At 34.4% G+C, this 71,679-nt stretch overlaps 7 protein-coding genes and 1 pseudogene across 8 annotated transcripts in view; 3 read left to right on the forward strand and 5 right to left on the reverse strand.

Moving 5' to 3' along the window:
- Window positions 1–2,207: 2,207 nt before the first annotated feature.
- On the reverse strand, window positions 2,208–6,208 carry ITN1 (Ankyrin repeat family protein). The gene is made up of 4 exons (XM_059601113.2): window positions 6,070–6,208; window positions 5,282–5,776; window positions 4,155–4,564; window positions 2,208–3,322 (listed from the first exon to the last, which is right to left on the reverse strand). Exons 1-4 carry the CDS (start codon window positions 6,092–6,094, stop codon window positions 2,501–2,503), a joined length of 1,752 nt encoding a protein of 583 aa, XP_059457096.1. The 5' UTR covers window positions 6,095–6,208; the 3' UTR covers window positions 2,208–2,500.
- A 3,207-nt stretch (window positions 6,209–9,415) lies between these two features.
- Window positions 9,416–9,525, reverse strand: LOC132188927 (U5 spliceosomal RNA; annotated as a pseudogene).
- Window positions 9,526–30,066: 20,541 nt separating this feature from the next.
- KCS19 (3-ketoacyl-CoA synthase 19) lies at window positions 30,067–31,800 on the forward strand. Its single transcript, XM_059601121.2, has one exon. The coding sequence runs from the start codon at window positions 30,190–30,192 to the stop codon at window positions 31,555–31,557; it is 1,368 nt and encodes a 455-aa protein (XP_059457104.1). The 5' UTR covers window positions 30,067–30,189; the 3' UTR covers window positions 31,558–31,800.
- Window positions 31,801–38,702: 6,902 nt separating this feature from the next.
- On the forward strand, window positions 38,703–45,057 carry LOC132188285 (Pectin lyase-like superfamily protein). 2 transcript variants are annotated; one of them, XM_059602705.2, is made up of 6 exons: window positions 38,703–38,912; window positions 39,402–39,753; window positions 39,839–40,049; window positions 40,179–40,247; window positions 40,967–41,147; window positions 44,511–45,057. In XM_059602705.2, exons 1-6 carry the CDS (start codon window positions 38,786–38,788, stop codon window positions 44,564–44,566), a joined length of 996 nt encoding a protein of 331 aa, XP_059458688.2. In that variant the 5' UTR covers window positions 38,703–38,785; the 3' UTR covers window positions 44,567–45,057. The 2 variants fall into 2 exon arrangements, with proteins under 2 accessions (XP_059458688.2, XP_088373536.1); XM_088517410.1 differs by lacking the exon at window positions 44,511–45,057 and having other exon boundaries at window positions 38,706–38,912; window positions 40,967–41,387.
- LOC132188283 (exocyst complex component EXO70H1-like) lies at window positions 41,572–44,033 on the reverse strand. The gene has a single exon (XM_059602704.2). The coding sequence runs from the start codon at window positions 43,723–43,725 to the stop codon at window positions 41,800–41,802; it is 1,926 nt and encodes a 641-aa protein (XP_059458687.1). The 5' UTR covers window positions 43,726–44,033; the 3' UTR covers window positions 41,572–41,799.
- Window positions 45,058–49,636: 4,579 nt separating the features above from the next.
- On the reverse strand, window positions 49,637–51,360 carry LOC132187192 (large ribosomal subunit protein uL29). The gene is made up of 4 exons (XM_059601415.2): window positions 51,278–51,360; window positions 50,986–51,121; window positions 50,731–50,887; window positions 49,637–49,959 (listed from the first exon to the last, which is right to left on the reverse strand). Exons 1-4 carry the CDS (start codon window positions 51,279–51,281, stop codon window positions 49,885–49,887), a joined length of 372 nt encoding a protein of 123 aa, XP_059457398.1. The 5' UTR covers window positions 51,282–51,360; the 3' UTR covers window positions 49,637–49,884.
- A 15,198-nt stretch (window positions 51,361–66,558) lies between these two features.
- Window positions 66,559–69,807, forward strand: LOC132187308 (caffeoylshikimate esterase). Its single transcript, XM_059601583.2, has 8 exons — window positions 66,559–66,640; window positions 66,732–66,773; window positions 66,861–66,987; window positions 67,113–67,259; window positions 67,359–67,489; window positions 68,526–68,663; window positions 68,955–69,053; window positions 69,152–69,807. The coding sequence occupies exons 1-8, from the start codon at window positions 66,638–66,640 to the stop codon at window positions 69,449–69,451; spliced, it is 987 nt and encodes a 328-aa protein (XP_059457566.2). The 5' UTR covers window positions 66,559–66,637; the 3' UTR covers window positions 69,452–69,807.
- Window positions 69,808–70,347: 540 nt separating this feature from the next.
- The window catches only part of LOC132186267 (spliceosome-associated protein 130 A), a 7,497-nt gene continuing 6,165 nt past the window's right edge, over window positions 70,348–71,679 (reverse strand). The window contains exon 4 of the mRNA XM_059600152.2: window positions 70,348–70,768. The gene's annotated coding sequence lies outside the window, so the exon portion shown is untranslated. The remainder of the gene's footprint in view (window positions 70,769–71,679) is intronic.

Genomic DNA, 71,679 nt, shown 5'->3' on the forward strand with positions numbered 1-71,679 from the left:
GCACGGGTGCACTAAGCACACCAACAAAGTTGAGCAAAGGGAAGAAAGAAAGAAAAATAAATAACAAAAAAGTATACTAAGAAAGAGGAAATCTTCATTTGCAGACAAACAGTCTTTCAGGAGGCTCTTTTCCCTTACCTAGTGGGTGTACTGGAGCCTTAAACTAAGTAAACATGTCAGCCAGAATTTTGACAGGATTAAAGCCAAAGGAAAGCAATGAAAATGCCCATTTGATGTTGTTGAGCACTAAGGGGAAACCCCTTTCCCCCACCCAGCTTCTACGGATATATATATATACACGGGTAGAAAGAAGGAAAAGGCAGAGGCCTCAGGCTCACATATATATGTATACCTACTTGGCGGGATACCTAATTACTTCAGCTTCTCCTTTTGTTATTTGAATTTTAAAAGAGGACGGAAATTTCTTATAAATTGAGTTGACAGAATTCGTTTAATTCAATCTCCAAAAGTGACATGTATTTCTTAGTATGTGAGAAGTATATAATTTTTTAATAGCATGTATCAGAGCCAATGATCCTGAGATCGAACCTTGTCTCCATCAATTTATCCCATATTTAAATTAAATATTTCACGTGTTGAGCCTTACTTATTAAAAGAGAGTTTAAGCTCACACGTGAGGGTGAGTGTTAAAGTATTAATTAAGTCATTAAATTTACATCTTCTTATCAGCTTAAACTTTTGAGACAACTGATAATTTAATACTTTTCACATGATTTTTTGATAGGATTAGTAAAAAAAAAGAAGAAGTAATTTTCATATGTTTAAATGACACGTTACATTTAGACACTTGACGAATTTGTTAAGAAATTTCTTTCATTTTCAAAGCAACCCCGAAAAATAGAACCCAAAAGGGTTTTTTTTTTTTGACATATCCACGCAATGGAAAGGAGAAAGGAGAAAGGAGATTTGAATTAATGACCTCCACTTCATAAGACGCAGTTCACAACTGATTGAGTTATCTCTTGGGGACCCAAAATGTTATGGTCATTAGCATATACATCCGAAATCCGAATGGCCTTTGAGGATTATGGAATTGTATACCGCTAATATTCCACCTCATAATTGACTACCTGGGTACTTGCATTTGACAATTACATAATTTTTACCTTTGTGCTTCACTAAAGATCAGTCATCGGGACTTCAAGAAAACAGCTTATAGATATGTAATTTAGACCACAGAATTGATCCTCTATACTTGCCTCTCTACTTGCCTGGAGCATTACTAATATAAAGAAAATTAGGAGTGACAAATTTCTCCGTGTACAGTTTATAAATTATCTAGATATTTTATAAATCTTTATTTTATTTCTTTGGAAAAACTCTACCACTCTGGAAAAGTGTCACTGATTTTGTAATGTTAACTTCGAGTCCAAAATTATATTTAACTACTCACACTCTCACATGTATTGTTCAAATTTCCATTGAAGATTATAGCACGATAATAAAACCAAATAATATGGTGCTTGCAAAATAATATAAGATTATACCATAAATAAGCCTAAGGCCAATAAATAAAAGGGCCACCTCACAAAAAGGTCAACTCCATATAAAGGTCCTAAAAATTTAGGAATACAATGCATAATCAATAACTCACAATTTCTACTTGGGTCCACGTCGAAAGAAGTGTGACATAAGGAAGGGTAAAACTCACAAAAAGATGTATGACCTTCACAACCTAACAAACCCCCTCTTTATTCAACCATAATAGGCACTCTAGATAAAGGTACTCTCTCTTTATCTAGACTATTTTTTCATTATTGACTCTTTGATTCAAGGATACTTAGATTTTACATGACCCTAGCTCACAACCCCAATCCAAACCTAACACCCCCAAACTAGGGGTAGCAAAATTTTTTAATTTTTAATTTTTAATTTTTAACTTTTAATTTAATTTTTTTTTTTTTCGAATTTGAATCATATCAAGACACGAATATAGAACTATATAGACTAACTTTAACCCAACTCATTTAGTTAAACGGGTCAAACACCTCAACCCTAATTTTTTTATTGAAATCGTGTCAAGTTTACAAATCATATTAAAAATTGCCAACCTCAAATGCCGCCAGTAACATTTGAGTCAAGTCAAAATATGAGTATAAGACTATAAGTCTACTTTAATTCAACCCATTTAATTAAATTGGTTAAATCCTTCAACCCTAACACACTAATTTTCTAGCCAATGTCCATTGGAAAGTAAAGGCAGTTCCAACCGTAAATATGCAGCCTGTACAGACGACTGAGATCTTTGGGTCCATGGTTAAGAGTCCATCCCCAGTTTCTCTCTAATATTACAAGTAAAGAGATTATATCATTTGGAGTATTGGACCGAAAGAAAAGAAGAAAAATCAAATACATAAACGTGCACAGGAATTTAATGGCAGAGCTATAATTGTTTCTTATCAAGTCCAAAGCTACTCTTAAAAGGCACACCGAACACTTACGTACTCGTTCAGCATGCATTTCACAATCTCTATAATCATCAAAGGGCAAAGATCGGATCGACTGCTGAGTTGGAGTAATCAGAGTGATGCCCGGAGTTGGATCCGCTCCTCTTCTCCCTCTTCCTTATTGAACGATTCCTCTTTGACCTCACCACATAATAAGTCATAGTACCAAGAACCCCAGCCATTATCACTCCCCCAACAGCAGTAACCAAATCTGCAGCCCACTCGTGCTTCTTGCCAACCACTATATAAGAGGACGCCATAAATGCCACCGAAGTGCACACGGAAGCCAACCACATCAACTTGTTTATTATCTCCACTACTCGTTTTTCCGCTTTTGTCTCACCTCTAACCAGCGTAATTTGAACAACCACAACAGCCAAGGATGTAAAAAGTGCGATGGCGTTGAAGATGAAGAAGATTTTGAAAGAAGCACTGCTCACCACCACAGCCGATCCATCGTCATGATCCCCGCCAGGCACAGTAAAAATAGCTGCAAAGGCGACCGTAGCAAAGAGTACAGCCACCACAGTCACTGAGTTGGTGGCATTGTTGATCCCCTCTCGGTGAAGTTTTCTGAGCTCTTTTGAAATATTATGAACATTTTTGTTAGTTTTCCTTGTTTGTTCAAGCTGGATATGAACATCTTTCTTAATTTGAGTCACAGTTTTCCTCAATTCATCCCTTGGCTGGTTCAGTTCATTAGCTCTGAGAGCACCATAATTATGAAGACACTCCTTTATCTCTGTGGATTCTTCAGAAAGGGGAAGATCTATAGCTATGTCTAAAGCTGTTTTGTGCTCTCTGGTCAGTGCATTAACATTGGTGTCCGGAAGGGATAGCAACTCAGTTACTATCTGCAAGGAGAATAGGAAACATCAATTCTAGGCAAAAATTTCCCCCCTACATCTATGTGTACACTTCAAATTATAGGAAGCATGTACAAATGGAAGATGCAATCAAATGAGTAATCTGTATGCCTAGAGAGGAGGGGAGAGAGATGCATGATGATATAATTTATAAACTTGTCATATGTAGAAAACCATGCAGAAGTCAGATAATTTTAGTCTAATATATGGCCAATTGGTGTGGCTTGCTTTGCTCATGTTGTTAGTACAAATGCAGAATAGTGAATTCAAATATGGAGGAAATAGCTTTAAGAAAAATAAACATGATATGTAAACAGAACAAACTAATACATAATTTTTTCCTGGAGCAGTGCTAAAATATGAGGAAAGCACTAATAGTAGAGGACTTGAGCAGGATGAAATTTTCATGTTTCAGGGAATCAATGAAAGAAATGATGACAAGGTGAGATGTATTCATTTACAGGAGACTAGCGAATAAGAAGCAGAAGTACATCACAGAGAGATGTTAATTGGATAGTTGGAATGAGAAAATACAAGCTAGACACCTGCAGGGATCAAGAGTGCCAGCATTGAAAGACACGGTGTGCCAATTGAAATATTCATTCAGGCAGATGAAGTTAAGTTTTAGTTAAGCAAGTAACCTCCCCCCTCCAACCCGTAAAAGCAAATTTTATTTTAAGAACTGAAAAACCTTTAAACACAAAATGTGAATTAAAGCCATTGACTAATATTTGTAACATTCAAAAGATATGTGAACAGTTGAACCTTTCAAAGGATACATATTTAAACAAAAAGTGCAGGATAAGCCAAGATATGGTACCTCTACTCGCTTTTTCCTTGTGGCTACATGTAATGCTGTGTTACCCTTTTTATCTGGAAGCATAACAATAGCAGCATCAGCGTCGAGAAGTGATTTGACCACCTCACAGCTCTGCCCTTTTACAGCCATATGCAATGCAGTCTGCCCTTTCTTGTCAGTCCTTCGTGCTAACTGTGGATCTTTGCTCAGTAATGATTTTATAATGTCAACATGCCCCTGTCGAGCAGCCAAATGCAATGCATTTTTCCCATTGGATCGAGGGATCTCCAGCAAACTACAATCCTTTGACAGCAGTTCATTCACTACTTCTGTATGGCCTCTTGTAGCTGCAGATATAAGAGGAGTCGCACCTGCTGGGCCAATTGTTTTGCTGAGCCCAGGGTCATGATCTAGAAGCACCTTGACAATGGCTGTGACAGAAGAATCATCATGAGTGCACCGTCTATTATGGAAAATAGAAAAATTTCAACTGGATGCATATCTTACACAAGTTGTCACTATAACATTCAATTCTTTATTGCAATGTTCATACTTTGATGATTTTGAGCAGATGAAATGGAAACTTATCATCTTGAAGATTGAAAAAGGGACCAGGGATAAAGCAATAAAACCAACAACTGGAAACCCAGTAGTACAGGGGAGAGTTGCCACTAGAAATGACACTTCATCCCACATTCCTTTTTGATAAATAATAATCTCTTCACAAAGTATATAAGCCTAATACTGAAAAGCCAGAGATCACAACTTCTGTTACTGCTAACTTTTGTGGTAAGGTGTCAATTAGAATATTTCTCTTCCATAAAATTGATTTTATTTAAAATTTATGCTTTATACATTCTGAAATTTGATATCAATCCTTAAAGACGCATTCAAGGAAGGATGACTGCAGAGACATCCTTTTCCTCCTGCAAAGAACCTCGTAGTTCATCAAGTTGTAAGCTAAATCTCTTGATTGCAATAAAAAAAGAGCTCAACCGTCAATACCTTATATAAGCCCTTCGTACAATTTTTCCATATGAAATCAATTTTCTTCTTGTTACAATCTTTACCATGATTCAGACTAAAATAGCCATATTCAAATTTATAAAGCCCACAATCAAAACAAGAAAAACTACTTGATCAATTACCATTGTGCCCTTGACTTGCAGCTATATGCAATGGATCGAACCCAGACTGGTTCTTCATCGTGAGAGTCTCTTTACTCGAATACTTCAACAATTCCTTCACAATATCAAGGTACCCCTTCTCGGCAGCCTTATACAGTGCTGTCTCTTGCAACTCATTGACCTCATTCACAACCGCAGCCTGGACCTCGGCGACCTCCGTGTCGAATTCTGCGCCACTCAGAGTTCCCACCATCTGCGAATCGATATCGTGGAGCACCTGCTTCACCGCGGCCAGATCCCCGCGCTGTGCCGCCAAGTGCAGCTCGGTGTCGTTGTGCCGCCCCGTCACCTGCTTCACGTACTTCTTCTTCCCCGCCTGATCAATCCGCTTACCGGAATTGGACAGGACCAGAGCCGGAGCTGTCGACGACGGAGACGGCGTCGGTGACGGCTCAGCCAGAGGATTTAGACTTCGCGGTGGAGCCACCACTCCCTTCTCTAAGTCCCTCTCAACTCCTACTCATTCAATTACATCCAAGATCAATCTCTCATGCATATCACAAGTCAAAAATACCTAACAACTTTCTTTAGCTCCGTTTCTTTTGTTTCAGAGGAAAAAATCAGTTTAATTTACATATTCTCTAAGTTAAATCATTGATAAGAAATCTTTTCCAGGGAAACATTTTCCCACGAACCCAACAGAGCAGCTATAATATGCAGCAACAAGAATAATCGGTCCGGATGGATCGCCAAAATAATCGAAGTAATTGAAGCAAAGGACTGAGATAAGGGAAAGAGAGAGAGAGTACCTTCTTCGATCGGTGACGACGCCATGATTGAATTGGAAGCGAAAGTGGAAGGAACCTAAGAGTTCATGCAAAGTGAGAGAGAGAGAGAGAGAGAGAGAGAGGGGGAGAGGAAACACGAGGTGAGAAATTTAGAAGGGGAAGGATAAAAAAAGTAGACAAAAGGGTAGAGGAAGGAAAGTGCAGGGAAGGAGAAGATTGTCGTCACCTGAAAAACTGGTCCCCACTTCATCACTCAAAGTCTCTAACACTATGGCTGCGCTGAAAATATTTTTTTTGTCAAAATTTATTTTCTGTTAAAATAAACGTAACTATTTAAATAGTTGGAAAAATATTTGCTGCGGTTAAAATTTGTATTCTCTCTCTTTTCTTTTCATTTTTTATTTAAAGGAAATATATTAATAATGAAATGTTATGGGTCAGTATTCTTTTCATATTTGGCTCGTCTCATCTTACAGATCAATAATTAGATTTGTAAACTTATATAAACATCAAATAAGTTAATAGTAGACCCCACAAATCTAATAGTTGATCTAATGAATTTATAGGAAAATATGTGTCAAGAGAAGTGGTAGGGAGCCATACAAATAAATCTAGAAAAACTTTTCAAACTGACGTGGCAGACCATGAGTGACAGACAAAGAAGAGAGAATTGTATTTTTTTTAAAAAAAAGCTAGAATCTGATAAAAACTGCATATTTTGTTCATAAAGGCGTCTTCTTTTTGTTGTTGTCTTTTTTTTCTCTACAAAAAATATGATGTGGCATCTTGCTACATGGACTTTTATTGGTAAAATGTGGAGTTTTTATTAGATTCTAGCATTTTTTTTTTAAAAAAAAAAAATTTAAAAACCTCTTGCCACATAGTTTGAAAATTTTTCTAGATTCATTTGTTTGGCTCTCTAGCACTTCTCAATTCTCATGTATCAAATATGGAAAACTTATTGACCTCTAATATTTATCATTAATAAACAACTTAAATCTAAAACACTTTTAAAAATATAGAAAATAAAAATCTTCCAAAATTGATTAACAAATAGAATCATTAATAACAAAATAATTAATTACTGTGCCGGGTGTAATTTCTTAAGGGGATTCAACAAAAAAAAAAAAAAACGAAATTATTACTGAAGAATTATTTTGTGAGCAAAGTTTTCATTCGAATTAGAGCGGAAGAAGTTTCTCAAATTCAATTCATAAAAGTGTATGTGTTTCTTAAACAGGTAAGACTTCCATTTTTTTTTTATTAATAAAATTAACAAGTTGGAAGAAATTCTATTAAAAAAATACTTAAGAACTATTAAAAGAAATATATGATTCTTACAAAAGGAATACATGACAAATTTTTAAGCTGAGTTAGAAGAACTTTCATTCAACGTGGGGTGGAACTAAATATCTTTATTAGACCCTTTAAAATTAAATTACTATGTCCATATATATATATAAACAAGGATTTATAAGGCATTTTGAAACAAAGATTTATTACATGGTCATATCACATAAATCTGTTTACCAAATTTTCCAGTAAATAAATGCAAACATCAAACTTGAAAGATCATAATTTTTGCTTCTCTCTTTAGTTTAGAGGGAGAAGCTCAAAATGATAAGGAAAACTTCTTGGCCTGAAAAGATAAGGATTTATAAGGCTTTATTAAGGCATTTGAAACAGTGGGTCAACTTCTTGGCCTACTTCAAATGCAAAGCTTTTTTGGTATTTAGATCAAGACCTAAAGGGCCAAGTAATTCTTTGGCCCATTTCTTATTTATTGTTTTTATTTTCTGCATTGTATTTTTATTTTGGTTTATTATTGGAGAGTCCACTTCTTTTTCTAAAGAAAAAAAAAAAAAAAAAAAAAATATCACCCCTGAAAGATCTTAATACTTTTATCATGTTCAGGAATTAATTAAGTAATGAAAGAGAAAAGAAAAAAAAAAAAAATGTATATTAATTTCGGGCATCTCCAATAATCAAGCGCTCCTCCCGGTAATAATAATGAGAAACCACCGAAGTCGTTTATGTACAGCGCAGTTGACTCCCCAAGTCTCCAGCTTCAGCGCTTCACAAAGATACAGTGTGTGAAAAGAACACGGGGTCTTTTAAGTCATTTGACCCATAGCGTAATTCAGATGCAACTTTTGCTTTCCACGTCGAATGTCTACCTAATGTTGACCCTTTCAAAGGAAAGATCTGCAACATTTCCTAAGTGTGAACATGCTGAATGGAATATTGAGGGGCGATTTCTTTTCTCTTATGGATTTTTTTCTCATTTTTTAAGTTATTAAAATTATTATTGAATCCGTACACCTATATGAGTACTATACGTAGCCCTTATAGATTCAATGGTAATTAAAAAAAAAAAAAAAAATTAGAAAGACGAGAAAATGACCATGAGATAATGTATAGCATGTCTAAGTGGGCCTTCTTTTTTTTTTTTTTTTTTTTTTTTAAAAAATTATTTATTATTTATTTTTTATTTTTTTTATGAATCATGTCTAAGTGGGTTATATTGCATATCTTTTTAGTGTAACATTCAATGAGAAATGATTAATTTTCTTCCATGGTCCTTCTCACACTTTTATATCTTTTAAAATTACAATTAGATTTATGGGTCCATATGGATCTCATAGATAGACTTCACAAGTCCAATGATAATTTTGAAACCTAGAAAAATGCAAGAAGTATATCACTGACTTAACAGATTATGTTAGTGCGCATTGACTTAAACAAAACACGTGTCACAATTTTATTAACTTTTACGTCAAACTCTCGGAATCTGTTAAGTCAATGAACAAAATTTGACTGTATGGAGTAAATAGTATTTTTGACATAGATCAATATCATTTACGTTCATTTTAATATCACAGGGAGTTAATTGCAAATCAAGTAAATTACAATGACTGATTTTGCATTTTTTTTTTTAATATAGACTCATGTATTAAATGAGCCGAACACGTATAAGCTCGGCTCGTATAACTTCATTTTTTTAATTATTTTTAAATCAGTAATAATAACATGCTAAGTATTTAAAACTACATAAATGATTTTTCTTCCTGATGTAATAGATATAATTGGGTTTATGTTTATATATGCATATGTGTATAGATAGTATGAAATAAACATTGCAAGTTATTTGCAAGTTGCAACGCTTGAAAAAAGGTCAAATTATAACATGTCATTTTGAAGAATTAACATTTTCATTCCTAAAAACAGCTTAATTACATTTTGATAACTAAAAATAGTTTATATTGCTCAAGTGCCATCCATCTGTCAATTTTAGTCATATTCTCCATCTCCTTTAGTGGAGAATGATACGTTAAAGCCCTTTAACTCAGAATTGATGGGCACGCCCACGGTGGTACACCCCTTCAAGAATTGGTGCATGCCGCTATCTGCGACGAGAGCACGGTATTCTTTAGTAAAAGGTGAAAGAAAACTTCGTTTTGTGCTCATCGCATGGCTCCCTAAGTTCTATCCTATCCACGTGCTTTGCTTTCTAGCAAGTGGACGGGCTGGAGCTTCGCTTATTTCTTCCGTGTGGGACTCGAATTAGTTTAATTCCTTTAAACTTCCTCCATATATTTCGTAGTTCTTTCTTTTTTCATGCTCACTCTTTAGCATCAAACCAGCTTTTCCTCTACTGCAGCCCCAACTCATTGTCTATCATCTACTATTTGACCTATTTGTGGGTGCATTTTTTTGCTCTTCCATTGAAGAATCCCGCCAATCCTGTGTCCCCCAGTCTTCAGATAAGTTTCTCTAGCTGTATGACCAGCCCTTGTTCCAAACTGGGGTCGTGGGTTTGGTCAGGCAGATTCTGTGTGTGGAGAATATTTCAACGTCTTGTTGAGCTGGATGTAGTTCATATTGGTCCCATTTTAGCATATTGGCTAAGCCAAAATAATTTTAGAGCACTCACATAGCCACATCAGCTTTTCTAATTTTCAATTCAAATTTAAGGAGATAAACTACTTTTTGCTTTTTTATTTAAAAGCACTCTAATGGTTCCATATTGTTCTTAATACCATCTATTAGGATAAAATATGCCCACCTAATTAAGTTTATTTAAATTTTGTTATTGTCCATTCATATGGTGATACGTGTTGCCATTGGGTTATTAAAGGAGAAATGTCTCCCTTTCTCCTTATCTGAGACTTTCTTTCTCCCGGTCTCCCACTCCAAGAGACTCTCTGGAGGACTTCTCCTCCATCATGCACACATCTCCCTCTCTCCCACGGCTTCTCTCAATGAGACGCTTCTTTATCTTTCTTCCTTTCACATATCACACTTCATGCACACTGATCATTGAGTATTTGGGGCATATCATAACTATTTATTTTTATCTTATCCATATACAAGATGCTAACTTGAGCGTCGGAGGGTTTTCGGTGCCCCAACCGGAGACCTCTAACCGTACATTTATTTTTGTAGAAACATCATAGAAGTACAAGAACTCAACTCAAAGCTTGATTATGAATAAATATTGTAGACTAGCAACACTGTGGACCAAAAATCGCTCCAACACCATCCTTTTTTTTTTTTTTTATGATTTCTTTATTCTTTCTTTTCTAACGGTCATATTTTTCAAACGGTCACTTTTTTTAAAGATCATATTTTCCAACGGCTATATTCTTAAATAATCATATTCTTTGTATAAATAGAACCATGCATTGTAAGAATTCAATATATAATTAAATGCTAACTGATAATAAAATTAGCAGCGGAATGAATAATTATATAAATACCTCTAGCTATGCTTTGCTCAAGCCAATTGAAGAATAGCTTCACAGAAACAAAATCTGAAAAAAAAAAAAAAAAATAAATAAATAAAAAAATAAAAAATAAAAAATAAAATATTGAGAGGTTCTTCTGACCTATGCCTACCAGTGAGTGTCAATTGATGGAATACACAGGCTTTATTTATAGGTAGGTCAGGGGACCCTCAATTAGAGCTGTTACCTTAATTATTCCTCCCATCAAGGAATAAAAATCAAATCAATACAGCTAATTGATTCCACAAAAATAAAATCTTTAATGAAATCAAATACTTGTTCCACAAGAATTAAATCAGTGATTTAATTCAGAATATTTGATTGAAATCAAATACTTGTTCCACAAGAATTAAATCAGTAATTTAATTCAGAATATTTGATTTACACAATAAGCTTTAATTGGAATAAATTACTGAACACCGTAATTATATATATATATTTTATAATTACAATAATATATGCGACACAAGGGACATACTTTATATGAAATTTCTTACATTCTCCCACTTGGCCCTTATGACACATAAATTCCTTATGGTGTTCAGTTTTATGATATGGCCAATACTTTATTTATTCCAACCATTCATGGAATCCTCCCACTCACTCAAGGAATACTACACACGAATCATAGCGGTAAAGCTTTTATATGATAAGCCGTTCCTTCCATGTATCACGATGTGTAATAGCTCCCTAAATGAGTATTTTATGGATAATGTACTTTATGAATGAACTTCCTATAAGTCATTCGGGTCCAACTTTAATTTTATTCACACGGATAAGAATAATATATGTGTGCACAAAAATCTTTATAACATAACCTTTATGTCTATAGACCAATTAAAGAGAAACTAAGCACAAATTAATTAATGAATCTCATATATTCCACATGACTTTATACTTTCTTTACCGGTAAACCTTTAGTCATGGGATCCACAATCATTAATTTAACACTTATATGCTTAATAGACACTTATTGTCACTTAATGTTCTCTTTCATAGTGATACTTTATGTCGATATACATACTTCTGCTTCTACTCAGTTTATTCTTAGAAAAATAACTGTAGTAGAATTAACTCAGAAGATCTTTATGGGTCTAACTATAAAATCAACAATTTTGAGACCTTAACAAAAATGTCTCAACCATAATGCATATGTAATTAATTCACAGCATGTAATGACTTTTGCTTTCATGGTAGATGTAGCAACTATAGTCTGCTTACTGCATCTTCAGTACATATATACTGAAGTTGATTCTATACTATCTACACATTTAGCAAAAATCAAACCTGAATAAACACCATCAAATGGTAAGTGTATCTTTAAGTTAAACAGTAGTTCTTGGTTCATTGCATATTCCATAATACTATATTGACCCAATAGTCCAACTGCTATTTCAATGTCAAGTCTAATGTGGACCTGTGCATACATATGGAATATTTTTCATTTGCCTTTGTTCCAATACAATTTGGGACATTATCTCCTTTAATAATAGGTGCTACTGAAGATTCATAATTTTTCATTCTGAATATCTCCCAAAACTTTAATGAGAGGAACTTTATGTAGCAAACCTAAATTAATGCTTGCAAGCAAAATATTATTTATATACAGGACTAAAAGAAATGTAACTTTACTCCCACTAACCTTAAGGTATATTCAATGATTAACAAGGTTCTCAATAAACCTATATGAGGTAACAACCTTGTGTTATATACCACTAGTGAGAGGCCTATCTTAGTCCATTAATAGATATCCTTAATTGGCAAGCTTTCTGACTGTTATTAATAAAACCCCTTAAGTTGTCTTATGTACACTTCTTCCTTAAAATCCTTATTAAGAAAAATTGTTTTTCACATCCTTTTGATATAGCTCTAAAACAAAATGAGATACTCATATCATGATAATCAATGCCTTCATTTTGAATGAGATCATTGGCTACAAGTCTAACTTTATATTGTTCAACATTACCCGGAAGCATCCTTTTAGGTTTTATAAACTCATTTGCAGCCTATGGCTACAACTCCCTTTGGTAAGTCAACAAAATTGCAGACTTGAATTTTAGCCAAAGATTTCATCTCCTCCTTCATGGCATTGAAACACAATGTGAAGTTATCACCACCCAAAAAGATGTGAAAGCAAATTTTGGATCGTCCTTAGGTCCGACATAAAAATCAGACTCCTGGAAGCATACAACATAATCACTAGAGATTGTTGGTCACCTTATTCTAGAGAATCTTCTTAATCCTACTTCATTTACTTTTGACAAAGTCTGAGTAGGTTCATTCTGAACTTGTTCCTTATGAGTTGACTGTTCTGAAACTAATTGTGCTTGAAGATAATCAATTTGATTTTTCTTAAGCACAGTCAAACACCCTTCATGTGAAGGGGCTTCAGTCAACTCTTGTGCTTCCTCTAATTCAATCCCTTGAGAATAAGCACTCCCACTAAGTTCAGCGTCCTCTATAAATTTTCAATATTAGACTCAACTATTCTAGGACTAAATGAAGAACAGTAAAACCTAAACCCCTTGGAGTTTTCTGTATAACCTATAAAATTCCGCTAGTTGTCCTTGAAGCTAATTACCTTAGGTGTGGATTATAAATCCTCACTATAGCAAGACAACCCCATATGTGTAAACAATTTGAACTTGGTTCCATTCATTCCTTAATTTAGGTGTCTTATGGACAACTTTGATTGGAATCGAGTTAAATGTATACACAGCGGTTTTCAAGGCTTCACTCCATTAGGAGAATAGAACATTACCTTTCATGTCCCCTTTCTCGTGTACCTAGCATAATACTATCTGCCTCTATTAGATCTTACGATCTTAATTTTCTTTTGATTTGTTTCTCTACTTCCACCTTATAGGTACTGAAAGCATTTAATGCTCCAACCTTATGATTTAGAAGATAGAGATACATAAACCTTATATGGTTATTACCGAAAGAGATAGGATATCTCTAACCATTTAGGCAAGAAGTATGGAAAATGTTACACTTGTATATGATCTCAATAATTTCAAAAATCCTTTTGTTGGCACCTTTAGTGGTATAGTTGGTTTGCTTTTCCTTAATGCAGTCCACATAAATACCAAAGGTAGTAAATTTCAAAAGTCGTAAAAACTCTATCATTTATCGACCTTTTTATTCTTTATAGAGATATATTCCAATCTCCAATGCCATAACATAGAGGATTTTCTCATTCATAAGATTCTGCTTTATGTCAATATTTATATGCAGGGATTAATTTTCCAAAAATTGGGATCTAGATAAATTTTAAATAGACCATTAATTTAATATTCCATCCAAAAATTTTAACAATATTCAAACTAAAATAGAAATTAAATTTCTAAAAGAATTGTGGAATATATAAAAACATTATTAAGGTCAAAATGACATAACTGAATTTTTAAAATTAATCTATAGATCCCAACAACCTCCAATTGTAAACAAGTATTATTTAGAAAACCCTGCATTATGTTGACAACGTGGACCGCTAAACCAAATTCAATCCACATAGTCCTTAGGAGAGTCAATAAAAGAGATTCATGACACACTAGGTGTGTGAGATTACCTTTATTTCAAGTCATTTATGATACTTTATGCAATCATTCTTTATATGCCCATAATTTTTCTTAGTGTGAGAGAAACAAGTATCTTAATTGCCATAACACTTTGTTGGCACCTTGTTCTCATTCATCAACTATTGGACATGGTTGCCTATAAAGGTCTTTCCCTTAACATGAGTAACTTTCTGGATTCTCATGTCTTAATCTCTTATCTTCTTGAACACACATGATCAGAAATTCCTTAATTGATCAATTATCCTTATGTGTGCCACAAGATATTTGAAAAAAAATATCATATTTAGATGAGAGAATAAAATTGACCATAATGACTCAAAAACTCAACCTTTAGGGACTTTATAATGAGCTGTTATGTCCTTCATTTCCATAATGTGCTCAAGCACATTTTGAACCTGTAAAAGGTTTTACTTTAAAGCTTTTCTATTAGGGTGCACGCCAAAGTCTTATTGGAACTCACTAAATGTTCCTCAATGACCTTTCTTTGGCCTTAAAACATTAAGGAATAAAACCCTAATGCTTTCCTTGATATGAGATTTCATGAACGTTGAAACTTAAGCGATTTAAATCACTACAATCGTTCATGTTTAATAATCTCATGTGGCGTACTTGATTCCGTGGGAGAAGGTGATTCATCCACACGAAACGCCAATTCAGTCTCCAAACACCCCAAAGTAAAAAGCACATTTTTCTTTTCAGTAAGGAAAAATTACCACTAGGAATTATTGGAACATAAAATACTAATAATTAAAGCAGTAGGAATACATCCAATAACCAAGAAAAATTATATACTTTAATGCTATGAAATAACCTTATTTAAATTAACCAATGTTAATTTAATAGTAAATTTCAACCTACCTGTGGGCAAAGGTGCATCACGCATGAAATTTACTCTTTATTAATAAGACTAATAAATTTAGCATTAATAAATAAAATTTTCCGTACCTATGGGCCTAAGAGAAATTTTATTTTCAATGTTAAATTTACCATCTTATTCTAATTAACTCATAAAAATAAAAACGTCCCTGTGGGGATTGGCAAATTAAATTTATGAATTAATTACAACAAGATGTTAATTTTCCTTATGAAGTTCACATATATGATCTTGATGCAATTATCATTATAAAATTGGGATGCTGTGGCTCTCCCAAAATTATTATGATAATCACTACTTCATTAATATCCAATAACTGTATAGATGCCACAAATAAAGTTCCCAAGAATAAAAGACAAAACCATCATGTTAGTGGGTAAACAGTATTTTTTCAAAGTACAACCGGATAGTGTCCCAGATAAGTGAGGGGGCGCACAACGGCACACTTAAGTCCCAAGACTTACCTTGCCAGAGCTTTCCGATTGCAATTTTGGATAGTACAATAAACATTCACCAACACATGAGGCTTAGTTAATTATTCTCAGGTCCAGGCATCAAACAATTTATATTTAAACAATTAAAACAATAAATATATCCTTAAGTTCATGCATTGAAGAAACAATAATTTAATACTGAACAATTTAAATCATAAGATGAATAAAAATGCAACATAAAAGCATAATAATCTCAATAGCCTAATGGTCTTGAAGTGACCTTAAGCCCTTTATACCTTAAGAGCCCAAGTTCTAAACCTAATGAGCCCAAATCATCTTCTCCTTTTTTTAAAAAAAATCCGGATGGGCCACTTCAAATGGATTGGGCTTTTGGGTCAGCCCACTTAATGACCCAGCTCCTTTATTTTTTATTTTTATAACTGGATCGGGCTTGGGTTAAAATAAACCCATACCCAATAGCCCAAAACACTAGACCCGGTTCCATATGGGTTTGAAAAACCCTACCCGGATCATCATGTTCCCCAACCCAGAAAAATCCCAAACCCTAGCCATCACCCCTTTCTTCTTCTTCCTCATGACCCGCCGCCGCCGCCTTCCTCATGTGCCGGCCATCAAGGGCCGAAGCTCAAACGGCCAAACGACCACTGTTAACGGCAAGGGGGGGCTGCTCACTTTATGCGGCCAAAGCCGCTGCAGGTGGAGGGAAGACCGGCGCTTCATGCGGCCAACGCCGCTGCCAGGTGGGGAAAACAAAACCGGTGCACAACCGGTGGCCAGAACTCAAAGCCACCCACGAAGTTCCGTCCGCCATATACCAGGTGGTTCGATATCTCTAATGGTGGTTTGAGGCAAAAGGGAGCAAGTCCACATCATACAGTATACCCAAAAATAAAGACCAAAACCAATGATTCCAAAGGTTCTCAAAAGTGGGTCATAGAAGTGGATTCTCTAGTCTAAGCAAGTCTGATGGATCAGCATAACAACCCTTGGGTTAGACATGGTGTCCATGAGTTTCAGTTTGTTTCTTTTACTCATGGCCGTGGGTTTAGCTTGTTTGAACAATGTAGAAACAAGAAATAAAAATATATATCAAAACGCCGTGGGTTTCATGCTTTATGTTGGTCACCATATTTTGTTTTAATAATCAAGTAAACAAAATAAATATTATTGAAACAAAAAACAAAATTTTACAGCAGGCATATCAAAAACATAGACTGAGCAAATATAGTCTAGAGAAGGCTCTGATACCACATGTAAGAATTCAATATATAATTAAATGCTAACTGATAATAAAATTAGCAGCGGAATGAATAATTATATAAATACCTCTAGCTATGCTTTGCTCAAGCCAATTGAAGAACAGCTTCACAGAAACAAAATCTGAAAAAAAAAATATTGAGAGGTTCTTCTGACCTATGCCTACCAGTGAGTGCCAATTGATGGAATACACATGCCTTATTTATAGGTAGGTCAGGGGACCCTCAATTAGAGCTGTTACCTTAATTATTCCTCCCATCAAGGAATAAAAATCAAATCAATACAGCTAATTGATTCCACAAAAATAAAATCTTTAATGAAATCAAATACTTGTTCCACAAGAATTAAATCAGTGATTTAATTAAGAATATTTGATTGAAATCAAATACTTGTTCCACAAGAATTAAATCAGTAATTTAATTCAAAATATTTGATTTACACAATAAGCTTTAATTGGAATAAATTACTGAACACCGTAATTATATATATTTTATAATTACAATAATAGATGCGACATAAGGGACATACTTTATATGGAATTTCTTACATGCATATCCTCTAATTTTCATCAATTTCAATCCAAAATTTTCTTTCATTCATTCTTTGCTTTTTCCTTCCCTCTTTGGATCATATTTCTTCAACTCGATGGCCATCTATATGACTCTTTCTTCGACAATGAGATGTAAACAATTTTAGCTCTACTCGAAAAAAGATCAAAATCATGTCGTTAATCTCTCCTCCATTAGTGAGTGTTTAATTATACATTTGTGCATTTTCTTTACTACGAAAGTGAGCTAAAGAAACCAGTGGAGAAACCAAAAGCAGAGGTCTGAATCTCTGCTTAGTCTGCTAGTTTCACTAATGAGTCCATATTAGTAAATTCTATTGATTTTATGTTATTTTTTATTTTAGCTCTAAAGACCAAATGAATATCAATTTATGGGCATGGTATATTTTGGCTGGTTCATGGATTTTAAACTATATATATATATATATATCGTTTTGTGCATTGTCTATTAAGTTTTTAGATAGTGCATTTTGCTCCAAATATGTTTTAGAACTCTGTGAATAACAATGTTTCTACGAGTGCTTTTGTATTCACGCATTATGTTTGTTTTTTGTTCTACCGATTCAAGAGTAAACAAAAAAACTTACAAAAGCAAACAATTACAGTCAGCTTAGAAGACAATACTAATTTACAATCAAAATTTCTCCAGTATCCCCAAAAAAAATCCAAATGGGCTATGTTTGGTCGGTCGTAATTTGAACGGTTCTGAACGAAATCGTACCTCGATTTATCACCACCCTTCTTATCTATCACTGGCTGGAGCATACGTGCGTTTAAGCCACCGTGTCAAAAACGAACACTCTCAGTCTCTCACGCAATTAGATTCGGACTCGGATGAACAATGTTTTTGCATTCAGTTCAATGCAAATGGAGTGGCCGATTGCAACGGGGCAGCGGAGCCAAAACAGCCAAGTGCGGCAGCGAATTGCAAGGCCGTGGCGTTTGCCGACAGATCGTAGCCGCTTTTGCGTTCACTGAGCGGTGACGGGCGGCAGGGTCGTAGAAGAGGAGCACGGAGGACTGGAAAAAAGAAAAATAAAAAAAAGAGAGACCTCAAAGCTTCAGACGTCCGACCTTCAAATGTACAGTAAAAAAAACAAGGTCATGGGCCTCATGGGTAGTGAAATGTAAGATGAATTAAAAAACGTTTTGTAGGCCCATGTTTAACGGCGGGAATTAATGCAAAAAGTATAAGAAACATTTTGTTTAAAATAATTAATCAAATAGATTTAAAATAATAATTAAGCATTTTAAAATCACTTAAATAATTATAATAATTTGAGGTATGCTTATTATTTTACTGTACATATGATATTTGAAATTTGAACACAATGTCTTCAAAGGTAGATATAACTATTATTTTTAGGGAAAAATATAAAAAAGCCCCCCAAACTACCAGTCGTTTTCGATTTAGCCCCATGATGTTCCAAAAGTCATAAAGTAGCCCTCCAAACTACCAAACTTTTGCATTTTGGCCACTCCGTTAGTCAAAACCGTCAGTTTGGATGGAAACTACAAAACGACGTCGTTTGGTTACGGGTAAGTTACTACAATACCCTTGTATGAATCTTTTTTTTTTTTTTTTAAACAATAAGTTAAACGGCGTCGTTTTGCTATAAGCTCATTAAGCTTGAATTGGGATTGCCGGAGAAGAGAACCACCGACAAAATGACAAACATGATATTTATTAATTGCTCGCAGAAAAATCAATGCAGAAGAAAGAAATCAAACGAGTCTCTCTCCACTTTCATCTTTTGATTTGCTCTCCATTTCTGGTTTTCCACCTGCAAGCTTGTGTTTTTGCTTATGAGAAAAGAAATCAAAGCAAGTCTCTCTCTTCTTTTCACTGTTTCACCTTCTGGGTTTCTCTCTTCATTTTTGGGTTTCTAGAAACCTTTTGAGTTTCTCTCTTCATTTTTGGGTTTATGATGAAATTATATCGGTCATTCAGAACCGCATGTACTGATCATTGAATGAGAAAATCTTGGTATTTGACCAATTTTATTAGACAAAAATGATACTTGTAGTTCAATGGGTATTTCAAAATTTAAGCAAAAGGCCAGGAAGACAGGAATCAACTATATGTTCGACCATTACAAAAAGCCAAACCAAAACAACCCATCAACTTATATTCCAATATCTCCCCTCCCCGGACGCTAGATTGAATCAACAAGGTCGTTAGGGGTGCCATGAGCAAAGAATTTCAACGGAAAACAGAGAGAGCAGAGGAAATACAGAGCAAAACCATTTGAGAAAATTTTAGTTTTTTCGTGGAAGACAATGACCCCTTAACAGATTTTATATAGGAGCAAATGGCAGTGACCCAGGCGGGTCTGGCCAGACACAGCCATGGGTCATTGACCCAGGCGGGGCACCTGGTGACCCACGGCTGGGTCTGGCCAAACCCGCCTGGGTCACCAACGGTAGCTAAGGAGTTTACGGCAATGAAGAATAAAGGGATGATGAGCGATGATTTTAATCAGAGTGGACAAGGTAGAAGAAAGGTTTCCGGCGATGATTTTAACCCAGTGATGATTTCCGAAGATGAAGAAGAAAGGGAGAAGAAAGCTTTGGATCTCTAACAAGGGCATTTTCGTAACTTAACCTTAATAAAACGGTGTCGTTTCATGGTTTCCGTTCAGACTAACGGTTTTGACTAACAGAGTGGCCAAAATACAAAAGTTTGGTAGTTTGGGGGGCTACTTTATGACTTTTGGAACATCAGGGGGCTAAATCGAAAACGGCTGGTAGTTTGGGGGGCTTTTTTATATTTTTCCCTTATTTTTAAGTCTTAAAAACAACACCCAATTTACCTGAAAAAATAAAAATTATACGGACTATTTCAAAACAATGTCACTAAAACTATAGCTATAATCCTTATTAATCATGTGTTGTAAATATTGAATATAGGTAATTACTTACCATTATCTAAAATTCTTTTTACTATTTGTTATTTGTTATTATTATTATTTTTTTTGGGGGGGGGTTTGCGGTTTTTATGTTCCTAATGTTTCTCTTTTATCTCTAAAACTCCCCATGGACACACATCACTAGAATTCTCCGGCAAGAGGTAGTTGAATTTGTATATCATTTCACCCCTTTTTCGTTTTCTTTTGACAACTAACTTTTTTGTTTAAAACTATTTTCTTTTTTCTTAATTTTTCTTTTTCGTTACCTATTGATTCGATAAATATAAGAATCTGGGATCTAAAACACAACTATTCTCTCCTTAATCTTTTACACTCTTTTGATATTTTTTTTCTCATTATTATTATTATTATTGTTGTTGTTGTAGCAAGATTTGAGTTTTTTTTTTTTTTTTTTTAAACCTCAAATTCCCTGATTAAATAATAGTGGACGATATAAAAGCTGAGTCTTAAACGTACAAGAAAGCATATCATTGTGACAAGTGGCTTTATATTTTGCTGCCGAATGTTTTTTTTTTAAGTATTAAACGTGCGTTTAAATTTAGTGGTAAGCTAACCGTTTGTTCAATTTTATTTCAAACAATATTGCTATTTATTCGTCAGTTCAGTTCCTACCAAACATAACCATTACAACTTTTTTCCCACATTCCTCAAACACTTGAAATCATATTGGGGAGTCATCCTATTTCTATTCCTTTGTTCCTCAATTTCTCTATTCTTCCCTACTATTTCTTATTCTTCGTATAAATCACTACCTTCTGAAACGCACTTTTAAAATTTATTTTGTGTTTGATTTGTTACTTTAATCCGATTGCTTCAAAATCTTTGAAACACGCGTTTAGTTTTCTCTTCCTCCCCTTTAAACACGTCTCCTCCAACAAATGTTATGAGCATGGATAGAAGCCACAATATGGTTTATGTTTTTTAGTTGGTTTACACGTAACTGAGTCAATAGTTATGTTAGTAGTGGGCTGTCAGTTATTTGCTTTCTGATTGTGTCTCATGTATTTAAGTCTAACATTTCATGTAAATGAGTATCCAAAAAATTATAGAAAGTGTTTTTCATCTCCTAGCCACGAGTTAGCCTGTCGCCGCCCAGCCTGTCGCCGTTCAGTCCATCTTTGTCGCCGTCCACTGCCTTGCCGAAGTTCCTGGTTGTGGATCTGGTTTTGGGGGGTTTAGATCGGGTTTTTTCAAAACCCAATCTACTCTTCCATGCCGACCCATCAACCAATCGAGGCCTTCCACCATCCTCCCTGCCTCGCTTCCCTTTTCCGCCAGCCGATCCTCGATCAATCCACTGCTCGCCGGTGCCCGATCTGTTCTTCGGCCGGCTATCACCGTCCCTGCCCTTGTTTTTTGGTGTTCTTGGTGTTTGTTTTCGTTGTAATTTTATTTCTGTTTTACTGTATTTTTAGTTTTATTCTGCTGTTTGTATTGTTTTTTGTGGGTTTTTATCTCCCTGCCATGACTTGGTTTGATTTTGAGGAGGAGATTGATGTTGGTGGTCGTCCTATACCGGCTCCTTTTTGGTTCTCTACAGTGCCTACTCTACAACAACCATTTAACAATGGTTGTTGGTTTACCCGTAATGATCTCTTCACGGAGGTTCTTTGCAATTCACACCGCCTTGTGCGGTCCTAGAATAGGCCCGGCTTGCTTATGATTCTTTTGGGATCATTGGTAATTACCATTGCCTGCTGTTTGGTCCTTTTGGACTGGATCCAGAATCTTTTCTTGTATTTGCACTGTTTTTTACCATTTGGGTTTTGTTGTTGGAGTGGCCTTTCCTCTTGTTTTTATTTCTGTGTTGTTTTAGTTTATTTTGGGTTTATTGTTGGGGAGCCCACCCCTTTTTCGTTTTCAGGATCTCTCACTTCTTCTTCCATTCGGATCAGAAGTGGAAAAGATCCTTTCCTGTAACCCTTTCCTTATTCAATTAGAAAAAAAAAAAAAAAAAGCCTAAACAATGTTTGTTAATTTGGATTTTTTTTTTTTTTTTTTTCTTTTTAGGTTAAGCTTCTAAGATCAGTTTTACATTTCAGAACTTCATTTCTTTCCGGGATAGGAATCGCAGGTGTATTTCAAATTCTAATACTCTATTTGGAATTTGAGAAAATGCAGATAAATATAGAATGTGAATAGGGTATGCAACTTGATCTACATTTCGATTTCAATTTTTTTTCATATTGTTTTCAGCTCTACTTCTAAAAACGGTAAATGCTGCTACAAAACAATGTATAATTTGTAGTACAAACTTCTTTGATGGCTTTGTCCATTAAAACGGACCTAACAAATGGGTTTTTATTTTGTTTGATAACAATTGTCTCTTCCTATTCATTTCCCATAACCACAAACCAGCAGCTTTTCTACGGTACATATTTTTGGCATAAGAAAAAGTGTTATAGAGGGAAAGGAAATTTCATTGCAATTATTAGTATTTTCCTAAGAAGTAAGAAGTTGAAACAAAAAATGCTCAACTTTTCAAACCAAGTATAGAATGATATTTTTCTTTTGTTTATGCATGATTTAGGAATAAAGTTTTCTCTCTTCAAAAGTATCTTAAATAAAGTTATTCCAGGAAGGCAAAGATGAGGGCACGAACAAAATCAAACCATGATCTTTTTGTTAGTGTTGTATTATAACAGTTTTTTGACACCTTTTAATTTGGATTATTAGTTTCAATATGTGATTCTTCTTAATTTTTTTTTTTAAAAAATATATAAGTTCTTTTATATTTGGTAGAAATTGCAGATACAGTTGGTATTCAAGTGCTAAGTCAATTAGCGTAATAGGTTTTTGCAGTCACTTTTTAATATGGATTTTGTTATATTTTTTTATATGTAATACAATTTGAGCATTTTTTTTTTCCTATCATTAATTAGAAGTTGTAAATGGTCTCTCAATGCTTTTCTTTTTTCTTTAAAGCTTTATAGAATTTTTTTTCATTTATATATCCACTAATTATTATTATTTTTTCCTTCCTGTCATTTTTAAAAACAATCCGTACAATATTATTATTTTTTCCTTCCTGTCATTTTTAAAAACAATTGCACGGGTTTCAAGCTCGTTTTTACTTTGCATGGGAATGCACAGGTTTCAAGCTCGTTCTTTGGTAAAAGGCGAAAGAATAGTTCGCTTTGTGCTCACCGCTCGGCTCAGTAGGCCTAAACAGAGCTAGTTGCTTCGCTAAATACGAGTGTGAGTGGTTGGTGTTTGATTGTTGCTTCCGATGTGGGACACTGGAACTCAAATCTCTTTTCTTCCCTGCCAGCTCACTGTCTCACTTTACAGCGCACCAATTTCTTTCATAGTTACACAACATGTGCCAAAGGTTCTTGTTATTATTACACTCATATATGGCAGGAGGTTCTGATGAATTAATCCACATTTCAACAGAACTGGGGTGCTTATTTGATGGGGCACAAGTACATTTCTGGCCAGTTTTTCATCATTTATTAGGGATCGATAGGGTTCTTCTATGTTGCATGATCGATGGCAAGAAGTGCAAACTAAAGATTCTTAGGAAGCAGTGAGTACAGAGTACTACATCTCCAATTAATAGATGCTGGATGAATGGATGAACCCTGCAGATTTTGATCTGAAGATGGCTATACACAAGTTAACAAGATATATGAGTCAACTCAAACATAATCCATTTAATTACTTAATCTATTTAATTAAATGGGTCAACATTTCAACTTTGACACGACTCATTTAAATAAGTGGGGTGACGTAATCCGACCTGCATAACCTATTTAATAAATATGAATGTTGGATTGACCCAAACAGACAAACACAACCGGTTTGACACATTTCGACATGTATATGAATTTAAATACAATATATACACACACATATATATGTGTGTGTGTGTGAATTTTTATTTTTAAGATTTTGCTTTTTAATTGTGAAAAAAAAAACTAATTTAATTTTCATGAATTAAGCGAGTAGATCAAAGACAACTCATTTATTAAATGGGTTAATCCATGATTCGAACCTGATTATACAATATTTTAACTTTGTGTTGAGTTGGTCAATGATGATATTTGTTTATAAAATATGATGAAGAAGTTTAACTACCGAATTGATTGAAGTTGAGATTGATGTATCAGTATCACTGCCTAACTCTCCCCCTAAATTCATCTATTTCTCACACAAATGGTTGTCACTCCTCGGATTCCTGGTTTCCCAACTCGTGACTCATTTTGACAGCAGGGATGGTGCATGGTTACTGTGTTATATATGCAGCTAGCGCAGGCTATAAGTTTCCATGATCGGCACGCTAGGAGCAGGCATTAAATAAAAGGATCATCAACTGGCATTGGCTTCAATTATCTGGCAGTAGGTGCATATTAATTAATGGCCCTGATGTTTGTGTATATCTGTAAAGTGACTAAAGTCCACACACATGGAAAAATGATTAATATTAATGGCCCTGATGTTTGTGTATATCTGTAAAGTGACTAAAGTCCACACACATGGAAAAATGATTAATATTAATGGTCCTGATGTGTGTTTATATCTGCATTGGAGTAATGCTACTGATTATCACGTTGATTTCACTCCAATATATATAGAGATAGGGGTAATGTTATTTTCATTTTCATTTTACATCTGTCTCTAAAGGGTAGCTCAATCAGTTATAGACCATGTCTCATGAAGCGAAGGTCACTAGTTTGAATCCACCATTCCCTTCCCTTGTGTGAACATATCACAAAAAAAAAAACACCTTTTATTTTCCGTTTAAATAGTAGAATTACTCGCATGTAGAGTACACAAACATGAGTCACAAGAGGACACATATGATGGTAAAAATTCTAATATGTTTGATAATGTGATTAGGGGAGTGTTGTGTTTTTGTTTTGAAAAAATGTTGATGTGACTAAAGATTAAAACTATTTTTATAGAATACACATGATCACATGCTTATCTTGAGAAGTCCAAAACTTGTAAAAATAAAGTCAAAAAAGAGGTTGTGGTAGCCGCGTGGCCACCTCTCTTTCACATGTGGCCAACCTCGTTTTTCTTTTTCTTTTTTTCTTTTTTTCTTTTTTTTTTATAAAAAAAATATTGGCTCTTGTCTTTGCATAAGTTAAACACCCGTTTTGTCAAAATATTATTATTTTTTGACATATTTGCACAAAAAGAGGGAAATGGGAGGGAGATTTGATCTAGTAACTTTTGCTTTATGAAGTGATGTCTCAAACCGATTGAGTTACTCCTTGAGGACTTGGCAAAATATTATTAGAAGAAGGAAAGACTACAGATTTATAAAAAGTATTTGGTGTTTTGAATGGTGTTTTGAGTTGGTAGTTAATATATTTATTTTGAAGGAAAAATAAATAAAAAATAAAAAATAAAGATATTGGCAAACATAGCCAGGAAAGGGGATGAAGTCTCTAGATGTAATTCAAGTGTGATCCTCAATGTTTTTAGGTATATTCTTCCAAACCCTAGGCTTGGATTACCTTATTACTATGGTCTAGTGAATTTTGAACTAATTAAACTCTCAATAACTTAAATTTAGGTAGATTTAGGGTGCGTTTGGCGTTGCAATTTTATAGATAAAAAGTACAATTTTAAACCAAATCGTAGAAAATTGATTTTTTAGAATTGCGTTTTTAACAATTTGCGATTTGAAAACTCGGATTTCCTGAATTTTCAACAGGTAAGGAGGTGATTTTTTGAAAACGCACGATTTTAAAGATTAAACTGCAATTTCAAAGACCAAATTGCAATTTTGTCAAAAACTTAACTCCGTTTTTAAAAATTACACACATTTTAAAATCACTACTTTTAAAGCGTACATTTTGAAATCGCAATCTCAAATGAATCCTTAGTATAATTATATTTTGATTATGGTGATTATACAATATCTTAATTTATAACATTAACATTATACAAATGTTAAATCTAAGTATCCATTCTATTCTTTATGTAGGTGCCTCTCTTGGGCCTAGTACATATTTTTGGAAATTGTGATGGCTTTTTTATTTCCCCACCTTAGAACTTTTTGTGTTTAGAATCTAGATAATATTATTAACATATATGGTGGGACCAAATCTAATAATTAATCTATTATTATACTTTTCAGACTCAGACTTAGACCATAATAAATATATAATCATATTAAATATATGATATGGTCTTATTCAGATCGTCTAAACTTCAATTGGGCAGTTAGTAGATGGAAACATCAATATTGACCGATATTTGTTGGCTAGATCATCAACATATTGGTGCTTTTAATAAATTAATATTATTTTTGCATCAGAGATGAATCAGATGATCATTGTATTCTAACCCTAAACCATAAAAATATAATTTTTTTTGAAAAAAAAAAAAAAAACAGGTAGAGGTTACATAGGATCTATATTCATGGAACCACAAGGTTGCCGCTACAGGGAAACATGGCCACGTGTGATTAAGAACAGTAACGAAATTAGGAATTTTTAAAGCATGAGCGGGATTAATTAAGTCTAATTTTATCGGGATTTTTTAAAACCCCTAAATTTTTTAAAAATCTCCCTAAATTTTAAGTTTTCGTATGAGTTTATCCCTCTAAAATAATTTTTTTACTATAATAAATATTCCTTGTTTAGTCATGTCCCCCCTATTCTGCTCATGATCCTTAAATTCTTTAGGTATATATATTCTTCGAATGCCTAGCTAGGCTTCTTATGGTCTAGTGAATTTTGAAGTGAACTCTCAATAACTTAAATCTAGGTATATTTATTACAATTATATTTTAATTATGGTGATTATATGATATCTTAATTTATAACACTAACATATAAATATTGTTCAATAATTTATAAGAAATGTTACATATTTGATATTACACTCTTATTTCATCTCAATCTCATTGACTTAATGTAATGGTATCCATATGCAAAAGGATAAGCACAGCTATATATATCAATCTAACGAAATGAGATGGGATGATCGAGAATAGTATACAACATTACTCATAATTTTTTTTTTCTTTATGTTCATGCCTTAGTGGACCCATTTTTGGCCATTAATTGTGATTTTGGATTGCGTTTCTATTTCTTTATCTTGAAAGAAAGTTAAATGATCGATGGGACCATAATCTAATCTAACCCTTATCCTTTTAAGACTTAGATTTACACCATAATCCATATATTTATTCATATTAAATATGTGATGTGGTTTATTTACCCATACAGCTAGTCTTATTCAGATCGTCCAAACTTTTTGTTAATTACGCTATCAGCTCTTGAAATTTATTTTAAAAAATAATAATAATAAAATATGATTTAAGAGCTGATGGACACCACATCAGTCTAGTGACATAAAATGAAATGAAAATTAAGTATGTAGGCTACGCAGCATTAATTACCCGTTCAGACCCGAGTGACTGAGTGAGTTTTTCCATTTCATTTGTGTTCTTCAATTCTACGTTTTTGCATGCATGTCATAGGGTTGCCTTTAGAGGGAAACACGGCTACATGTGATTAAGAACAGTAACGAAATTAGGGTTTCTTAAGCATGGGTAGGGTTAAGTCTAATTTTGCTAGGGGCAAGCCTAATCTTTGTATGTTTAAAAATGTTTTTTAAAACAATAATGCAATTTTATTTACTCAAATTCTTCTCTAGTGAGCATGCCGGCCATATATATATATATATATATGGCCGGCATGCTCACTAGAGAAGAATTTGAGTAAATAAAATTGCATTAATTGCAGTGAAGCAGTAGCCAGTAGTTGATGCAGAGAGTATATATTATAGAAATCAGACATACAATGCAATTATATTTACTCTCTGCATGTACTGTCTGCATCAACCTCACTGCAATGCAATTATATTTACTCAAATTCTTCTCTAGCGAGCATGCGCGAAGCATATATAAATATATATATATATATATATATATATATATGCTTCGCGCGTGATTTTCATGCGCCTCACGCGCCAGATTACCTATTGCTACGTGGGCTCAAGCGCCTCAAACCTTATCTAGGGTTTAGTGCATGCATGTGGTGCACGCGTGGCATGTGCACCACACGAGCCATATAAGTTCCAAAAAAAAAAAAAAAAAGGGGATCCAATATTTCAACCCGGTTTATCGGGTTAGAACCGGGTTACATGATTTCGGGATAGACAGACCCATTCAATGGTCCACGGGTGTTGGCCATTTTGGCACCCCACTCATCAACTCGGTTCCAAGCAGTCAACCCGGTCCACCAGGTTAGATCCGGGTTCCATGATTTCAAGCCAGACCGATCCATTCAACGGTCCACGGGTTGCGGCCGTTTTGGCTCGTGTAACCGGTCCAATGGATTCAAGTCTACTCCACAAGCTCGAGCACAAATTTTGGGTCCAATCCATCAAACCTGGTTCAGCCAAGTAGGTTAAACGGGTCAATCTCTCTAACCCAATTCAAATTAGTCGACCCGGTTCATTGGGTTAGACTTGGGTCATATCATTTCGGGTCAAACCATATTCAATGGTCAACTAGTTTTGGCCAATTTTGGCCCATGTTACTGGCCCAATTGTTTCAAGTTTTAGTCCAAAGCCATCTAAGGGCTAACCCAAGCTCATGGCCCATCTAGTAGGCCGAAGTCATTGCCACCAGCAGCTGTCCTCCTCCGCCTTTGGCCGCCATATTCCAGCAACTTTTAAGGCAAACCCAAAAAAAAAATTTATTTCTTTCCCTTTATTTTTCCCAACCTCAATTTTATACATTGAGTTTGAGAAGAGATGTTAGAGTTTATGTTGGGGTTTGTCCCACATTACTCATGAGGAGTGTTACTCCCTCTAGCCTCTTGATAAAGAGGCCTCTATGTAATATCTCAATACACCTTTCTACACCTCTCCACGCTACTACTACATATCAATACAATGTAGTTTCTTGTGTGTTTTCACTCTCTCTTCTAAACATAATTCTTCCACTCTTCAATATATCTCTCTATTATATTTAACAATAAAAATATTTACTTTTTATGTTACATTATTTATATCCTATATTACATTATTTATTTTTTATTATTAGTTCAATAAAAAATTATTACAAAACAATTTTTTTTTAATTTTTTTATGCTAAATATTCTTTACCTTTACTATTTCATAATTCATACACCATTACGTACGTAAACGTAATGGAGAATTATTGGGCAAAGCTTGCTGTTTTTTTTTTTTTTTAAAGCAAATATCATATCACGTTTGCCTTTTGTCGCCGTAGGTTACGTAGCCAGTTTTCTAAAACTTCAAATCATGACATGATCGAGTGATAATAATGGTACAAGACTTATAGGAATGTGGTGGTTATTAGTGTGATTGGTACGTTGCATGAGTATGAGAGTAGGTATATACGTAGTTAAGTTTCACATCATATATATTATGACTGATAAGAATAATAATCTATCCAGATGGGAAATGTTTTTGATCAAACTCTACGTACAAACTTAAGATGCTAGGAATCAAAGATGATTTATAATCAACTTACTAAAAAGAAAAGATGATTTATCATCGGTATGGTATTTATTTAGCGGTGGTTGTTAGGTAGTAGGAGATAAATTAATGTCCTAGTGGCATCTGAAATTTATTCAAGACTTCCCTTATATATATTTTCCACCAATTTACATAAAACTTACAAGGAAATTCAAACTACTGCTCTCTCTGTCTCTCTCTTTCTTTCAAGTTTCAAGCCATCTTAATTCTTAACCATGGATCTCTTCATGGGAATGTGTTTTCTTGCTCTATTCTATGCTTTCTTCTGCATCTGCAAGCTGGTTCTTCAACGGAGAGGCCAAGGCTGCTATATGTTGGCCTATGAGTGCTACAAGCCCCCTGAGGAGAGAAAGCTCAACACTGGATCCTGCGCTAAAATTGTGTTTCGAAACAAGAATCTGGGTTTGGAAGAATACAGGTTTCTCTTGAAAACCATTGTGAGCTCAGGGCTCGGTGAAGAAACATATGGCCCACCAATTGTGTTTGCGGAAAGAGAACAAGAACCAACTCTGGCAGACGCCCATTTGGAGATGAAGGATTTCATCTTCGACACACTTGACAAGCTTTTTGCTAGAACAGGAGTTTCTCCATCAGAAATCGACATCCTTGCTGTCAATGTCTCAATGTTCGCTCCCGTGCCTTCTCTAACAGCTTCCATAATAAACCGTTACAAGATGAGAGAAAACATCAAGGCTTTCAACCTCTCCGGAATGGGCTGCAGCGCAAGCCTTGTGGCCGTCGATCTTGTGCGCCACTTGTTCAAATCATACAAAGAATCTTATGCAATTGTTGTGAGTACAGAATCCATGGGACCGCATTGGTATTGCGGCAGAGAGAAATCCATGCTCCTCTCCAACTGTCTTTTCCGGTCGGGAAGCTGCTCCATGCTCTTAACAAACAAAAGAGCTCTGAAGCATCGAGCCATCTTGAGATTAAAAAGCGTAGTTCGAACCGATCTTGGCTCGAACGACGAAGCATATGAATGCTGCATGCAAGTAGAAGATGACCACGGCAACCTTGGTTTTCGCCTCACCAAAGGCCTCACAAAAGCTGCTGCTCAAGCTTTCTCCAACAACCTACGAATTCTCGTACCTAAACTACTCCCTCTTAGGGAACTACTCCGACAATTCTTCGTAGCAAAACTTGAGAAAAATATCAAAAAAACCACACAAGTTGAAACTTTGAATCTCAAGTCTGGGGTGGATCATTTCTGCATCCACCCTGGTGGAAGGGCAGTTATTGATGGGGTTGGCAAGGGTTTAGGGCTCAATGATTATGATCTTGAGCCGGCTAGAATGGCACTTCACCGGTTCGGAAACACATCGGCTGCCGGAAATTGGTACGTTTTAAGTTACATGGAGGCTAAGAAGAGGCTGAAGAAGGGTGACAAAATTCTGATGATCAGCCTTGGAGCAGGATTTATGTGCAACAATTGTGTCTGGGAGGTAATGAGGGATTTGGATTCTGTCAATGTTTGGAAAGATTGCATTGAGAATTATCCACCTCAATGCCTAGTCAACCCTTTCAAGGAGAAGTACAGTTGGATCAATGATGAATGTCTAAACTTTGTTAGGCTTCACTGAGATGCCTGTATTTTCTTCTTTATCATGCCCTACTAAAGGTTTTTTTTTTTTTTTTTTTTTTTTTCTTTCTTAATTTATATGTTTTCTTTTCGTTCATGATTTGGTGAAAGCTATAGATAGATTGAAGTTAATTTGCTCCTGTAAAGGACTTGTACTCTATCTTCTGTAATAATGAAGTTCTGTAAACTTCACCTGCACTCTGTTTCCATTCAGTACAACAATCAATAAACTAAATTATTTTCATCGTGGTTTAATTTCTTTCTCCTCATGATAGAATTTTTTGAAACTTCAGTTTGAATGAGTTTCCAAGAATTTTATTCTAAACATTTAAATTTATAAAAAAAATTGACAAAATTACCATTTTAATACCATGCTAAATCATGATTTTTTTTTTTTTCTACAAACTTAGTTTAATAAAAATAAAAATTTATCTAGTCATTTATAATGTTCATCTAATTACTATCATTAAAATTAATATTCCTACTCAGACAAATGTCGACTCTTCATTGATGCATATTAATTCACTGTTTCACACAGTTAGATCTCCTTCTGATCACCTACTGGTTAACTTAATTAACAACCTTTCTAATAAATGCCCAAATAAAACTGAACTACCAATTGTACTGGCGGAAGTGTACAATAAATGAATTTACTGGCGCAAGTTGCAACCGCCGGCGGCAACTACGGATAATGAAATGCGAGACAGGGTGTAATAAGAGTTGAAATTCCAAAAATGGTTTATAGTCTTAAAAATGAAAACTGTTATATATATATATATATATATATATATATATATATATATATATTTTTTAAATAAAAGTTTTCATGGTCAATTACCAAAAATGTTTTTAATTTAACTACAATTTTTGGTAATACCAAATACCAAAAAATAATAAAAACTTTATATATATATATATATATATATATATATACTTCAAACGGAACATTAATAAAACATGATTAAAATTGTCTAATTGCCTACCATAAAAAGATATTTGCCTTTGTAAAGTTATTTTGATTGCACTTGTCAGTTATTAAATGTGGGGCAAGAGGGTTTATGCATGCTTTATGACTTTTTTTAAACTAATTGTTTTAAATTAAAAGAATCAAAAGTTTTTTTTATGGGTCTAGGTGCTAGGAGTAAGTCAAGTTCCGGCTATCTCACACCGGCAGCAGCGGAGCGGCTACGGCGGTACTTTGGGCTCTAGAACAATGCCGTGATTTGGGATGTCGATACGTTCACCTAAAAGGGGACGCAAAGACCGTTGTTGAAGCTGTGAATCACGATGATGCAGATTGGAGTCGGCTGGGACATGTCGTGGATGATATAAAGGAAGAACTTCAAGTGTTTAATTAGTGGGAGATGAGTTTTGTGAGGAGAGAGGGGAATCGGGTTGCCCACCTTCTTTCCAAATTTACTGTAAAACACGTAGAAGATAAAGTCTGGAGCGAGCCTCCTAGCTGTATCTGCGATATTCTGTTGCTTGAGCATTTAGCTCTAGCAACGTAATTTTCTAATAAAAAGTTCACTATTTCTCTTAAAAAAAAAAAAAAAATCAAAATCAAAAGTTGACATATGATGTGAGTGACATGTGAGCGTGGTGGAGTGGTCTTTTAAGTTATTTTCAAAATCAATTATCTCTTTTCAAAGCGTACCGGCCTACACCATGTAGGACCTTACATTGAATTTGAAAAAGAAATGGATAAGAGAAAAAGAAATAGCAAATTTGAATATGATGTAAACCTACTTACTTGGACATGTCAAACGTGAAACACAAACACGGAAACATTTTTTCCCATTTAACAAAAAATCACGGGATCCACTTGCTGAGAAACAAAACCACCATCTTTATTACAAACACAAATCTATTGCCTTTATCAGAAACACAGCCGACTCTAGAGTGGGAAATAATAGGTAGGGCTCAATTTGTGCCCTGCAACACAAAGGAGCCCAAATAATTGCACAATAAAGAGTACCATATGCTGCCTCACCAAAATTATTATTTTAACGAATACAATTTGGTGAGACTATTATTAGTGTTCTCAATAAAGGAACCAAATGGTATTTTTTAAGGGAATCATTAATTATATATTTTACCTGTTTTTTATTTTTGTTCAAAATTTTCACATTTTTTAAGGGATTATTATGAGAATATTCTTTCACAAATTTTAATAAAAATATATTAAAAAGATATTTAAATAATATAGATAAAAATATAGCTAATCGAATGTAAAAAGCTTTTAAAAATTTATTAGTTAAATTAGATAAAGTGAGTTTTGAAGAGCTATTTTGTATAAAAATTTAACTCTCTATTGGAAACGCTAATGCACAAACAAATAAAATGGAGATGAGATATTTAAACAAAATGGCATAAAGATAAGACAAAAATATCCTTATCTTTAAAGAGAAGACAATTATGTTTATGTCCTAATATTCTGCCTAAACTAATGACACGTCTCCATTTCAAATCTATTTTCCAACTAAATTGAGCTCCAAATAAATTCACTTACATCAAAAATTTGAAAAAAAAAAAACAAAAACAAAAACAATAAATGACAACGTTGAAAAAAAAGAGTGCAAGTTAGCCATCAAATCTCATAACTGACATGACCGGGAGCGAAAAAATTAGATGGAGCTACAGACACGCTAATAAATTTATTTTCTGACATTGACCGAGGACCCACACTTTATGTCTCTTTACTCCGGAGCAAATGAGTAATGACCAATGCAAGAAAATTCATGTGGAACATATTTCATTATTATTATTTATTTTATAAATCCACGTGACCCTCTGTAATATTGTGCGACACAAATATCACCGCCCTTCGGCCACCCATTTATTTTGCTCTATTATTTTTTTTTAAAGAAAAGTTCACGTGCTCTTCAAATGATCACATAAATAATAATGTCTCTTTTTAAACTTTTAATTGTAATAATATTTTTTTAAATTATTAATATTGCGCTCTCAATGACAAAATTATCTTTAATAAAATAAAAACAAAAATAATAAAACTTCTAAAAAAAACCTAAATCTATATATATTTCAAAGGGTGACAAATTTAAAATAAAATAAATCCTTTCTATAAAAAAAATAAAAAAAATCGATATTATTTTTTTTATAAAAATTGACTTTTTTTTTTTTATAACTTTTTTAAATACAAAATTTCTGTTTTAAAAAAGAAAATTAACAATTTTTGTTTTCTAAAACAAAATTTTTATTTATTTTTTTAAATAAAAATTTCCGTTTTAAAAAAATATTCGTTTAAAAATAATTTTTTTAAAAATAAATTGTTCTTTTTAAATTGAAAATTTTCGTTTGAAAAATAAAATAAAAATATGTATGTATATGGAGATATATATTTTTTGAATTTATAGGAGTATTTTTGTCTTATTGAGAAATATATAGGAGTATTTTTATCTTTTCGCTAGCTTTGGAAGAACATTAACAATGTTTTGATAATTTGAAAAAGAACATTATCACAATTAAAAGTTTGAAAGAGACATTATCAATTGGATAGTAAGGTCTACTATTTTGCAGCCAGGTAAGCTCTAGATTGTACGAGAAACAATGCCAAAAGAATTTTTTTTTTTTTTAAAGAAAAAAAAAATCCAAAAGAATTATTGGACACAGCCCATTTTGCAGCCAGGTAAGCTCTACTATTTGCTTTGCTTAGATTTTGAAGGAGACCAATTGGAAATGAGACTAAGCAAATAAGCAATATCTCTGACATAGGCTTCAATTCTCCAATCTGTAAAAGAGTCTAGCATAATAATTGCTTGAATAGCAATAAGAGAGTCCACTTCTAGATGGAGGGCCTTGACACCAAAGTATTTGTGGCCAATTTGGTGGCTAATAAAGCAGCATGTGCTTTCCATTATGTGGCATTAATAGATTTAAGCTTTGGAAGTGCTGTCTCACTAGACCATCTCATTATAACGAGTATATTCGAGATTCTGTTAAAAAGTTGAAAAAATACTTTTAGCACATTATAAGTTGTGAAAAATAAAAATAAATTCGTTTAGTAAAAAACTCAATTTTTTTTTTTAATAACCTATTTGCGCTAAAAAAATATCAAAAACACACTTTTAGGAAAAACAAAAAACCTTGAAAATGATACTTTTTCTAAAAGGCTATTTTTGAATATAAAAGTTTTGTTTTTCAATACAATTCCAATCAGGTTTTAAGGACAGTTGCAACCACCTAGTATCTAATTCCAATAGCTATGTCAAAGTTAGCTTTAATGATTCTTGTTGGAGGAGGCTTGCAAGAATCTAGTAAGATATCTAAGCTCCCCCACAATACAAATGAGACATCAAAGTAGGGGTGAAATTTAAAACCGCCTAACCGCAACCGCTAACCGCTATAACCGTTAACCGCTAACCGCCTAATCGCTTAACCGCTTTGAAAGCGGTTAGTAAAAACCGCTAACCGCCTAGGCGGTTGCGGTTAGCGGTTAGTGGGTTTTGAAAATCCGCTAACCGCTACCCGCTAACCGCTTTTTTTAAAATATAATATATATTTATATTATATATATATATATATATATATATATATATATATAATAACAATAAGTTGTGAGTTTATGAATTTTTTTTGGTTGATTGAAATGGGCCTCAAGCTTCAAGTTTAACCATATATGTTGGTTTTCTTGTTGCTTGTGAGTTTATGAATTTGTTTGTGTTTTATTTTATTTCTATGTGTGAGTTTATGAACTTGCTTCTGAATTTATGAACTTGCTTGTGAGTTTATGTATAAGACTACAAGTGAAGTGATGATTTTGTTATAATTTTATTTGTATATTATATGATGTGTAGATTTGTAGAAGGTGGCCAACAATATTTTGGTATATAGCAATTTTTAATGCTAAAATGGCCATGAAAAGGGAAAAAAAGAAGAAGTTTAAAATGAGAAAAAAAAAGTTTAAAGTAAGCCCAAAACTAGCCCAAACCCGGTCCAAACCCGGCCCAAAATCGATTCAAAGAAAAAAGCCCAAAAAAAAGCTCAAAAAAGCGGTTAGAAAAAAAGCGGTTATTCCAAAGCGGTTAACCGCTACCCAGTTAGCGGAGGCAGTTAGTAAAATTTACTAACCGCCTAGGCGGTGGCTAAAACCGCTAACCGCAACCGCTATTTCACCCCTACATCAAAGTGAAGTTTATACTTTTAAGAAGAATGTCAATATCAAATTTAATAGAGTTGTGAACCACTTGGTTTCTTGGAAACCAAATCAAGTTCATAACATCAGAATAACTGTAAGTGATTTATTTGTATCCTACTAAGAATGATGTGACTATTAAAAGCATTCATTAATCTAAATTCAATAATGATCAATCACAAACTCAATGATAATTTTAATAGTCACATTATTCTTAGTAGAATACAAGTAGGACATCTAGAATTATTCATAACATCAGCAAGAAATAATTGAAAGTTCCATTTTTTTTTTTTTTTTTTGGGCAATAGAAAGATGCTTTTGTGGATCTAGTATACATTTGATTCAATGAGAGATTGAGGGTTGCTAAAGACACGATATTGATTGGCCAAACAACATCACACCCGAATAATAAATGATGAGAAGTCTCTAAATGATTTTTACAAAGAGGACAATATGTCATACTCTAATGTCAGAAGAGTGGAAGAACCTTGTCAGCTTTGTTTTTACCGGGAGAATGTCCCAAGCAATCTTCCGAAGAGATGTTTGCAACTTTTCCTATTCAACAGCCAAGAGATGTCCCAAGTCTACATAAATTGGTCTTACTTCACTCAGTCTCAATGGTGGATTTAACTGTAAACTGCCTGAAGATTAGGGAGTTCTTGCCCAATCATTTGGAAAAGATTGGTAACTTAAATGAATTCTTTGAACATCATCAACAGAAGAATCATCAAATAAATGAGATAATTTTTCCAAGTCCCAACTTCCAGAAAGAATATAAGCTCAGTGTCTTTCATTTGGGGCAAACTATTTAGGGAGGGATTAGCAACCGGTTTGAAGCCTACTAACCACCTCTTCGGAGGACTTACCCATCAGCCCATTCAGCCGCTCGGTTTCAGCCTCCAACCGTTGTCCTCGGCCCCGGATCCGCTTCCTTTCTGAGGATTTTGGATCTGATTTTTTTAAAATTAGGTCTAGCATTTTTAGGAAGCCACTTCCTCAGATGCGCCCCTCCTCCTTGATCCTTGGTCCCTCTGCTTCCTGCCGGCGTCGACTGAGTCATCGTCCGGCCATTGCAAGACGGTACGTGGTCCCCACGCGCCTGAGAGTTGGTCTTACTTGCGGGAGCGTGAACGCCACGCGCCGCTGTGCAGCGTCTTCCTCTGCCCCTCCTCTCGGTTGTCGGCTGCTTCAGCCTCTGATGTTGCTGTTTTGTCTTTGTTTTTTCCTGCTTTATGTATTATTCTGTCTGTATTTATTTTTTTCTGTTATGGTGTGGCCGTCTGTCCGTGTCCCTTTTCTGGTCTTTTGCATCGCAGTTTTTGTTATGCTTGCAAAGATTTCTTCGGATTTCTTTGTTTGGCCTTTATTAGCAGCCCTTTGTGGCTGCATTGGTACTTTTATAGGGCCGGGTCATTTTTTGTCCCATTCCCTCTTGTTGCCTTTCTTGGTTTTCAATTCTTGTTTCTGCTTTGCTATTAGGTTTGGTTTGAGCTATTGTTTGGATTGGCCACCCACCTTGTAATTCCCCGTTCCCTTTTCCCTTATTTGCTTATAAAAATAAAAAAAATAATAAAAAAATGAGGGCATCCAAGGATCATCCAACACACTAATCTTGTTCCTATTTCCTATAATATAACAAGCACCTTTAGAAACGAGAGTCTCTTAGTATGTGAGAGGCACATGTCTTTTAAAAACGTTAATAAAAAAATATGTACTTTTCATATGCTTTAATAATACATATTAACCAGATTATAGCTAATTTTTAAGGTATTAACACAATCTACACCTTGTATTGAAGGAAATAAGATCAAAGTGAATTGGTAATGACTAATGAGCCCCTGCCATTGATTTTCTTGTGACAAGCTCAAAGTGGGCCGGGTCAAGCCCCGTCTTGAAGTATATGGGCTTCGATTGTACAGCCCATGGCCTTCAACATATTACTTCAGCTTGGATCTAGTCCAACTGGGAGAGAACAGAGACAGGCCCAAATTTACCGTTCGAGTCGTTATGTTTAACGGCCAGTCCAATCTTTGATTCAAGCTCAGATCTCGAGCTCCCTCCAACGGTGACGAACATGGCGTCCCTACCATACGCTGATGTGGACTCCAGCCTGAGAGCACTGGCGGCGCGGGCCGAGGGGTTCGGGAGGTCATCGGTCGGAGGCCTCCACGGACCGGTCTATTGCGTCACCACTCTCGCAGGTTATCTTTCTCTTTCGCTTTTGATCAACATTTTTGTTTTTTTCTTAATGGTTTGGGTTTGCTCTGCTCTTTATCTGAAATTCTCGTCGTTTGAGTTTATGAATTTGCTAATTTTGGCATTGCAATTAGAATTCACGGTTTAGATTTTGCTATAGTTCCGGGTTATAAAATTGTTAATATGTTTCGATTTATAGTTTCGATTTATAGCTTCTTATGGTGCTGATATTCAAACAATTTTCTTCAACATTTGTTGGGTTTTTTTAGCTGATTTTTAGCAATTATTTAGTATCCGAAACTGCCCAGTTATGTCTTTTGGATCTCTTGTGGTTCTCTTATGTTTTCTGTTCGTACTGTGTTGAATGAAAGTTGAAACAACTTTGTTTTATTAAGGTTCGAATCTGTGTACATTGCTAAATGTTTGAGTAAATGTTTTCCATATTGTGTATTAAGTTCTTATGGTGAATCAAATTGCCCATATTTCGTGTCTAGATGATGGTCCGGGATCCCTTCGTGAAGGATGCCGGAGAAAAGAGCCACTCTGGATTGTTTTTGAAGTTTCGGGTGTGATTTGTCTTTCTTCTTACTTGAGTGTATCGTCTTATAAGACAATTGACGGCCGGGGCCAAAGGATAAAGCTCATGGGCAAGGGCTTAAGGCTGAAGGAATGTGAACACATAATTATATGCAACCTTGAGTTTGAAGGTGGTAGAGGGCATGATGTTGATGGTATTCAAATAAAGCCAAATTCAAGGCACATATGGATTGACCGGTGCAGTCTTCGTGATTATGATGATGGACTTATCGATATTACCAGACAAAGCACTGATATAACTATTTCAAGGTGGGTAGATTATCTCTTGTTATAGGATCAGACATGAATACCAAAAGTAAGCAATTTTGATGGATTATTCCACTTTTGGCTCCAGATGTTACTTTACGAAACATGACAAGACAATGCTTATTGGGGCAGACCCCTCTCACATTGGTGATAGATGCATTCGGGTGACAATTCATCATTGTTTTTTTGATGGGACACGGCAAAGGCACCCTCGTGTTAGATTTGGAAAAGTTCATCTATACAACAATTACTCCAGAAACTGGGGCATATATGCTGTTTGTGCCAGTGTAGAATCACAGGTAAATGGTTCCTTGTTTTCTGATTAAGCATCTCAAGTTTTCTGCATTCAAAATATCTGCAGGCATATATCTTTTATCTGAATTATGGAATCTAATTAGTTTCCTTTTCTTGGATTATATTTTTGTCAGATATACTCTGAAAGCAACATATACGAAGCAGGACAGAAGAAAAAGACTTTTGAATATTATACAGAGAAGGTAAAGTGATAATCTTGTGCTCTTTACTGCATGGCTGAAAATTTCCATGATTATTTATGGCCCTTCATAACATATAGAGCACAAATTTTGAAGGTTCAAAACTTATATGAGGAAGAATATAGGCGGATGATGTACTCAATGGAACTTAATTTTAAACAGCCCAAAGTCCCATGCTTTAGAATGCAATATGTTCACTGAATTTTCCATTTTTACTTGGTGAATATATTTTGTGCCTCTTTATGAGCTATAAAAAAGAGGTTATTTCTGTTGATTCTTCATCACCATTTACCAATGAGAGCTTATGAGTTCGTACTCATTGAACCTGGATGCTTTTATAGTTGAACAGGTAACTATGCTTTTGCGCAATTTTTTTTTTTTCTTGGGTGTATTACCCAAGCTTTATAATCTGTCATATCATGGGTCATTATAAACACCCGTTCTTTTAGATTACTCAGTTCCAGCTTTACCGTTTAACTCTATGAAAGACCTATCTTAGATTGTAGGTATTATGTCAATTCTTAGGATTTTTTGTTAATTATGGTGGGTTTGTTTCGACTGCAGAAAACACTGGAAAAACACTTGTCTAGTTAGCACAAAAGGAACATTCCATGAAGATATTAACTAATTATATGCATTACTGTGTCCTCAATTAGAAAATCGGTTGTATGTCATTGGCTGTTGACATGATATGTTTCAAGTTCTTGCTCTTGATTCCATAGGCAGCAGATCTGGAGGAGGCAAAGACTGGCTTTATAAGATCGGAGGGAGACCTGTTTCTGAATGGAGCTCAAGTAACAGGGGTCGGGGAAGAATGTGTGTTCCATCCAAGTAAATTTTACCCAACATGGACAACGGAAGCACCATCAGATTCTCTTAAAAATGTTCTCCAAATATGTGCAGGTTGGCAATCCATTTGTAGGCCAGTGGAGCGGACAGTAATTTCATAGTTACTCATTATCTTGTATTTATGCAATTACATGCCCCTCTTATCTCAATAAGGTTTCTCTGTCTGAAAAGATTTCTTGAAATTTGAAATGTCGTATCTGGCAACATATATTTACATTTACTTAAGACTTTCACTTTTGTAATTAAGTTAATATACAAAATATTGTTTCAAAACTTGGTCGGTCAGTCAACTAAGATCCACTTAATAAATTTTTTCAAAGTGATACTCAGCTTATGATATAGTTGAATTTAATTAGTCGGCTTAGATACCTATTTAACTCACAATAATATTCACAAGTTTGTTTATGTGATTTAGATTATCCACTTGAAAATATCAACTTGTTCTATATGAAAATTTTGTATATATATTCAGCATTCAGTCAAATTTATTTTGCTAATCTCCATTAAGTTGATTGGAATATTTTACTTAGAAATGAAAATTCAGAATGCCCAGGTAAGGAGTAATATTGCAGAATGATTATCATTGATATATCATATATGGCCCACTCCCTATATCTAATGGCCTCTTCATTAGAAACAGAATTACATGTACATTGGGCATGGAAATGATACTTAGTTTGCATGGTAATCTACGTAGAGTATATTTTTAGCGAGGTAGACACCCCCCTAACTGCAACAATGAAGAAGATGATGTAGAAGTAGAACTGCCCGAGGTGGAAGTCCCATGGAACAAATCTGACAAGTAATTCCCCAAATCATCAGGTGAAAACCTTAGCAAGTACTCCAAATTCTTCTCACCAGTTAGCATCACCAAATGTGTGTCATAAAATTCTCGATACACTGGAATCAGTTTCTTTGCTATTGACACCTTCAATTCATCTCTCAATTTCCCATCTTGTACAACCCATGATGTCTGTTTCCTGTGTGCTTCTTCGAAAGCCACATTGAACCTCGTGAAGCACTCCTTTGCTGTTTCGGGAGTTATCGCCGGGGAAGTCTGTGCCGGTAGAGATGAGAAGACCTTAGTCCAAGCCATTAGTTCATAACTTGAAGCATATTGTTTAGCTTTCTTGGTGTGCTTCAACACCCAGTCGTTGCCTAGGAGGTGCTTGAGGTTGGTTGTGCGTACTGTCTCAACAATGAAGTGGAGATTATTGGCAAGGAAGAGGTATGATAAAGACGCATCTTTGTAGAGCTCTGCTTTGCTATCAAGCTTGCACAAAAGAACTAATGTTAGCCAAGCTAGGTAGACAGATACTGCCGCTGCTGTACCATCGTTGGCAGTCGGACTTTCAAAGTAGGATTCTGGTAGCGGCAAAGAAGTTGCGGGCGATGGGTTATTGATAATGATGCTGGAGAGAACAGTATTGTAATCTGCAAGTGAAGATATGTAGCTCATTGCTGATTGGGTCAGCGGGTGAATGCCTCCCCCAAGCACCAGAGTTCTTGAGGAATCCTTTTGAATTGTTGATTCAAATTCAGATAGGATAGTGCGGATGGAATCGCCGAGTTTTAGCGATGAAAGAGCTTGTAACCTAATAGCTGAGGTTGATTGAAAGTTGAAGATCAATTCAATCTCTGGCCATAGCTCAAAGATTGCTTCATAAAGGTCCATTAGCAGGAAAATTTTGTCCAGCGAATGCTTAGTCTTTGCAATGAGTTCAGGGAATCTAAATAGATTTGTTGCTCCTTCTTTGGTTATTTCTGAAAAACATGACTCTCTGATCGTCTCAGATGCTGAAAACACATGATCGCAGATAACTCTTTCTCCACTATACAGCCTTCTCACAGCAATCCTGGTTGCAGTGATCCATTTCTTAATCATGTGCTCAAAGTCTTCTCTATTCATTTTATGAATTTGAGAAGATCTGAACTTTTCAATTCCAAGACGATACAATCCCTCATCTACTATAGATTTTCGGATAATCTTGTACATCTTCACACACTCTTTGCCATAACCCGAGCTAATCATGCAGTCAGCTATTGACTTCAAATCCGTCATGGCAAGTGCCGAGACTCTCTCCACCTCAGTGATTGCTTCACCAGCCATTTCCAACTCGTCTGATTGAACCTCATCTTGACAATCAGAATTGCTCGACCCACTGGAGGATCGGCCAGACAATGATTCTGGATCAAGATGGTCACGGTTTTCGGACAATATCTGATAAAACTCTTTCTCAAGCCTTTTCATGGCTATTTGCATTAGGCTCTGAGCAAGTATGAGCTTTTCGGACATAGAATTTTCGCTGATCAAGAAATGCATTGCTCGCCGCAAGCCCCTGACAGACATGAGAAAGTCCTTGGCTTCTTTTCTGTTATGTTGGAAAAGAGAGGTGGCTTTGGTGTTTGAGGAAGAGCTTGGATCCCATTTGGAGATGATTGATTCAGCATTTTCGATGTTTTCTTCCATCATGGTCTCGGAGAATTTGTGGCGAGGGGTTGAAGGACTAGTGTGAGAGCTTGGAAATGAATATGAAGAAGAAAGGGTTTTTGAGGAAGAGAAGAAGATACTTGACATTAATCTTCTTGTCATGAGTTTGTTATTCTTTGGAGTTTCAGATAGCATCATCATTGAGCCTTGAAGAGAATCAACTTCAAACTGAGGTAAAGAGGAAGAAAGCTTACAGTTATGTGTTTTTGGTTCTGGGTTTTGCTTTTGGGGTTTATAAAGAGAAAGAAAGCTGCTAGTTTTTCCCACTCGGGGGAGGTGGATTTGCGTGAATTGCTAGAAAAGAGGAACCGATGACTGACTCAGTTGGATGTCCACGTAATAACTACAAATTTGAATGACAAGGAATGTTGACTATTTTCCATTAGCAATAAGTAAGGGATCTCCTATTCTCTCTTCCTTGCGGATCAGAAGTGGGAAAGATCCTCCCATGTAGCCCTTTTCCCCTCTTTCTATTAGAAAAAAAAAAAAAAAAAAAAAAAAAAAAAAAAAAAAAATAGTCAGATTGAGCCATTTGAGCATGAATTTTGGTTTTGGTTGGTATCACGGAACCTCATGGCCGTGCTAGATAAAGTATTAGTGCTAACAATTTTTGACACAACCCGCTAATTCAATATAAACTCAACACATATATCTTCAGTTGGGAAGGAAGTTTAGCATACACATACACAGATTAGTTCTGATCAACATACACAGATTGTTTCATCAACATTCTGCCATTGTTTTCATTCTACATTCATTACTTGAACTCAAATGGAAAAGTGACTCAATGTCCGTTTGGTTTACCCGTTTCAAAAAATAGCGTTTTTTTCTTTTTTAAAAATCTTCGTTGGCATTATCATTAGATTTGAGATTATTTTGTATATTTTATTTTACAGTTACATATATATTATTCTCTATACAAACAGGTGGTGGAGGTGGGAACTGGTCCAGGTCTGCTGGGAAACAACCTGGAAAGAATTGAAAGGAAGGATTTCGTTTAGTAATGGCAGTTTTCTCTAAATTCATGAATATGCCGCATCCTTGCCTTCCGTCAACACCCTCTTATTCAGCCATTGCCTCCTTACAAGGGCCAATTCTGCCATTAAGACAAAGTGACTGACTTGCTCCAACCCAGATTTTCAGTCCCCTCCAGTGAAACCCAGGAAGTTTTTCGTGTCCTTTTCATGAGACAGACATAATTCCTTGGTTTCGAGTCAATCTGAATACCAAAGATAGCAGAGAGAAGCATCTTATTGTACACACCGTGGCTTTTAAAATTACTGATAATCAAAATTTAATAGTAATTTTAAAAACTGTCATTCATGTTCTGCTCACAGTGTGGGCACCTCAATACATACAAAATGAGAAATGTTTGTTTGAAATGGAAATGATCTGTCTCCGTTATACATTGAGAGATAAATAGCTCACATGATGTGAGTGAATTATAAAGATACTCATGGGTGTTAAATCTCACATTGATTTCTTACTATGTGAGATTGAGCATTATAAGTGGTTCTATGGAGCTCAAATTGTTTGAATAGTCTTTTTGGATGACTCGTCAAAGCCAATAAAATTGTGACACATGTTCTATTTAAGTCAATGAACAAAATTTGACTATAAGGAGTTTTTTTGTTTTTTTGGCATACCGCTGGAACCCCTAACTTCATTTTGATACCACATAGAATTAATCGTAAAATCAGATAAAAGACGTTTACTATTTTACCTTTTGGTATTCACTCATACTAAAAAACTAATGGTCCGTTTCATTGAACTTCATCAATTTTAAATATTTCAGTATGTGGAAACCTTAATAGTTAATAGTATAACAAAATTTCCTTAAAATCGTGGATACATTCAAATCTTTACTATATATATTCAGAATTGATATCGACCCACCCACTATGCTTTTCTAGCCATGGCAATAAATTTAATTAAGCAACATAATTAGCGTAAAGACCAGGATGGCCATTGGATGTTCATGTTCAACTGTTGTTTGCCAATTGCCATCGCTTCGTTTGTTAATGATTCAGTTCTCATTGGATAGCACTGGTCATAGAGGAGAGACTGGCATTCCTATTGGCTATATATTAGAGAAAAGGGTCGAGGGAACATTAAATTAAATGGATTGGGTTATTGTTAACGATATAATTTTATAATTATGTCTTGATATAGCTGAAACCCAACACACGACAAAAGAACTGACAATTTTTGACATAATCTACAAATTTGATATGAACCAAACACAATTATATAATTCGATTATCCACAATCTGGTTAATAAAATTAGTCGAATTATCCACAATCCGAATTTAATATGCGAACACAAATTGCGACTTCTAATATGAAGCGGTGGAAACTTAAATATGCTCACCCCATGGAATAGGTCTAATTGCGCATGAACCTGTCCCCATCACAGAAGAATCTGTTGGACTAGACCATCTGCTAGCACGCAATGTATCTTCGTATTTCTAGATCTTCGACAAACAAGACTACAAATTAGCATGACGTCCCCAACATGACCTCATAAAGAGAAAAATGTTATGAGCTAAGCAAATATTAAGGTAGTGAAACTTGTAGGATTCTAGTCCTAGAAAATTTTAGAATGAATTTTCTGATTGAAAACAAGAAGCACGCAACAGGAGACTGACTTGATGATCAACTGTTGCGCTCGAATGTTACAATAACGAACCCAACAACGACTTCTGTCTTGGCCAATCAAAAATAAAAATAAAAATAAATAAAAAGTCATCACCATCCATTCAAACGTTTTTACTTTTTCTTTGACAAGTTTTGGATAAAACTTACTATTCAAAATCGGCTTGCAACGCTTCTGAATCTTGAGCTTTCACAGGGGACCACTTTATTCCATAGGTCGCTCTTTGAAATAGTGTTTGGTTTTAATACCAAATAATATAAACTTTGGATAGAATTTACCATTGAAAACTGGCTTGTAAGAAGATGGTGTCCATGAACTTATATATGTATATGTAAGATCGTACTTAAGTCATATGAAACATTTCAAAATTGTAACATTTTTTTTTATTTAATCTTTGAGGTAATTCGTACCAGGGACAGTTAAAATTTAAACGTTTTTCATAGCAATAGCTTCAAAAAGTAGATTCTGCGAACTAAAAACAATAATTCAAGTTACTTTTTTTTCAAAAGCAAACAAGCGAAGCTTTCCTTACAAAAAGTGAATATGTTTTTTCTCTCTCATTCTTCTATATATCTAATCAAGTGTGAGAATATCTAGAGACATAGCAAGAAGAGTGTTTCTTGTAATATAGTGTTTAACACCAAGCCAACAAATTATTTTATCTCTATTGATGATCCTAATCTTGAAAACACATTTAGGATTCGAATAAAACCTATAACCTCTCATGATTTATCAATTTATTGAAAAACCATTCATAAATTGATAGAATTACCCTAAATAACTACAAAATATTTAGACAAAAAGTTTTTATAAAAAATCTTTGAATTTAAACCATTTTGGGGCAGATAAAAAGATGAGATTTTAAAAAGAATAATACTACTCTTCATATCTACTTATTACACCTATTTCACATCGACAGATATGATGTATTTTAAGTGAATTTTTTTTTTTTTAAGTGACCAACTTAAAAAGCTAATTAATACACGACGGGTGTAAAATGGGTGTGAATAACATTACTTCTAGAAGTAATAGCGATTGATTTCTCATTATCTCACTCGATTTTCCCTTTTTGGGTCCCCTTATTTTACTTTGAGTACAATGAATTGTGATTAGTCTAGAAGCCGACGTAGAAATAACAGAATGGAAGTTAACAGTGTTGAATGAGACTTTAATGGAGATTAAATGGGTGGGTGAGAATACGAACTTGGCATCCTATCCTTGTTTAGAAAACCAGAGGCAGCCATTGAAGACTTCCCAAGCAACAATGGTCGACCATGATATGATAGGGAGGAATAGGAAACCTCCTCGAGGACCACCTCAGTCTCAGTAAATTGGAGTCGCTTTCTGAAGATATAATTTAACTCTGTGTGACGACTTCTTCGCAACTTGCAGCAAAACAAATCATACTTCACATAATCACGCAATCCAGATCATCATATGATGACATCAAACTGCTGTAATATAACGTTGGTCAGTGTGAACAATGAAACAATATAAGACTTCTATTGGGGGTTGTATAATGTACACAAATGTATCGTATATGGAAAAAATTAAATTTATATGATTTCAATTTAGTGTTTAGGTTTTGAATTTCGATAATAAAATTCTTAGATTTTTCCATGTTTTTAAATAACTCACTTCATTTTTCCATGTTAACAGTATGTCATGTTAAACCAATTAATTAATGTTAATTCTTGTTTAATCTGTAAGTTAAATTACAAATTATATTTGTATTTAAATTACAAATTATATTTGTATTTAAATTTTTTGTTTAGGACTTTTGTGTTTATAACTAATGTCCCGTTTGGTTTGAAAAATAGATCCTTAAAATAAACTAGCTATTCCTTTGTTTGGTAACACATTATTCTATGAATAATTTATTCTCCTATACATACAGAATTAGGTACGGCACTAAAAAATGAGTTGCTTAGCTAATCCTTAAGGAATAGAATACATTTTTTTCAAAAATACCCATATAATTTTTATATAAAAAAAATAAAATAAAATAAAAACAACAACAACAACAAAAAACTTAAAACAATAAATAAATAAATAAAGAAAAATAGAGTGGATGTCGATCTTAACCATCCATTAGGGTGGTCGGCCACCCACAAAAGAGGTCGGGGGTGGTCGCATGACTCGCCCCACCCTCGACACATTTTGGGATGGCTACGGCCACCTCAGATTTGCTTTACGGGTGGCTACGGCCACCCCATAGCCACCCCTAGACCTACTATGGGGTGGCTATGGCCACACCATAGTAGCTTCAGGGGTGGCTATGCGCGAGTCGTCAGGGGTGGTAGCAGCCACCCCCGACCACTTATTAGGGGTGGTTGACCACCATTTTATTTCAGGTTTTTTTTTTTAATATGAGTTTGAAAGAAAAAAAAAATACAATATAGAGTTTTTTGTAATTTTAATTCAATTTCAATTTTTGCAAGTGTTACCAAACTAAGGAATAAGAATAACTCAATTCAAAATATATATATGAATAACTACTATATTCCAAGTAATAACTATTTCTTTTTCAATTCCGCAAACCAAACGAGACCTAAAACTTGCAAATGCACTATATATTATTAAAATGCAGCACGTACAAAGTTTTTTGGAAGAAAGTCTGGTTACTTTGTAATTCAAATAGACAATAAAGAATAAAAATATTATTTAACATGCGACTGGGAGATATTTTATAAATTTTTTTATGTTTTTTCAATAGTTTAGAGTACACTTCAACCATGGAAGAAGTGATCCAGAAAAGGGCCAATCGGTCGTCACTAATTTTCATAAGACAACGAAAATTATAAATAGAGGATTCACATTACAAATTTTTTATATTTTGTTAAAATACATTATCAATTTTGAAACAATGAAGGCCAAATTAAATCTAAAGTGAAACTTTAGAAGGGGTAAAGAGTATTTTTTCCTTTTTTCATTTTCTTTTTACTGTAAAGGACTTTCAACACTCTTATCCAGCTCCAGTTGTAGAAGGACACAGTGGGCTTATTTAAAGGCAGCTCTTCTGAAACTCGGCCCAAGAACAATTCTAAGATCTAACAGGGTTAGTTTTCAAACCCAGACCAATGCAACGGGCCTAAAATATAAACCCCCCACCCCAGCAAAGAGTTAGGCTGAGCCCTCTAGCAGAGCAGATATCCATGTCCAACCGTCTTGTTTTTTTATTGGTCCTCAAATAAAACATACGTCCATCTAAAATAATGACCACTAATTAATAATTTTTATACAGATGGAAAAAAGATAGTGAGATTGGCCTGTTCTCTGTAATGAGCGCTTTAATTTTGAATCAGAGAGCCAACACAGTCATCAAACCGGCAAACGAAAAAAATTAAGGATTACACATGATGTGAAACAGTAATAATCAGCAACCGAAAAAGAGCATCAAAAAACACTATTAAGGCATTCAACATATAACTATATAAGAATAGAAATTCATACCTCAACTCACAAACCTAAAAACCTAGAATCTCACCTTTAGGTTTGAGGTAACCCCGAAGTTTAGAAAAATCAAACAAGAGCATAAGATCAAGTCCAACAGGAGATTTAAGAGAAAACCACCAAAATTTGCTGACCAAATGGATATATATAAGTTAAGGTACCAAGATCTCTTAACCTAAAGGAACTACACCCTACACCTTGATAGCATACTTCCTCAAGGGAAAATACATCTCTTTCTTTTTCTCCCTTTCAGTCTTCAATGAGGCCTAAACAAACAGAACAAAACAAACTTAAATCAGGCAACAGGGCAAGAAGCTAAACATACAAAGCACAAATATATGAGTGCAAATTAGACAAGAAAAATAACAAGCACACAAGGCAGAACCATCAGACAGCTTATAATCAAGGTAGACAAATAACATATTACTAACAACCATAGCTAACACGAACTCCACTTTGAATTTTGGAAATCTCAGGGTCTTGCCCACGCCAAGGAATATTACAATCATCTCCCAAAATGGTCTCTTGCAACTATTATATCAACAAACACCATCTAATAATAATTTTTTTTTGCATTCATTGAGAGAATCAAGTAAACAGAAACTATGGCCCATTCAAGAAGCACTGAAATGGTGTATTATTCATAAGTATCCTTGTAAGCAAACAACCAAATGCACAGGAAACTTAAAGACTCTAATTCTAGTAATGATATGCACAGGAGGAAGCGACCACCAAACCGATCATGCTTTAGAGATAGTCAATGTTTGGAAGGATGAGTTTGGTAATCCCAAGTCCCATATATCATAATCCCAGTGCCCAAAATACTAAAACTTCAAACTTCGTAGGTTTGCGTGCAACATTTTCAATAACCCAATATTAAATAACATAAACGTACTTAAAAACAACTCAAACACTTCAAATACACGAACTAAAACTGGAAGTACCATATAACCAGTAAAGCCTAGAGTTACAAAGCATAAAAAAAAAAATTCAAATTAAAGTCGAAATTATAACAAATCAAAGACATTTATATATACCTGGTGCTTGGTAAGCCTTCTTCGAATGGCCCTGGTCTTCTTGGGACGCAGATCAAGAGGCAGATACTTCTTCTTCTTGTAAACTTCCCTCAGAGCCTCCTTCTGCTTCTGCGAGATCACAGTCAACACCTGCGCAATCGACAGCCTCACCACCTTTCTGCATTACCCAGGGAAAAAAAAAACAGCAATATCAGAAACAAAGACTTTACTTTTCGAAAATAAAACCAGCGAGAGTGAGAGAGAGAGAAACAGTACATCTTGGAGAGCTTGTTGGGTGCACCGCCGGTGACCTTGGCGACACGGAGGAGGGCAAGCTCTGCCTTGAAATCCTTGAGCTGGTTCAGCAGCTCAGCCTTCGATTTCTGACGCAGCTCATGGACCTTGATTCTCGCTGTCACATTTTCACAAACAAATACGCGACAACACGGAAATCAGAAGTAAAACTAAAGCATGGTTTTCGAAAACATAGAAACCGATAATCAGAAATAACATGCTTTTTGTAAGCATAGGCAGAAGCAAAGAAGAGGATTGGGGTTTGGCCCTGTACCCATTGTTGTGCGTCTCGGAGCTTCGCTGCGGCAGATTTGTTTCGCTACGAATGAAACCCTAGAAAAATGGGGTTGAGGGCTTGTTTTTAAGGGTTTAGTGTTTAGTGTTATATATATATATAGTCGGGCTGGTACATTTGGGTTGGCTCGTTTGGGTTTCAGTTGAGCTTATTGGGCTGAGCTTTTGAATCGAAATGTTTGGGCTGAATGGTTTAAGGAGAGGACTTATAAGTCAATTTGGGCCTAACTAGAGCCTACTAAACAAATTTTGTTCGGAGCTTCAGACAAACTAAAGCCCTCAGATTTATTTTTGAGAAATGCTATAGTGCAATAAAAAAATTATTTTTTTTACCCATAAAAATCTTAGGTGGCAAGAGGTCATATGCCCTATCTATAATTGATGTGGTCCCACCCACTAATGAGCCTATGACTTCTTGCCACCTAGGACTTTTATAGGCAAAAAATAATCTTTTTATTGCACTATAGCATATCTCTTTATTTTTTACGCCCTTTTTTTTTTTGGAACAATATTGAAGCGTGTTTTAAATGTCTTCTTATGACAGCCACTTAGAAAAAAAGAAAAAAAAAACAAACAAAGAAAAACTACTTAAAAGATACAAAGTCAATATAAAATAAATGTGATAAGTAAATGAAAAATATGATTACTTTTATTTTTTAGCTTAAGGGGCATACGTCAATTGCATGGTCAAATTTCCCTGTTTCTAGGTAAAGCTTTGGTACCTTAATTTAGTGGATAATGTTACATTCGCTTCCACTCTTTTACATCAATTTTTTCATATCTAAAGATAAAATTTTATTGGATTTTTAACCAATTGTGATTTTAAATGCCGCTTACAGGTGTAGAGAAATGAGTGTGGGCCCTGTGGGGAAGTATGAGTGTGAGTATCATTATTCTTATTAAATTGACATATGCCTTAGAGTATGTGATTCGTACACCTGCAGTTTTTAAATGCATGTGAGAATTACATATTCTAAAAATATATGTCACATGCTTTGTTAATCTTAGTTAAAGTGAAATTGAGAATTACTTCTTTTGAAAACTTTTATTTATTTTTAGATAAGATGTCAAGTACTAATTGTTGTATCAAGAAAGAGACATAGGCTCTGTTTGTTAATGTTTTTAGAAAGTTTTTTTTTATTATTTTTTTTTATTTTTTAACAAATGTTATGATTAACATAAAAATAAATTTAGTTTTGAACGTTTAGTAAATGTTTTATTTATTGGATTCTTTCTTAATATTTTTATTTTTCAAAAAAGAAGTCCAAGAGGCCTATTTTATGATTTAAAACTCAGGGAAAAGTCCACATACTCCTCTCAAATTATCATCTAATTGACAACAACGTTTCTCCCAAACTTTCAATTGTGACCATGTCCTCACCCCCCCCCCCTAAACTACCAAAAAATTATCAATGTTCCCTCCAATAATGAAACTACCCTTAGTAAAATAAAAACAAAAAATACTATAACTTCTAGAAAAAGCCTAAAACTAAAATTTTTTTTTTTAAAAAAAAAAATCCTTTTTATCATAAAAAAATTATAAAATTTCGATTTTTTTGTTGTTATAAAAATTGAATTTTTTTGTTATAAAAATTGAATTTTTTTGTTTTGTTTTATAACTTTTTTAAATAAAAATTTCCATCTTAAAAAAAAAAATAACAATTTTCGTTTAAGAAAATAAAAATTTTCATTTTCTAAAACAAAATTAAAAAAAAAAATGTTTTTTTAAATAAAAATTTCCGTTTTAAAAAAATATATTCGTTTTTAAAAAAATTTGTATTTTTTTAAAAAATTATTATTATTATTATTATTATTATTTAATTTATAAAGATATTTTTGTTTTATTGAGAAATATATATGGGCATTTTTATTTTTTTGTTAGCTTTGAGGGGAATTGATAATGTTTTAATAATTTAGATGAGATATTGTTACAATTAAAAATTTTAAAAAATATATTATCAATTAAATGGTAGTTTAAGGGAGTACTACTTTAACATAAAATTTAACTAACCATCTCTTGTTTTCAATATGCCACAAAGCCAGCCCCACACCACTCTACTCTTGTGCTGACTTTCACGTGTAGTGGATAACAAAATCAGTCATGACAATGACTCTTAACAAAATCAATTAAGTGCAATCGGATTATTTTGTGGTTAGGTTAAGGTTGAGTTAACTAACATATTTGACTTCGTCTCAATCATCACAGCTTAACGGATCTTGACAGCGCTCGGTGATTGTGAATGTCCTTAATTCGAGCCAAGCACTCTAATACTATTGGGAAGTTCTAGATAGCCAAATAAATAAATCTAAATTTTTTTTAAAATTGATGTGGCAGACTACCGTGAATAGCAGAGAATGAAGAGAAAATTACATTTTTTTTAATTTAAAAACTTTTATCGCATTAATTTTTTTTTTTTTTTTTTAATTCATTTGTTTAACTTCCTACCACTTCTCAATACCATTTAATAATTAATTAACACCATTACTTTCAGTATACTACTCACATGCTATGTTGTAGGCCCGTGAATCTGATTGTACTCACGTGCTATTCCGTAAGCCACCCTCGGCCTTGGGATGTCAATGGGCCAAAGGCGTGGGCTTTCTTTGTCCAATAGCACTACACTACTCACTTGTACTTCTAGAACTTGTTCTTCTACGTTTTCACAAAAAAAAAAAAAAAAAAAAACTTGTTCTTCTACATCTCTTATCTCCTTGGACTTCTCGTGTGGCCTTGTCGACTTCCACTCCTAGCATACTTACATATCTTGGATTAGGCGAGCAATGGCCTTGTGGTCCTATGTCACAAAGTTTTTTTTTTTTAATTAAATGCGGGAAAATGTTACAAAAGAATACAACATATTGCAGAGAAGGCCGGACGGACGAGACGAGAGGGGGTAAATGACTCATTTTACCTACCTAAATTTTAATGAGCCCAACTTCTTTTATTTTTTTTCGAAGGAAAAGACATTACATACTCATTCATTGATGAAAAGATTGTGAGCAAAAGCTCTTACAAATAGAACAAAAAACTCTGAAGCAAATCACAGTCGAAGGTACGAGATTACAGACATCAAAGATACATACATTATAAATTTAACATTCAAGACGTATCAATGATATCAACATCCGTTAACCCATGACTAATCTTCAATTTTAATAACAAATCTGCTCCAGACAGATTCAATCCAATAATTCTTATTCCTTGGCCCTGAGAGCAGAAAACTCTCATGCCGAAACTCATCATCCTCGACTCGATAGCCAAGATACCGTTCACATCCACAATCCAATAATCTAGACCAAAAGCGAATACCCCACAGATCATCAAGCGGACAGATCAAGAGAGAGGACAGAGCCTTATAACAAGCAACAAAAACAAGAACAAAAAACCACAAGAAAATAGAAAAAACAGGCAGGAAACGAACAAGGAAAACTGGAAAAGAAATACAAGGAAAAAAAAGACAAGAGCCAAAAAACCACAAAAACAAAAAGTGACATTGGAAGAAAACAGACCTCAGAGCGAGGCTGCCGGAAAGCGACGCAAGGAGGAGATGGACACGGGCGGAGCCGGAGAGCCAGTGGGAAGAGCGGGAGTCAACGGGGGTCTGACGGGGGACGGTAGATCGAGCTTAGATCAGTCCGATTCAAAAGCCAAGCCAAAATCGAAAAATGACTCGATGGATCTGAGTTCAAGGGTCGTAGGAGAGTGGCTAAAACAAAAAAAGGACAATGAGTCAAACTTCTAAAGCATAGTGATTTCTAGTTGCTTACTCTGAATTATGAAGAGCCGCCATATTATTTAACAAAACTTCATTCACCAAATAATAAGTTAGTAGGTGAGCATTTCATTAAATTGACATATGCCTTAGAGTACGTGATTTGTACACCTGCATTTTTTAAATGCATGTGAGAATTACATGCTCTATGAATATATGTCACATGCTTTGTTAATCCTAGTTAAAGTGAAATTGAGAATTACTTCTTTTGAAGACTTTTTTTTAGATAAGATGTCAAATACTAATTGTTGAATCAAGAAAGAGATATAGGCTCCGTTTGTTAATGTTTTAAGAAAGTATTTTTTTTGTTTTATTTTTTAACAAATGTTATGATTAACATAAAAATAAATTTAGTTTTGAACATTTAGTAAATGTTTTATTTATTGGATTCTTTGTTAATATTTTTATTTTTAAAAAAAGAAGTCCAAGAGGCCTATTTTATGATATAAAACTCAGGAAAAAGTCCACATACTCCTCTCAAACTATCATTCAATTGACAATGCTCCCCCTAAACTTTCAATTGTGACAACGTCCCCCCTAAACTACTAAAAATTATCAATGTACCCCCCAATAACGAAACTACCCTTAGTAAAATAAAAAAAAAAAAAAAAATACTATAACTTCTAGAAAAAACCTAAAACTAAAATAAAATAAAAATAAAATAAAAAAAATTCCAAAGGGTGGCAAATTTAAATTTTTTTAAAAAAAATCCTTTTTATAAGAAGAAAATTATAAAATTTCAATTTTTTTTTTGTTATAAAAATTGAAAAATTTTGTTTTGTAACTTTTTTAAATAAAAATTTCCATCTTAAAAAAAAAAAAACAATTTTCGTTTAGGAAAATAAAAATTTTCATTTTCTAAAACAAAATTAAAAAAAAAAAATTAAATAAAAATTTCCGTTAAAAAAAAAAAATCGTTATAAAAAATAATTTGTTTTTACAAAAATTCGTATTTAAAAAAAAAATTATTATTATTAATATTTAATTTATAAAGATATTTTTGTTTTATTGAGAATTATATATGGGCATTTTTATTTTTTTGTTAGCTTTGAGGGGAATTGACAATGTTTTAATAATTTTGATGAGACATTGTTATAATTGAAAATTTAGAAAAAATATTGTCAATTAAATGGTAGTATGAGGGAGTACTATACTATAACATAAAACTTAGAGAGTGACTTGGATGCACCTGTTGCAACCAATAAGAAGCTGACATATCAGCCAATTTCATTATACTTATTCTTCATGGGATGGCTGGCCGCCACCCCCAACCCATGGGAGTGGCTGGCAGGCCACTCCCATGGCCTGGCAACCACCCCAAATTCGGATCTGGGGTGGCGGCTGGGGGTGGTTTGCCGGCCACACCCATAGGCCATGGGTGTGGCCGGGGAGCCACCCCCAGGCCATGGGAGTGGCTGCCAGCCACTCCAAGTCGGGGAGGGGTAGCCAGCAAACCACCTCTTCAATTCTGTTTTTATTTTTTATAAACAATTAATTTTTTATTTCATATGTGATATAATCTAATGTAGTTAAGCCTTTTTTAAAAAAACTTAAGTTTGACTTAGGTATCAACTTTTGATTAGGTGCACAAAACTCATATTTTATGCAACCTCCCCATATAAGTTATTCTCTAAAACTTAACTAACCATCTTTTGATTTCAATATGGGACAAAGCCAATCCCACACCACTCTACTCTTGTGCTGACTTTTCCGTGTAGTGGATAACAAAATCAGTCATGACAATAAGTTCAATGGGATTATTTTATGGTTAGGTTATGGTTGAGTTAACTAACATATTTGACTTCGTCTCAAATCATCACAGCTTAACGGATCTTGACAGCGCTTGGTGATTGTGAATGTCCTTAATTCGAGCCAAGCACCCTAATACCATTGAAAAGTTATAGACAGCCAAATAAATAAATTTAATTTTTTTTTTTTAAATTGACATGGCAGACCACCATAAGTGGTAGACAATAAAAAAAATTGCATTTTTTTTATTTAAAAACTCTTACCACGTTTAATTTTTTTTAAAAAAATTATTTATTTAACTTCCTATCACTTCTCAATACCACTTGATAATTAATTAACACCATTACTTCCGGAATACTGCTCATGTGCTATTTCGTAAGCCCGTGAATCTGATACATTGTACTCAAGTGCTATTCCGTAATCCACCCTCGGCCTTGGGATGTCAATGGGCCAAAGGCATGGGCTTTCTTTGTCCAATAGCACTACACTACTCACTTGTTCTTCTACGTTTTCAAAAAAAAAAAAAAAAAAAAAAACTTGTTCTTCTACATCTCTTATCTCCTTGGACTTCTTGTGTGACCTTGTCGACTTCCACTCCTAGCATACTTACATATCTTGGATTAGGCGAGCAATGGCCTTATGTTCCTATGTCACAACGTTTTTTTTTTTTTTTTTAATTAAATGTGGGAAAATGTTACAAAGGGATACATGTTGTAGAGAAGGTCGGACGAACGAGATGAGAGGGGGTAAATGACTCATTTTACCTACCTAAATTTTAATGAGCCAAACTTCTTTTTTTTTTTTCTTTTTTTTTTTTGAGGAGAAGACATTCCATACTCATTAATTGATGAAAAGATCGTGAGCAAAAGCTCTGAAGCAAATCACAGTCGAAGGTACGAGATTATAGACATCAAAGATACATACATTATAAATTTAACATTCAAGACCTATCAATGACATCAACATCCGTTAACACATAACTAGTCTTTAGTTTTAATAGCGAATCTGCTCCAGACAGACTCAATCAAATGACTTTTATTCCTTAGCCCTGAGAGCAGAAAACCCTCATGCCGAAATTCATCCTCCTCGACCCGATAGCCAAGAAACCGTTCACATCCACAACTCAATGGTCTAGACCAAAAGCGAATACCCCACAGATCATCAAGCGGGCAGATCAAAAGAGAGAACATAGCCTTATTACAAGCAACAAAAACAAGAACAAAAAACCACAAGAAAATAGAAAAAGCAGGCAGGAAACAAAATGGGAAAACTGGAAAAGAAATATGAGGAAAAAATAGACAATAGCCAAAAAAACCACAAAAACAAAAAGTGACACCGGAAGAAAATAGGCCTTAGAGCCAGGCTGCCGGAAAGCGACGCAAGGAGGCGATGAACACGGACGGAGCTAGAGAGCCAGTGGGAAGAGCGGGAGTCGACAGGGGTTTGACGAATGACGGTAGATCGAGCTTAGACCAGTCCGATCCAAGAGCCAAGCCAGAACTGAAAAATGACTTGATGGATCTGAGCTCAGGAGCCGTAGGAGAGTGGCTAAAACAAAAAACGGGACAATGAGTCCAACTTCTAAAGCACAATGACTTTCAGTTGTTCACTCTGAATTATGAAGAGCCGCCATATTATTTAACAAAACATCATTCACCAAATAATAAGTTAGTAGGTGAGCATTTCTTTTCTTTTTTTTTTCTAAGCAATTACAAACAAAGGGAGTGGTTATATAGGGGGATTCTTCCCACTATTGATCCTAATAGAAGAGAAAATGGGGGTAGTATTGGGAATGTTTCCAAAACACAAGGTTGGTAGCTACCCACTTGGCGAGATGGTACGCACGAAAGTTTGCACTTCTTGAAACTTTTGCAGCATTCTAATCTTGAAAATCTTGGAGTTTTAGTTGTATGTCAGAAATGATAGGAGCAAAGGAACAATCTAAGAGAAGATATCGCTAATTGATGGCCATAATTGTAACCAAAGAGTCACCTTCTATCATTAATTTAGAGCAGCCATTAGATAGGGCAAGGTCCATTCCTGTTAAAACTGCCATAACTTCTCCTTTAGTAACATCCAGAGAGTTTAGCTTTTTGGTCAGCATTTCAATTGATTGGTGGTTGTTTGGTTTTAATTTGTTCGGACAACCATTAATTAGTTTAAATGGATTTGGTTGGATGTTCACTTCGCTCCGACTACTAGCCTATGGGTGTAATAAAGTTATGGGAGTACAATTAGGTTGTGGGGTACAGTACAAAACATGGTATTTTGGGGTTTACAATACGTCTGTACAATTAAGGTTTTCATATATATATATATATATATATATATATATAGTAACCCTGAATCATTAATAGTAAAAATTTAGCGGTACTTTTCTATGGACGTAGGCACCTTGCCAAGCCACGTAAATATGTATCTCGACTCTCTTAATCTCTCTCTTTTCGATTCCATATTATTCATAATTGTTGTGCACATTAATTACAACGGTTTTTATGCTTGTTTCTTGCATTTGAAAGTGGCCAAATTGGCGCTCAAGATATTCATCTACCATGCTTGGGAGAAGCAAGAGTGGCAAACTTATAAATGGAAAGGAGGTAGCTTCCTCATGTATGCTCATTTTTTGTTCTCTTTACTTATACTTTGTCAATTTATCTTCTTTGGTATTTTTTCATTCACCCACTAATTTAGGCATTGGAAGTGGTTCCACAGCTATATTCGATGAACCGCTCTAACATTTTTATATCTTTCTTGCAGATCTCTCAATCGAACGATTGGTGTGTGATCACTATTTTAATATTTTATATCTTAGTTCATCTACTGACTTAGACCGAACAAAGTTATTCTCTAAATTAAATTAAAGAAAATTCTCCAACCGTACCATAAGAGAAAGAAGAAAGAAAACAGAACAAAAGAAGAAGAGACCCCCTAATTAACTTCAAGGTCTTTATAAATGTGAATACTGTCTGTGATTTCGAACCTCTACCAACTGGTTGTCTATATAGAAACAGATTTGGTCCCGATGAATGAGACTCTTGACAAATTCTTCTTTCAAGGTCAAAATCAGGCTACAATGGTGATGCTAGAATTTAAACATCGCAACTTTAGACCTTGTATTTTTTATTTTATTATTATTATTTTTTTTTTGTATCAATGTGGACACAAGGCAAAGACATGGGGTTCCTACAATAAATAATGCTGACAAAATAATTGCGTTATCTAAGTGCAGGCCCTTAAAAGTAATTTGAATTTATGGATGGAAACAAGCTTAATAAAGCATGCTATATAACAAAGTTCAGTGGCCACATGGCCTATCTTCTGGATAATCTAGTCCGGTTGTATATCATCTTCCACGTGGCTGATCAAAGTATCAATTACGAAAAGATTATCTTTAAAATAAAATAATAATAATGGTATTTAATAAACTATTATATATATATATATATATATATATATATATAATCAATTGAAAATTACTCTTTTCCAAACACAATCTTCATTTTCTCTCTTTTTTTTTTTTTTTTTTTTTTTTTCACAGATCCCTGATTGGCCATCCCTCTTCCAAAATTTGTTAAAAACATTTATTTATTATTCTTGATCTTTCATCACTTTTACAATTATTCTTCTAAACTTTTTTTTTTCAATTTATGAATGTCATTTTTCAAAAGTTTTGTAAGAATTTTGTGTAATGTGGACCGTTACTCATATATATATATACAAATAACATTTTCTTATTCATGCAAGAAAATGTAAAATTCAACATTAATTGTCTAATTTATCTAGCTGAAAAGCAAAGTGGCTGGTCAAAGCTGCCGTCCAGCCCATGTCCCTTGCGCGCTTTCCAAGTCCTCGCCAAGTGGATATTCCCAAAAGGGGCAAAGCTTAGGTGCGGTCCAACTAAACTACCGCAATCTGCGGTAGTTTAGTTGGAAGGTTGAGATCTTTCAAGAGGTTTTCAACCCCAAAACGGCAGTAGGTTCTCCTTCCATTTAAAAAAAAAATTGAACCCATTAACTCCCATCCCATCCCTGGTAACTCTCTCTTCTTCCCCTCAACCAGATACATTTTGTGGTCCGATCTGATTCCAGGTGCTGATTTGTCGGTTGGGTTTTGCCAAGAGAGGAGAAAAAGAGTGGAAGATCTGATTTACAGTTGTTGATGGTTTTGCTGAGAGAGAGAGGAGAGAGATGAGAGGGAAATTTTGAGGTCACCGTCATTTCAGGGCTTACCCATAGCGCACCAGAGAGGAATACTGTCGAGGATCTACCCATAGCGCACCAGAGGGCCAGTGTCGATTTTGTCGATTTTGGGTTTAGTAGCTTCAAGTTTTCCCACGGGCGTCGATTTTTGGTTTTTCTACCCATAAGAATTTATTTTGGTGAGGGGAAGAAGAAAGAGTTAACGGGGCAGGAAGTTCCACGTTTTAGGGCTAGCGTCGATTTTGTCTGATTTTTGGTTTTTCTGCCCATAAGAATGTATTTCAGTGAGGGGAAGAAGAGAGAATTAACGGGGCAGGAAGTTCCTTCCTCAGAGATGAATGTATTTGGGTGAGGGGAAGAAGAGAGAGTTAACGGGGATGGGATGGGTGTTAACGGGGTCATTTTTTTTTTTTTTTTTTTTTTTTTTTTTTTAAATTGAAGGAGAACCTACTGTCGTTTTGGGGTTGAAAACCCCTTGGAAGATCTCAACCTTCCAACTGAACTACCGCAGATTGCGGTAGTTTAGTTGGACTGCACCTAAGCCTCGCCCTCCCAAAAGGGGTAAAGATCAACAGCACGCGGCGTGCATTGCACGCCCGTGCTGTTGAACTTAAAAAAAAAAAAAAAAAAAAAAAAAATTTTTTGCACTGGGCGTGCCACGCCCGCGCGTGCTGCCAATCAGTGCTCTCCCAAAAGAGTCATGATTCACTGCACGCGGCGTGCGTAGCACGCCCGTGCAAGAATCACTTTTTTTTAAAAAAAAAAAAAAAAAAAAAAAAATTTTGCACGCGGCGTGCATTTATCTTTACCCTTCCCAAAAGGGCCAAAAAGGTTTTTTTTTTTTTTTTTTTTTTTTTTTTATAATTTAATTTATTATTATTATTATTATTATTCAAATAAAGGAAACGGGAAAGGGAGAAAAAGGAAATATCAAAACAATTAATAGCACGGCAATATCACATAACTTTACTTTTCTCTCTTGTGAAAATTAGTTTTAAGAATAATTAGTGAGAATTAATATGGTTAAATCTCACATCATATATTAATTATTAAATTAAAGTATTAATGGCTCCAAGTCAACTGATAGAAAGTTTTGGTTGAAATTAATATTTTGTATTGATTAGACACATTTAAACCCAATAGTCTATAAAATGTCAGTTATTTTTATATAACCGATGTATTAATTTGATTTTAAGTTGAATTTTGTTTTACCGAAGTTTAAATAATTTTATCATTGGATTTAAAATGAAGGGCCACAATTTCGTGACATGAGAATCTCCAATTTTGAGTAATTTGAGGAGATCTCAATCCGTGGAAGAGTATTTTTGTCCCCTCAAAAAATGAAAACCCTCCACTATAACTAACTGGGTATTATCCAGTTCATTTGAAGTGGAGGGGATCTTGTTCTTTAAAACGATCACCCTTTTAGGCCACAAAATGGGTATTAATAGCCAAAAATATGACTTTAGTAGCACAAGGATGGATTGAGATCTCCTAAAATTTATTTTAAATTTGAGATTATCAAATTCATAAATCTCAATCTTCTATCTCATTTAAGCGTCTAAAATAAGCCATGTCTCATAATTTAATGAGGAAGTTAGGGGATCGCAATCCGTCGGGACCATAGAATCCCCGTCTACATTATATATATATGTTCTCAACTTACAAATCCAAAACCCCACATTTTAGATTTACCTTTTGTACACTTAATTTGATTATTCGGACGCATCATATGATGATTATTAATTATTAACTATTTTATAATAAGTTTGAAGCGTAAGTTTAGTCACATTCTTAAAAATTTTGATTTTCAAGTGTTACATTCTTGAAAATGCGAATGCAAGGGAAAAATTAGATTTTCCTAACTAGACGTCTAACTATAGTCAAGTGGATAATGGAAAATCAATTGGCCAAAAAAAACAAAAAACAATATTTTTTTATTTTATAGATAAAAACAATTAACAAAACATATTGGGTAAAGTTCACTTAATCCCTTCAAACTAATATCCCAATGACAATCTACCCCTCAAACTATCAATTGCAACAATTTACCCATAAAATTACCAAAACAATGACAATGTACCCCAATTTTAACAAAATGATGAAACTAAATAATTAAATTTGACTAAATAACTAAATAAAAAAGTGGCTATTTAGTTATTAAATTAACTAATAAAAGACTAAATCCTATGACATGACCATAGGATTTGGAAAGAAAATAATTAAATAGCCACTTTTATTGTACATGCCTTTTATATCAAAAAAATCGTTAAGAAGTGCAAAAGCAGATTTCAGATCCGCTAGTGGGAAAACCTATTATACTTAAGTCAATATATAGAGTATTCTTTAATCTTTTAGATAATTAAAAAAAAAAAAAAATGTTTTGAGACATAACAAAGAGAAGGGTACCTTTTATAGTTGAATAAGAGCATTCCCAGCAGACTCCCTATAAGGGGGTCTGTTCCCTAAGTTTAGGGAAAATGTCAAAAAAATTGTAAAAAGTCACCTACAGCAGACTCCCTATATGGTTCCTTAAACCATCAGATGCTACAGTGGAACCCAATGTATTGGGTTCCACTGTAGCAATCCATATGATTATTAAATTGAAAAAAAAAACTCTCTCTCCTCTCTCATCTCTCATCTCACGTTTCTCTCTCACCTCTCTTTCTCTCTGTCTCTCGCACCTCACCAAACGGCCGGAGATTTGGGCAAGTAATTTATGAAATTGCCGCCCTGAGCTCTGCCGGACGAGACCCACTCTCCGTTCTCCCCCATCCGAATCCTACTCGTCGACGGCGCCTCGACGATGGAGCTCGCCGTGGCGCCATCTGATTGCTTCGAAAACGATTGTCTCAGAGAAGTTGAGAGTGTAGGATTGGAGTTGGGATTTGGGTTTGGTTCTTTTGGGCTTGAGCTCTGATTTTCTAGTAATCAAATGCAAGAACACTGAGCTGAGAAAGAAACAAAAATTTTAGAGACTGGAACGAAAACATCAAATACAACCAACCATAATAAGCCAAAATGACGAAATGCTAACCTGCAATGGAGAAGACGCAAATCGGAGAAGAAAATGATGAAATCACAGACGGATTGACCGGAGAAGATCGCACAGAGGAAATAATTTGTTGTTGGAACTCAAATCTGTGGTTGGAACTCAAACTTGAACCATCGGAGAAGAAGAAAATATGAGGGAGAGAGAGAGAAAGTATAAATTAAAGAAATAAAATATAAAAAAGGTAAAATAAAAAAAATAATATTTTATTAATATAGGGAAGCATTTAAGGAAGCTACTGAGGTGCATATTAACATAGGGAAGCAAAAAGTAATTTGGTTCCCTAAACTTAGGGAATATGACAGGGAAGCTGCTGGGAATGCTCTAAAGGGAGTGTTAGGTTGTAATGACCCAAAGAAAAAAAAAAAAAAAAGTTAGCTATATCTATGTTATGATTCTAAAATGATTAATCAATTTGAAACTTTTTTATAATTCCTTAAAGTAACTAAGTAACATCAGATTTAGTATTTATGATTATATTTGTAAATCACTTACTTTATGTGAGCTATTTTCCATCCTTTCAATATGGACTCGAGAAAGTTTACACCTCTTTACGTGAATTTCACCCTTCTTATGCAAGATTTCTCTTATTGGTCAAGTAGTGCACTCTTGAACTTTTATTATTATTATTATTTTGACATGTCTCTACAAGAGGAGAGATGAAGATTTGAACTAGTGACTTTCTCTTCAATAAATGTAGTCCTAACCAATTAAACTACCTCTTGGAACCACTCTTGAACTTTTTTGGGCCTTTGATCTATGAAATGGAAATTTTCGTAGGGTAGCCCTTTTATTAGTTTGACCCAAAGCTTATTTATAGTATAATATCAGTTATATACCCCTCATTTCCGTAAACAATATGTTTGATTGGTTGGACACTGGAAATTTTTTCATTAAGAAGTTCGTATATTAGGAGTTAACACTGGCTTCCTTTGTTAGTATTTTTTTTTTTTTTTAAAAAGAAAATATATATTTTGAAACACATGAAGGTTTTTGAGACTGAAACTCCTGTCGCAGTCTACGGAAAATTTATATCTTTTTGCAAAGATGATTCTTTTTTATAAAAGTTATCAAAATCTCTCTTTTTTTTTTTTTTTTTAATGTTTTTGCAAAATGTCAAAATCAAATTGAGTAAATAAAGATAGACTTGACTTACGGCCGTTGCCGCAATCCGCATCGGTTCACACCTCGTGTCGATCGGCAGATTGGCTTGTCACCATTCTACATTCGACCAGGGTGCATCACCAAATAAAGGAGATGCATTCTTAGTCGTCTCATTTCTTATCCCTTCTTATTTGTTTAAGGATGTGTTTAGTATTGTAATTTTATAGATAAAAAGTACCATTTTAAACCAAGTTGTAAAAAATTGGTTGTTTGGGATTACGATTTCAAAATGCAAAAAATCAGTGTTTTCAAATCGCAGGTACTGAGATGTTTTTTTTAAAACGCACAATTTAAAAACTAAACTGCAATTTTAAAGACCAAATTACAATTTTACCAAATACTTAATTAGGTTTATAATTTTTTTTAAAAAATCCTTATTTTAAGGGAAAATTACACTTTATCCCCCAAAAGTTTGGGACGATTTTTAATTCGACCTCCAATATTTTAATTTTTGCAATGTACCCCTCAAACTTCTAAATTTTTGCAATTCGACAAATTTAATCTCAAAATTTCTATATTGCCCCTAACTTTTTATTTTTATTTTATTTTAGATATATAAAAAAAAAAAATTGGTGGTGCAAAAATGGCCAGATGGCCAAAGGAGCCGCCCCGAATTTTTTTTTTTTTTTTAAAAAAAAATTATGAGCAATATGAGAATTTTGGGATAAAATTAGTCGAATTGCAAAAATTTAAAAGTTTAGAAAGTTCATTGCAAAAATTAAAACATTAAAGGTCGAATTAAAAATTGCTTCAAACTTTAAAAAATAAAATATACTTTTCCCTTATTTTAAAATTATAATTCCAAACGGAACCTTATTCTAATTTGTTTGAGATACCTAACTGATCAGTCGCAGTCGGTAGGGCGTAAAACCCTTTAAAATGACCGACCCAAAGGCAACAGAGAATAGGCATTATAATATGATAAATTAGTTAGTTAGTCAATTAGGCCAACTTGCATTATTAATTCTGAAAGTGCTGCCCTCATGATAGACAACTATGGATTGGAATTGGTTAGGTGCCGTAACAAACATTTTTTTGTATTTTTATTAACAGTTTACTCTCTCTTTTTCATAAAAAAATATTAAAATTAAATCTAATCGTTGAAAAAATTACATAAAATATATTGTAATGCAATTGGTCAAGTATACCCTAAGGTCTGCCAACACATTATGAGGGATAAAATGGGCTTTAAAGATATATACACACGCGGACACGCGGTACTGGCCGGACAACAAGGATTAATGTGGATTTGTGGGTCTCTTCTAATTAGCCTATATAAATAGGCTTCCTTCCTCCCCCGTTTATATTCACTTATTTTCTCTTCTTTAACTCGCCTTCCTATTTTCTCTCTCTCTCTCATTTCGGCGATTCAAGAGCTTCTTTGCTTTCCATCGTTCAACTTCATGGTTTGTCGCTCTTTCTCGTACAGTTTGTTTCTCCCATGCACACACAAACCGGTTTTGATGTTGATTTTCTTCCTTGTTTTTCCATTTGCAGGAACCGGTGCTTGAAACAGGAGGTGGTCTTAGATATGAAGAGGTTCGCCCGGTTTGTTTTATTTTTTATTTCTTTTTCATGTTCTGTTCTTTATTTTTGTTTTTTGAATTTATTTATTTTGTTTTGCAGGAGCATATAGTCAATTCTCGCGGATTGAAGCTCTTCACATGTAGATGGCTTCCGGCAAATCAAGAACCGAAAGCCTTGATTTTCATATGCCATGGTTATGCCATGGAGTGCAGCATCACCATGAACAGTCAGTATTTGTTCTTCATTCATTCCCTTTATTATTATTATTATTATTTCATAATAATTTTGAAACAAATTAACCCAAAAATAAAAAAAATCTGAATATAAAAGGTTAATTTGCGATTGGATCAGGTACGGCAACCCGGCTAGCGAAGGCGGGCTTTGCTGTTTATGGAATAGACTACGAAGGCCATGGAAAATCAGAAGGATTGCAAGCCTTCGTCAACAACTTTGACGACGTCGTCGCGGACTGCTCTAATCATTTTACAAGCATATGTGGTCAGTTTTTATTTTCTGTCTCTGTGAACGTAAAAGAAGACTGGCCGCAATTTACTCATCTTTCATTATTTATTTATTTATTTTGTGGGTGACTTTCAGAAAAGAAAGAGAACAAAACGAAGATGAGATATTTGTTTGGTGAGTCCATGGGTGGGGCAATCGCTCTCCTATTACACAGGAAGAGGCCTGACTACTGGGACGGTGCCGTCTTGGTTGCACCCATGTGTAAGGTATGCTCTTTTATTTTTACTATGGTGTTTTGAACTTTTATGTGTCTGTCTTTTACCATCGTATATATTTATTATATAAATTGACACGATATATTACATAATTAAATTTGATTTACATTAATTAAGGTGACAAGTTTTAAATATATAATTTTTAAAAATTAATTGATATCATGAAAAGTAATATCATTCTTCTCCTTTGATTTTTCTGAGGAGTGGATCTATTCAATGTTTCTATCTTTTCTATGATTCTATCTTCTTTCTTTGTACAATATATATTATATACGGTACAGAAAAATCATCAATTATTTTTTAACCTTTTATGTGACGTACGGCTGATGGTGGCACGTGTCTACTGTTCATATAATTTGGAGTTTTAGCATGCGGACACTTTGGGTTCTAGAATCTGTTGACTTTTGAGTTGAGGTGGGCCCTTTTTCTTGGTCAAAGTAAATATAATATAAGGCGTAGCTTTTCTATCGTTCCAAGAGACACGATTTTTCAAGAGATATTATGTTTATACCTCTTTTTGACAATATGTCTGGGACAACGTTTTCTCCTTGGTTAAAAGAATTTCTTTTAACTTTGTAAAAATAACATGTATCTCTCGCTCATGTTAAAAACTCATGTGCGAATAAATTTTATTAAAAACTCATGTGCATCTCACATGTTATTAAAAAAAATGAACACATGTCACTTTTATAGATTAGGTTGAAGGAAATTCTTCCAACCCAGTTTGGAAGAAAATTTTGTCCATATTTCTATCGATTATAATTGTTATGACTAGTTTTATGATATATTTGCTGAGTTTTAATCATTGTAGGAATAATGAATTAATCAAAATAAAATAAAATAAAAATTCTCCGATTTTGGAACAAAAAATTAAACATGGCAAGATAATCTTAATGTTGACCAAATCTAATTTGACATATTGAATTTGGATAAATGGAGAATAATTTAAATGAGAAGCCTATCGAGATTAAATAGGTAATTGGATAAATATTTAAATTGTTTTTAATTTTATATTTATTATTTACAGATCGCAGATGACCTAAGGCCACCTGAATTGGTGATACGTATTTTGACAAAGCTTTGCAAATTAATTCCAACGTGGAGAGTTACACCAACCCAAGATATCGTTGACGTCGCCTTTAAAGTACCTGAGGTTAGACAACAGGTATATATATTTCTCACCCCCTTCCTTCCTTCACTTTCCTTAAAAAAATACAAAGCACTCTTATTTATTACGAAGACAGTAATGCAAGACTGTGATGTCATTATTATGGGATAATTATAAGATAAAAATTTTGCTTATAGTATTATTCACAATTTGGTAAATTCTTATACGACTAAGATGACGTGACATAAAAAATTAACATTTTTATTATTGTCTAGCAATGTATTAAATACTATTATTCTTTAAAGAAATCCACTTGAGAGCTGAGTTTTAATGATAACATATTAACAGATCAGAGCCAACCCATATTGCTATAAAGGGCGGCTTCGCTTGAAAACAGCCTATGAACTTATGAGGGTCAGCACGGAGCTTGAGCAGAGACTTCAAGAGGTTTGTTGGTTATTTCTTCTTTTGCTTTTATTGTAATCCTCTTACAAAATGCTTTGGATTCCTGAAACCTGTTATTAATTTTTTGGGGCCTTCTTCAGGTTTCGGTTCCATTTATAGTCCTCCACGGTGATGATGACAGAGTGACAGACAAATCAGTAAGCAAACTACTTTATGATGTGGCATCCAGCACAGACAAGACGTTCAAGTTGTATCCAAACATGTGGCACGGTCTACTCTATGGAGAGACACCAGAAAACTCGGACATTGTGTTTTCAGACATCATCAGTTGGTTGGAGGAGAGATCGACCTTAGGAAATTCAAGGTTGGAGAGGGAGCAAAAGCATGAAAATGACGATTTCAGTTTATCAAAGACTAAACAAATGCCAGAAAATTACTAGGGCGGCTGGATGGCAATGAAATGAACATATAGTCAAGAGACGAAAATTAATCTGCAGTGAAAAATGCATTGATTATGAGATTGATATGGTTGAGTTGGCTGGGCTGTGGGAAGTGGCTGCAGAACTAGAATTGGCAGTGGAGGTGGAAGAGGAATCCATTTGAGAGATGAAAAAGAAAGAAAGAAAGAAAATAATCTCTGTTTGTGTATGTTCTGCCTTACCACTATGATGTTGAAGTGCTTTTGTATAATAAACGCATCTGTTACAATCGATAAGTGCGAGATCTATCTTGTATTTGAAATGAAGGAGATTAATTATTATTTTTTACAATATAATTTACAGTATTTTGGACGTCACAGCTCTCTCAAAATAGCCGTATATAATTTTCTGTGTTTGGGGTCTTTGTGAATGTGTTGGAGCGGTTGCTGGATATAGGTCTTTGACAGCTCCTTTAAATAATATCAAATCTTCAACACTAGAGAAAGAAAACGAAAATAAAGGAAGAGAGAAAAGAATACTCAAAAGAGTTTCAATATACTTATGAGGAATCAGATTGCACTCTAATCATTTACCACAACCATCTCAGATTCAAGAGGTGGTATTATAGATGCTCTCCAGAGATGGCATGATATTATTTACATCGCTTTTTCCACTTTTGCAATATCGAAGTCAAAGATCACAGGCTGCTGCCTGCTAGCTGCATAGCCACAAGGACAAAATTAAACAGAAAATCCTAAATTGACGAGTATGTGCCCTAGGGCCGGTTGAGTGCGAAAAGCCTCCCAGTCCGTAGAGGCATGGTTTTCTTCCACCTACCATGGAAATTTACATTTTAAACAAGAATAATCATACATCAGTCTATAGGAGCTTTCATTGTTCTCGATCATTTCTACCTGCAGCAGTTTTTCATTGTTCACATTTTATACGTAAAAAGTCATGCAGTAATATTACATTCCATGATTCGGTAGGTTTATGTGAGTTTTTACTACCCAGATTAGTGACAGATAGGAACAAATCTAATTGCAGTGCAGACTTTAAACACATACACCGGACAGCGCATGTAGCGGTTAATTAACATAATTTTCATGTAAGGAACACATCAAGATCAAATACGACTAATTACAACAACAAAAAATGCTGACTGGCAGGTGAAAGGATTGCATATTTCTTTTTCCGTATGCCCTAGCCGTTCCCAACATTAATGTCACTCCCAATGTCTCGTTCTAGAATCAGTCAAGAGGTTGCTTTGCCCAGCATGCGCTGTTTACTCGGTACCAGTACAAAACAGCAACTATCCACATGGATTCATACAATAACCTGCATATGCAAAAGAAAAAAGTGTAAGAAATTCTTGTGATTGTTTGTCTTTGCTATCCACTACGCCACTAACCTGCTCAAATCTTTTCGTTTCACGGATCCCATTATTTAATAGTCTATAGTTTGTTTATTACCTACACTTACAAAAAGAAATCACTCAGTTCCACATTAATCGTCTTAATTATGTTAGTAAAGTGGTCCCAGCTGACTATATAAGCAAGCTCATATAATCCGCCAATTTTATCAGTTGAATGAAAAGATCACCAGCAAGTTCAAAAGCTTCTTTTCAGGATGTCATTGCCTTCTTTCTTAGGCGTGGACACTGAGGAAACCTAGGTTTGGTTACCTAGGATTTTATTCTTCTTTCATTCTTCCTTAACACATTGAAATCAGACCTGATGTTCTACCTAGGGCAGATTAAATCTAAAACCTTGGGGATCAACCTATAAAAAAACCTCCAATGATTTTCCAAGTTCCTACTCCATTAGGGCTCAACCATACCTAAACCTATAACACATCAAATCATAGCACAGCAGTGCAAAACTTCAAAGATTCTGCATCAAGTCCTGGACTACAAAGACAGGTGAAGCCAACAAATAGAACCATTAAATATGCCCCCAAAAGCTGAAACTGTTTTGAGACAAAGCAAGGACCCATTTGATGTGTCCAATGCTCGAAATCCCAAGACCAACTGAATTTTAAGTTTTATGAACATTTCGCCATTCTCCACTCTCCACACATGTCAAGCAGTCACATGAACATTGAGAAATATCTAACAGTACATGCTACGTCCTGCTCCTCCAGCTCCCAGCAAATAAGAATGCTACTATGTCTCGATGAAACCAAATATCCAAAAAAAGAAGGAAAAAAAAAAAAAACAATAATAATAGATATAAAAATACATATATAAA

This window comes from Corylus avellana, chromosome 6, assembly GCF_965113065.1.
Source record: "Corylus avellana chromosome 6, dhCorAvel1.hap1.2, whole genome shotgun sequence".
NCBI lineage: Eukaryota > Viridiplantae > Streptophyta > Magnoliopsida > Fagales > Betulaceae > Corylus > Corylus avellana.

Excerpts from the sequence above, each read along its gene's own strand:
- ITN1 (XM_059601113.2), bottom strand. The coding sequence starts at position 6,094 with ATGGCGTCGTCACCGATCGAAGAAG. Across the intron at positions 5,777-6,069 it reads GTCGTCACCGATCGAAGAAG|GAGTTGAGAGGGACTTAGAG; the intron begins GTACTCTCTCTC and ends TTGAATGAGTAG. Across the intron at positions 3,323-4,154 it reads CAAGGAAAAAGCGAGTAGAG|ATAGTAACTGAGTTGCTATC; the intron begins GTACCATATCTT and ends TTCTCCTTGCAG.
- KCS19 (XM_059601121.2), top strand. The coding sequence starts at position 30,190 with ATGGATCTCTTCATGGGAATGTGTTTTCTTGCTCTATTCTATGCTTTC.
- LOC132188285 (XM_059602705.2), top strand. The coding sequence starts at position 38,786 with ATGGCGTCCCTACCATACGCTGATGTGGACTCCAGCCTGAGAGCACTG. Across the intron at positions 38,913-39,401 it reads TTGCGTCACCACTCTCGCAG|ATGATGGTCCGGGATCCCTT; the intron begins GTTATCTTTCTC and ends TTTCGTGTCTAG. Across the intron at positions 39,754-39,838 it reads ACTGATATAACTATTTCAAG|ATGTTACTTTACGAAACATG; the intron begins GTGGGTAGATTA and ends TTTTGGCTCCAG.
- LOC132188283 (XM_059602704.2), bottom strand. The coding sequence starts at position 43,725 with ATGATGATGCTATCTGAAACTCCAAAGAATAACAAACTCATGACAAGA.
- LOC132187192 (XM_059601415.2), bottom strand. Across the intron at positions 50,888-50,985 it reads CCCAACAAGCTCTCCAAGAT|AAAGGTGGTGAGGCTGTCGA; the intron begins GTACTGTTTCTC and ends TGGGTAATGCAG. Across the intron at positions 49,960-50,730 it reads GAAGGCTTACCAAGCACCAG|GCCTCATTGAAGACTGAAAG; the intron begins GTATATATAAAT and ends CTGTTTGTTTAG.
- LOC132187308 (XM_059601583.2), top strand. Across the intron at positions 66,988-67,112 it reads GTGCAGCATCACCATGAACA|GTACGGCAACCCGGCTAGCG; the intron begins GTCAGTATTTGT and ends CGATTGGATCAG. Across the intron at positions 68,664-68,954 it reads TACCTGAGGTTAGACAACAG|ATCAGAGCCAACCCATATTG; the intron begins GTATATATATTT and ends ACATATTAACAG.